The 72,089-nt window shown below is 42.4% G+C and overlaps 2 protein-coding genes across 6 annotated transcripts; one reads left to right on the top strand and one right to left on the bottom strand.

Moving 5' to 3' along the window:
• Window positions 1-34,039: 34,039 nt before the first annotated feature.
• On the bottom strand, window positions 34,040-47,463 carry map3k8 (mitogen-activated protein kinase kinase kinase 8). Of its 3 annotated transcripts, XM_061238114.1 has the most exons (9): window positions 47,445-47,463; window positions 46,844-46,922; window positions 45,756-46,092; window positions 44,661-44,831; window positions 42,700-42,961; window positions 41,911-42,017; window positions 40,828-40,980; window positions 38,224-38,470; window positions 34,040-34,967 (listed from the first exon to the last, which is right to left on the bottom strand). In XM_061238114.1, exons 3-9 carry the CDS (start codon window positions 46,086-46,088, stop codon window positions 34,840-34,842), a joined length of 1,401 nt encoding a protein of 466 aa, XP_061094098.1. In that variant the 5' UTR covers window positions 46,089-46,092; window positions 46,844-46,922; window positions 47,445-47,463; the 3' UTR covers window positions 34,040-34,839. The 3 variants fall into 3 exon arrangements, with proteins under 3 accessions (XP_061094098.1, XP_061094097.1, XP_061094100.1); XM_061238113.1 differs by lacking the exon at window positions 47,445-47,463 and having other exon boundaries at window positions 46,844-47,098; XM_061238116.1 differs by lacking the exons at window positions 46,844-46,922; window positions 47,445-47,463 and having other exon boundaries at window positions 45,756-46,187.
• On the top strand, window positions 46,878-67,715 carry mtpap (mitochondrial poly(A) polymerase). Of its 3 annotated transcripts, none has more exons than XM_061238111.1 (9): window positions 46,878-47,008; window positions 48,658-48,821; window positions 50,530-50,760; window positions 51,595-51,819; window positions 57,886-58,097; window positions 60,863-61,089; window positions 64,165-64,257; window positions 64,354-64,427; window positions 66,893-67,715. In XM_061238111.1, exons 1-9 carry the CDS (start codon window positions 46,894-46,896, stop codon window positions 67,274-67,276), a joined length of 1,725 nt encoding a protein of 574 aa, XP_061094095.1. In that variant the 5' UTR covers window positions 46,878-46,893; the 3' UTR covers window positions 67,277-67,715. The 3 variants fall into 3 exon arrangements, with proteins under 3 accessions (XP_061094095.1, XP_061094094.1, XP_061094096.1); XM_061238110.1 differs by lacking the exon at window positions 46,878-47,008 and adding an exon at window positions 47,670-47,829; XM_061238112.1 differs by lacking the exon at window positions 46,878-47,008 and having other exon boundaries at window positions 48,636-48,821.
• Window positions 67,716-72,089: the final 4,374 nt, after the last annotated feature.

The following is a 72,089-nucleotide window of genomic DNA, read 5'->3' as shown; positions in this document are numbered from 1 at the left end:
TACCTCTACACCTTGCAATGAATTAAACAAAACACGGAATCTTTTCATTACATATGAATTCACAACATCAAAAGATCGCAGCTTTTTAAGAATTTCTACAGTTCTGGCTCATTGATTAAAAAATCTGTCATTTAATGTTACTGGTCTAATTAAGTAGCGAAAAGGATAGCTTTTATTAGCCTACATGGTTACAACGCGAAGTCTAAAGTGAGCAATTTAGCCGGCATGAGTTCTGCAAGTTATATTATTATTTATTATTTAAATATGCCAATCACATTTGTTGTCTTTCAAGTGATTACCAAACACACAAATATTCACACTATCTGGGTTATTGTCATTGCTGACAACCACTACCTTCACTATATGTTTTAGGCAAGGCAATCTCACAACACATTCGCAATTAAATCAATTTAGCAGGGAGTAGCCTAATGAATAACCAAACGTCTTACCTACGTCAAAGGCCCCAAACGTGGCCTTGCGCTCTGGCATATTGCTAATTGTAATGATTTAAGGTTTAATGTCCAATCTGTTCCAAAGAGCCTATACAAAATTTAGATAATTAGCATTCTTAGAAAACAATGGACATTACATCATTGTTTCTCCTAGTTAGCAGGTGTTTGGAATTATAAACTATTATGGATTTGGTTTGCTGGACCTTTCCTGTGAAAAGAAAACCAAATTTATGCTGATACAATGAATAAGGAACCATTATTGCTAAAGCAAAGGCATCAAAAATTAATTAATATATATAGAACTGTGGGCTTTACAACTTTAAATGGTATATCATATGACCGTATTAGTTGAAAATTTCACCTTGAAAAAAGGAATGAATGCAAATAAACCCACTCTGGGCTGAATACGGGTTCCCTTGACTAATAGAGTTAACGTTTTTGGTAAACTTTGTAAAATAATTTTCTGGAATAAATCTTTAACACATGTAGCAGGTTTTGGACTGGAATTGGCTGATGATGAATGCTTGTTAAATAAAATCAAAATTTTCCTCTAAGACAGGGCTACCCAACCCTGTTCCTGGAAAGCTACTATCCTGTAGGTTTTCATTTCAACCCTATTTTGGCACACCTGATTCTACTAATTAGCAAATCAATGAGATGTCTAGCTATTGAAAGAGGCCCAACTCATAGTCACAGGTGACCTGGGTCCGGATGCTATATGTGACCATCTAGATCATGCTACACGTTCCTTCCTCAGTTCCCTGTCAAGGAATCTGAGCAGGACTGGAAACCATGGTCTTCCTGGGCATTTGGGAGCTACCAGCAGAATCCTGTGGTTGCATTATCTGACCTTGCCTAAGGTTGGAAGAAGTAGGAGAGTTGGAGGAGATGCATACAGAAGGTCCTCTGGTTGTGCATGGGCCAGAGCATTCGGACCAAGCGGGCTGGATGTCTCTACTTAGGAATAAGCAATGTGCAGGAGCAATGTGTCCCTCGCTCTGAGCAAACAGATCCATGTTGGCCTTGTGCCAGATCCATTCCGCCACCTCTCCAGAGTCTCCATTATCCCGGGTATAGGGAAGGCCTCTGTCGAGACACAAAGTCCGGCACACTAGGCAAGCGCATGACTCCGAGGCTCAAGGGATGACAAAGGGCCCAGGTGTGTAGCTGCTGTGCCACTGAAAACTGCTGCTGACCTGGTTCCCCATTGGTGGTTGACCTGATAGACAGCAGAGGTGTCTATTCACACAAGAACTTGCTTATCTTCCAAGTGTTTTAGTGCTATGTACACTGCCCTGAGGTCACACATCTGTAGTGCACACTTATTGTCTGCACTACAGACTGCTCCCCACCCCAGAAGCAAAGCATCTTCATGCACCAGTTCCAGACAGGATGGAATCACCCCTAAAAGAAAGTACAGACTCAATATATGCATATGTTTTTGTGCCACTCGAGGTCCCAGTACAGACTGTTCAGCCACGCTGGTATGGGATACAAGGAGAGAAGGCCCAATGGTAATACTGCTGATGCCGTAGTCAACATATGGCTGAGTGCCTTGTGCCTCTGAAGACACCTTGTGCCTCTGATAATGAGGGATCAGGTAGAGTATGGCCTCAGACACGTCTGTGTGACAGGCAATAGGAACATGAAAACATACCTCCTTTAGGTCTATGAATATGAACCAGTCCCCCTGTGCAAAACTCTGAGCATGTCCCCTGTGTTTAGCATATGAAATTGCAGGGCATTTAGAACCCTGTCCAAACTACTCAGCTCAAGGATGGGGCGGAACCCACCTTCCCTCTTTAGATTCAACATAAAAGTATGTTGAGTAGAACCCACTGCTGTGCATGAGGCTCTACGCCCTCTAGAGCTGGGGTCACCAACCCTGTTCCTGGAAATCTACTGTCCTGTTGGTTTTCACCCCAACCTCAGGAAAGCACAACTCATTGAACAGCTAAAGATCATGTTGAGCTGCTAATTAGTAGAATCAGGTGTGCCAAATTTCAGTTGCAACGAAAACCTACAGGATGGTAGATCCATCCTGCTCCACTGCTCTGGAGCATCCTGCTACAGGAGGGATGTATCCTCCTGGGTACGGGTCACAGACTTTATGGAATTGTTGACCACAGTTATTGTGATCCATTGCATCTTGGAGGCTGCCGGCTGAATTGTGGATGGTACCCCAGGTACAGTGTAGCCTCCACCCAGGGGTCTGTGCGTTGGGATGCCCAGTAACTCCAGTGATGTTTGGAAAGCCGCCCTATAAGCCCGCTTTTGCAGCCTGGGGGGGACGCCTCAGAGGGCCAGGAGTGCAGCTACGTGACTCCTGGAAAGTGCTCTTTTGGAAAATTCATGGGGGCTACCGTCCATCATCCGCGTCACAAGTGATTTTTTTGTATAATGTCTTGACCTGCACATTCACGGAGAAGTCCAGTGTTCTAAAGCGCCATCCTCTGATGGTCAAGAGGAATGACATAGAACATTTGATGGGAAAATTGTGACAATGAAGCAGGTTAATGAAAAGGGAATTCACCTCATGAACCTTGTGACCATCAATAATGATATTGAATTTGATACCATTTTCTTTTTCTCCCTGAATGTGATGAACGTGTGCTTTTGAGAGAGGGGGTGACAGATGTAGTTTATCTGCTGGGGAAAGGCTTAAGTGCGAGCATGCAACACCACATGACACAAGCCCCACATGAGCAAAGTTTACAGGGGAAAGTGATGGGAGTGATCACTGGCCTTTTGGCGGCGTTCACGTACAAAGTGCTGCCAAATGTTCAATGCAAAGTCAAGAGAGGTCATGAGAAACAGCATTTATACAAAAAATAAATAAATGGATAAAATAAATAACACGATGCTGATGAGAGATTGGAACGTCAGATAATTTACCATCCAGACATGGAAAATCTGGAACAGCGGTAGGGTGCGATAAGGATTTTTTTTATAAAGCCACTGTTCTGTGGAGCAGGTGAAAGAGGAATAGTGCTTTGCTGTGATATGAGACTGTTCTGGTTCTAGATTCTATGAGAGACATTTGAAGACATGATGTGACCCGAACCCTAGATTAGATATGTGCTGTCTCTTTAACTCAATCACTTAATTCTGCTGTTGCTTAAACCTGCTGGTCCACGTCTACTTCCTGGTGGTATATGAGTGTGTTTGCCATGGAAGGTAGTTATGTTATCTCTCTCACATCAATATTTCAAAATTAAAACCTGTGTAGTGACGGGGTGTTTTACATAGTTGTAATGGCAATATTCTAATCTTGTCCAGGTTTTCCTACTAATTTTCCAGGCAGTACGGTTTTTCTGGCTCACGCATTCAGATAGCTGCCTTGGTTAATTGGTATCCAGGTGCAGTCTAATTACCAAACCAATTATCTGTTATTGGTAGGCGGGCTGTACTCTATTTAAGAATCATTGTCCCTCTGGTCTCTGCTTGAGTGTTACATTGTGTTTCAGACACTGAGCCAGGTAGAGGTAGCCTGCAAGGCTGGGTTTTCCATTCAGTATTTAAAGGTGTGTTAGCCAATATTCGAGTAACCGTATCAGTTCTTTAGTATTTTCTTTGAATACACTCTTGTACCTGGTTTTTGGTACTATTTTAGTTGATGTTTCGCTGGGGAGTTTTCTGTGCTGTTTTCTGTTTTCCCCTTCCTCCTCTAGTGGTTCCCCGAGATTACATTGGGGAGAACCCTAGACTATATTGGTCGTTATCACACGTTCTCAAGGGAACTTGAAGATTCCCTTTTTGGTTGTGTCTGGTCCTCCGTGTCCGCTCCCTTACAAATGCAAGCTTGTGCTGTGTGTCGCCAAGCTGAGTAAGCGCGAGCGATCTGCCGTTTCTTTGGCCAAGTGACAGTTTTCTTTAGTTTTTATTATTGGATGGGCAATTGGTGTAGAACTGACTGCCCTGGTATTTTTTCCCTTTTATTTGTCTATCTGCTGTGTTCTAATTTTTATTTATTTTAATTTTTTCTCCTCCCCATTCTTCACAGTATTGTGGCTGTCCTAAAGGGGCTGATTGTCAGACCTGGGTCCCTTCCCTTACACTGCATGTGGTAGTACGTTTGTTGTGGTAAAGTGCACTTCAATTTATTGTGGTCACCTTTGCCGTGTGTGTAAGCAGCCACCTGGATCAATAGTGCGTGTGGTTAATCTCCCCTCCCATAAATGTAACCTCCCCTGCAGGCAGCCTGTAACACCCCCCCCACCCCTCCACCATTGTTTCTTGTCTCTGGTGGCAGTCATGGCCCCCTTTTGTGCCATGGCCAGTGCCCCTAATATGTTGTAATCCCTTAGTAAATGCATTCAATTCGGTACTGGGGATCTGTGGGAATCTGAATGTAATAATATTGCCCCTCCAAATTTAAATACTACCTAAATCAATCATCCTTTACAAACTTACCTGTGTGTGAAAACCCTCTTCTCTCAGTACAAGATTTTAGTCCAATTAAAGTTTCTTGGGGCAGAATTTCCCTGGTGCTGTAATCGAGCACCCTAGAGTTCAAGACCATACTAGTTTTTGCTAGGTTACGCATGCATTCTTTAGACTCCCCGGACTGTTCTTGGCACTAAAAGTCCTGCTACCTACATATGAAGCTGAAAATTAATTAGTGAGCTTGACCTATGTATAATCCTGCGGCTATGGATGTTCGGTAATGTAATATAACACTGGGGACATTTTACCAGCGTAGACCTCCTGGAGATAAGAAGCAAATAGGATATGAAGCTGCGGGAGTATCTGGTTCGTCTAAAGATTCTGTGAAGACATGAAAGGTTCTGCTGTACTCTGTGAGATTTTGTAACTCCTGCTGAAAACAACAGCTTAAACTTGATTTGAAACTAGGTTGCACCAGTTTACAGTATGACCAGATTGACACTGTAAGGTCCATGACTTGTGAAAGTACAACAGACATCTGTTCTATGGGGAAATCCAGATAGCAGAGTGTACATGGCAGCCCAGGTATTGGCGGGGTGGGGGGAGGGGGGGGGTCATGTTGACAGAGAGCCTACCCTGTCCCTACCTGTGCTCTGTCTGTTTGAACTGCGCTGAGGGGGCCAAAGTCACCCACAAGACCAAGAGGGAGGGATGGGCCTACTTTTGAAGTCCCAGGTAGGATATCAGAAGAGCAAGGTGTGGTGGTGGGGTGTGGGTGCTCGTAAATAGTCCTCTGTCTCCCACCCAATGCCGGAGTGTGAATACGTGGCAATGATCCTGCCAAATCAATCACAAGACAAGCCATCAAAGGGAGATGCAGGAATTAACCAGCCTGTTTGAAATCACAGCGCTCTGATGCCTTCTCCCTGATATCTGAAACTCTGCACCCACTTTTGGAATATTTCAGACACTACACCCCTCATTCACAACAAGAGGCCAGACAATGGGAACGTTATTTTTTGAAAGAAAAAGAGGGGAGGGGGGGAGAAACAAAAAAACAAAGGGCTGACAGTGTACTTGCGGATTCAGACTGCATGTGTCTGCTGGAGATGTCGTGCAAAGGAACAAAGTGCGTGTGTCTGTGTCATCCACGCTGAAAACAGGCACTTTGAATCTGGATAATATTTCCTTTTTTGCCCCCCCTCCTCTCCGTGCTGTCTGTGTAAAGCTCATTCTTTGGATCTGCTTGGAAAAATAATTCTGCATTCCCTAAATTAATTTTTACTGAAGCGACCTGACCTTAAGGCTTCCTTTAAAAAAACAGAGCCAGCACAGTTTATTTCTCTTCACGCATACATTTATTTTTTCGTTCATCCACATTTTCCTGGAATTAATGCCTAATACAACATCATCTTGTTTACCATTTTCACAAGGAGAACACTTTGTGCTACACACTTGGTTACAGAGAGAAATAAATGGTTTGTCTCTGGGCAGTGTATGATAGTTCAGTGTTTACCTATACTCATACTGCTGGAGTAGATGTTACTTGTAGTGGAGTTAAAAGCTTTCTTTATGGTTGCTACCAGACCCAGAGGTCAAAAATAATAATCTAGCACAGACTTCCTTGATGTGCAGAGGAGATAAAAGTTCATTTGGAGGAAAAAGAAGGCTGGAGCCAATACAAGGCCAACATTATTTCTGAAGACATATTTTACCCCCCCACCAGACAATGTCTGTATTCACATTTTAAAAAGCGATATTAGTCACATGGGCCAAATGCACACAGACATTCTGCCTGCTTCATCACAAAACATTTTTCATAATGCGAGGCATTCCTCCTAAATCAAAAGAACAGACATCTTCAATTATCATTACATTCTAGAATGTTTTTGCAATTTTTTCAACAGTGGCCATTTAGAGATCACTCAGGCCAATGGTTGTTTTTACAGCACCATGGTGTGCATATTTATGTTTCTTTATATACTTTGTAATTTCCTTCAAAATGATAAAGAATTATTATTAATATTTGTACAAGTTATATAGGCCGTATGCATATTAATTATGCTGTATCTCCAACAATAAGACAATGTTTTTTTCAGCTTTTGGTTAAAGACCCTTCACTCATTTGTGTCTGTGGGAAAGCATTGGTTTTCTCCGCCTAGTAAATAATGGCTTTCTTGACAAAATTATAATCCTATTTTCCAGCCCAACGAGATTCCCCGCTCAATGGTACTCTTAATTAAACTGGTTGAATGTCGAAGGAATTAGTGAATATCGCCTTTAATACCCTGCTCACTGAGAGCCGGCAAAACTAATAGCGGCTGTTAAGACCGCTGCACCCTGGCAAGTCCTGTCCTGCAGCAGAAGATTGCCATCTCCTTTTCCAGTGTTAATAACTTGACCTCTTTTAAAGGTTACCCTGTGTGTACCGAAACTGTCTATTAGCCTTCCCCTGAAATGCTGTTTCTGGTATTTAATCACCAGCAGGAATTTGAGAAGGTCAAAGCTCGCTTTCTGTGATGGATGACAGCCCTTTTTTATTTTCAGACTACTTTCACGACGCACTCCCTCCTCACCAAATAAAAATATCTTATAATTTACATAATAAGTTGTGGACTAAGTTACACAATATTCTCCTTTTTTTAAAGGACAGGCAACAGAGCCCCATACCATCATACCAGAGTGAATCTGAGCTACTTTTGTTTCAATACACATTCATCCTCTGTATTCTTTTTCAGTATCTTTCCTCATCCTCTGAATGCCTCTGACCTTTGACCCCCTCATATGGCCATCAGTACCTTCAAGCTCTGTTGCAACTTACTCGGAGAGTCAGAGAAAGGATATTAAAAGTGTCCCCCCTGCCTGGAAGGGGGTGGTGAGGGGGGGTAGGGGGGGCGATGCCTGGTGGGCATACAGATTGAAAGCCACACTGCCTATAACCTGTAGTCAGACAGTCACAGCAGGCATTACGCCCACTCCCCTGTAGCAGACATTAGTCTGGAGGATCAAAGATCTCGCTCCCTCTCCCCCTCTCTCTTCCCCCGTTGAACACAAAGCAACACTCAAACGACAATATATGCTGAGGGCACACAAAAAAAAACTACCTTGTGACACAGGTCCAAAACGTAATATCGGGGGAATGTTTTACAGTCCACTGTCTTCGGAATAGCCATTATGACATCTGTTCTCAACTGCTGTGGTATCGAGCGATTGATCTAAATTAACTTCAGTACGAATGGCTAATTATTCAGAAACCAGTAGTGCTTGAAATGTTTTTCTTAATTTATGTTTGCATATTTCCCTTTAAATATTGTGCTGAAGATAAAAGAGAAATATCTCTGCAAGGTGCTGTCAGACCACTCTTAGTCATGTTATTAGTGAGCTGTTTGATTTTGTTTTCAAAATGGACTTCTGACCCTTGACCTGCTCCACCATGTCACACTGTACTCTGCATCGTTTAAAGTAAAAAGGGGGGCTTCTTCAAAGGGTCATGGCAGGGGATGTGCCAATCTTATACATTTTTGTATTCATTAAGACTGACAGGTCAGTTTATTTAATCACGTTATGCTTTTTTGTTCTGAAGTTCAGAAGCAGCGTCAGCTTTCTCATACTGCTAGTCCCAGAATATAACCAAATTAGCTTTTTTGAGGAAGTTCTCACACTGACCTCTGTCTGATGCCTGGATGGTCACACAGAGCCCCTTTCAATGTTCCTCTCCCGTCCCTGGAACCGTCTCTGCTGCTTTGTCTATTTGGGTCCTATGACTGTTTTGTCAATTGATCACAAGAAAAAATCAGTTTAATTTTTAAGAATAAGCAATTAAAGCCAAACCTCTTGTGAATGAGATTAAAAAAACAGACAAGTATCACAGTGCTGAGCTGGCAAAGCATTTTTGTACTGGTTTAAACATGTGAATGCGAAGATTCATCTTATTTATGCACAGAAGTTTTTACTGTATGTAAAAGAAGAGGGAGATGCTGGATATGTACTGCAGGATTTATGTTCCTGGAGACCAAAGACTACATGCTGATTCCATTAGGCCAGGTCAGAAAACTGTTTTTACTTCAGATAACTAGAGATCTGCATTTCCTCAAGAAAATGTGGAGTGTGATTGCAGCAGGTGTACCTAACAAAATGTATATGAACATTTTGATGTATAATATATGTATGTATTGTAAAACTTTAGAGAGTAATGGCAGTTTAAAGAACACATCAAATTTTTTAAAATTCTAACTGTCCCCACTGTAGAAACATTCCAACATTCCTATGGGGCATTTTCCATGGAAAACCTTAAATATCCTGGAAATTAATGGGAATATGAACAAGCACACTATTCGGGACCAAGCTGGACATTCTCCAGTTGGTTTAGTGTCAATAGCTCCAACTGTTGGCGGACAAAAAAACTGCAGAATAATTTAAAAAAACCTTTGGACAAAATAATGCTGCACAATCACAGTAATTCATGTAAAATGTATCCTTATTTTTGGTCTATTATGTCTCTTGTGAATATACTACAAGGCTACTGTATGGCTGAGAATCTGGAAATCAGGAAGAAAGTCTTTCTTTCAAACATACGGTTTGATGTTCTGGAACATTACGTTTATGAAGAAAATGTATTTTTCCATATCAAAATGTATTAATAGTCAACAAATGGAAATTATCTTGAGGGATACTTTTTTAAACATTTTAGAACAGATAGTGTTAAACTAATAATGCTAGTGAAACATGCTTCAGACTAAAGTCCAAAGTTTTAAAAAGCTAAAAAGTGTCAAAATTTAAAAAATGAAACAATCAACAATGCATGAATCAAAAGTAAAGTCCTTCATTCATTATCCTAACCCGCTTATCCTGAACAGGGTCGCAGGGGGGCTGGAGCCTATCCCAGCATACATTGGGCGAAAGGCAGGAATACACCCTGGACAGGTCACCAATCCATGGCAGGGCACATACACCATTCACTCACACACTCATACCTACGGGCAATTTTGCCTAACCTGCATGTCTTTGGACTGTGGGAGGAAACCGGAGTACCTGGAGGAAACCCACGCAAACATGGTGAGAACATGCAAACTCCACACAGAGAGGCCCTGGCCGACAAAGGATTCAAACCAAGGACCTCCTTGCTGTGAGGCGGCAGTGATACGCACTGCACCATCCGTGCTGCCATGAATCAAAAGTTGAAAAGTTTAATCAGCAACAGAAGATTAGGATGCTCACATGTTAAAATTTCTCCTAGATTCTTTCCTGGATGGATAGATCCTTCTGACTTAATCAGCAGGCACCATTCTGCACTGACTCCAACTTCATATTCTTCTCGTAACTAGCCTCTCCTTCCCCGGCATGAGAGCCATGCAAAGCAGAGGGGCTTCAAAATGGTGGCCTCCAGACATTGGAACCACATAAATCTCATGTTTCATTACTTTCATGTGCCACAGGTCAGGTAATTACAAGTGCGTAAATATATCAGCCGTCACCGCTCAAAGTTAAGGGTACTGCCGGTACACCAGGGGAACATGGGATATTTTTTATCTCCTGTCAGGAAGTCTGTATCTGTTAGTCAAAAATCAAGGAGGAGCCATAGACAGTCATGAAATGGCATCCCCATGAACCATCTGTGTCCCCTCTTACTGTACCTCTTTATCAAAGAGACAAAGCCTGGTAGAAAAGTCACACAACCTTTTAGACAAATCTCAAATACTCAAAGTCAGTGTTTTTATTTTAATGAATGGAACGTGGCCCCCTTCTCATCTCTGAGATGCACTGATACGACTTGTCTTGTGTGGGGGCGAGGAACATGATTCGGCATGTCTGCTCCTGTTGGGTTATCTTGAATGCCATGGGTGCCTGGAATCAGTGCTTCTTCACCCATTTCAATACATGTACTTCAGAGATCTTCATTTTGAACTGCAAATCACAAACCACTGTCTCCTCTGTCACCACTGTTTAAGGGGTGGCAGACACATGAAATATTTTCAGCTCCAAGACGTTTGAACCTTTAAAGTATAGTTTGGCTGAACTTCCATGAGTGCGACTACAAAATATACTGTCAGAAAAAATGGTTCCAAGAGAAACCCTGAGTGACTCAGCGGGCAAAGTGTGCTCCATGTCGAAGCTGAGCAGAGCATGGTGGGAACTGGGTCGGGTGGGTGGGGTTGACCGTTCCACCTTACTTTCATAAATTATACCATGCATCGGTGCTGCTCTTTACTGTTCGCATGTGGACTTGTGTATACATTCATTCACCCCGTAAAACCTGGAGGTTAGCCTGGTCTAGGAATGGCAGCTTTATATGCTTTATTTGAGTAGGATGTATGGGAAGCAGGTTGGGCACTCCACATACCTGAAAAGAGATGTAAAGTTGAGTGCAAGCTTACATCTATATTGGTACTGCATGCGCACTCAACCTGCTGTTAAATATAACTTACAACCTCTGAAAGACCAGCACTGGAACATTTTCAGAACATATGCAACATTACAGGTAGAAATAGCTACATTTCTGTCAGGTGTAAATGTTCATTACTTTGTTAAAGATGATCAGTGGGAAGTCTTGGCCACAGTTACCGGTTCCCATACCAGCCACCTGCCTCTAGAGGTAGCAGGGACCGGGCTGATATCACCCCAGCTAATATCATTCATCAAGTCATTTGCATTATTACAGATCATTGAGCAAGATTGCCATTGGTTCCATTGATTCTCATTTAGTTATGCAATAATGCTGAGAAGATTCGTCAGACAAACAGTCGAAGAACACTTCCTGACAAATTCCCCAAAATTAATGGCAACATACTCAGATGGAATATACATTTGTCATACAAAGCACCATGGAAGATATGTCAAATATATTTAGTGAATGATCTGAATGAGGGTTTCAAAGGGTTCCACTGTGGTTCTGTCCCATTGACTTCACCGTAATGCTGCATCACTCATGATGTAGAACAAGCCGGCAGAAATTAATACAGAGATAATGCTCTATAATTTTGAAAGAAAATACAACAAAAACTCGCTTCTTGCGTTCTACAGGTCTCTCCTTTTATGAGTGTGAGTGATAAACATCATGAGATATAGAAAGAAAATGTGGCGATGGTGTTGTTATCAGTGGCAACTTACACAAGTTCACATATGCTCTGTTTGTACAGCTGGATTTTAACTGCAGTCATTCAGGGTTAATTACCTTACTCATGGGTGCAGCTACAGTGCTTCGCCCAGGAACTGAACTTGCAAGATTTTGGTGGTCCAGCTCCCCAGCCACGAAGGCACATGACTTAAAGTTCAAGCACCTTAAACTCTTCCATTGGTGTAGGAGGATTATCTTTTTAAATGCGTTCTGAATGTTTAATACGAAAACAGTCATTGCTGTGTGCGGAGGTGCCTCGACAGAATTGGCCCTGCCTCTTCCCCGATGCACATTCAGAGGGAAGCAGGAAGCGAGTGGGGTCTCAGAGTGTGCTCCCCGATCAGTTGTTATTGTTTACACTGCTGAGCAAGTCTTCAACCAACAAGTCTTTCCATTCACCTTCCCCTATGCTAGGGCTGCCGCACCCCCCAGGCCCAGTAGAATTCACCGGAATCAAGGCGCCTAAAAATACATGACCCTGGAACACAACGAGCATGCCATCGAGCTTGCCAAAATAAAAAACTTGGTGTCTCTACTGACTGGGTTTCACATTAGTTTTCACCATGTTTTACAGTTTGCAATCTCTGAGAATTTCACAAAAGGCCGAAGTCCTTTCTTGCAATGAAATGCTTCACATTGTGGTTTGCTTTCTGAGTGCTCTGATGTGAATCTAATTATTCTTTTTGCTCTGACTTTTTAAAACTATATTTTTATGGTTTTGAAACTACTGCATGAACTGCCACGAGTGTGCATACACTGCTAAATTAACTATAATTTCATATGTAGTTGACAGTCATTGAATAACATTTCCTTTTGGGAACTAAGACATTTTGTGATTTCTGCTGTTCGAATTCCAGATCAAACAAAAGCATTAGTTCAAGGTTTTCCAGAGTTCTGCTTCCTGGCTGATTTTATCATAACACCTCCGCGAGCTGCCTGTGTCTGCCTGGCCTTAACTGCCTTTTTCAAAGCGCTGAGGTTCATAAACTTTCAGGACTTCCTTTTGGGTCCAGTGCCCAGGCGTCATTTTTGGGAAACTGAAAAATGAAATACAAAATGGCCATCATGTTTGATTATTCTAAGCATCATAAAACATCAATGCACATTTATGGAAGACACATGCCCATGCGATCTGTGAGTGTTGGCTATGTCTTTCTCAGGACAGTGGAAGGAAATGTAGTAGCATACTTCTGTGACTCCTGCAATGACACAGTTTTACTGGGTATGAAGAGTGTACTGAGGGCATCTTTGCACTATGATAATAATCTGTCAAATAATCTTAATTGGGCGAAAAGTCCATCAACAAATTTCCACACAACATTCAGAGACTGAATATGAGAGATCTGGATCTGGATTACACTCACACTCACAATCTTTCATGGAATAAAATCTTACATGGTGATAAATCGTTAACTAAACTTGACTTCTAGTCACATGATAAGGCAGTGCAGCAGAGATCATATGGCAGGATGTCTTAAGGGCAAGCATCATTGACATGCCAGTAATTACATCTGGAGTAATTTATAGGTGCTAGTGTGATAGCATTATTTCCCTTCACATACATTTGCATAATTTTCTTGTATCTACAGATACATTATATTTGAAATAGTGGATAAATGCAGGGGTTTTCATGCACACTTCATTTTCCATGCACAATTTCAAGGTTGATAAGAACATTAACCCCTTGAATATGGCATAGCCAAAATAAAGTGGTTACTATTCTTGAACCCTTTTGACTACCGGCTTAATCCTGGTCTTTTCTGAAAGATAACCCTTTTAGTAATATTCCTCCAAATGTTACCAAAACAAGGTTACAGAAGCTCAAATGCAGTGCAAGTGGAAGCTTTTTTGTCACTGAAAATATGTTCTGTTTTTGACTGGATACAGATTATTATAGCTGTGACTGGTGTGCTTAGAATCACAATGGAGCCAAGTCACAACAATGGACAAATTTGAAGATAATATCACCAAAAATGTGCATTGTTTTTTCTAATCTGTCTAGCCAGTTTTCCAAAATGGAGACTTCAAAAGGACACATGGAAACTAAATAATATTATGGGTCTTATGAGGTGTAAAATACTGCATTTTTTTATCCTGAAAAAAAAGTGTTTGTACTTCCCCATCGCCTGTCACCCTCTCCTACCTCTCTGTCCCAAACTCCTTCTCCTTGCAGCTATCCTCAGACAGCAACAGGTCGAGAAGATCATAAAAATAAGCACAAGAATCGCAATAATACCATCTTGGATACTAATATATTCATTGAGGTTCATTGATTTCAGTTTTTGTTAAATATCCAACCAACATCAACTAGTCACATTCCATAATTTGAAAAGCAGACTGGCTCCTTATTTATAAGCATACTGAACAATAATAATAATAATAATAATAATGTATTTAGATGCTCATCTATATAAAATGGGGTCATGTGCAGGTACTGGGATCCGCATGGTCGGTGGCATATACTGACTGATAAAAAGGCCAAGCGTATTCTTCAGTGTTCAAAGTTTAAATTGTTTTCCTACACGGTGACTTAGCTGTCAATCAGCCCTTGCAGAGTCTTCTGGGATGCACAACCGGAAGACTCACCTTTCATCTTCATCAGCTGGTTAGACACCCGTCATGTCATGGAGAAACTAAACAAAGTTAATTGAACTTTTAAGCGCTTTCTCCTATGGAACTTTTCTGCCGCAGACATCCAAAGCGTTGTGCGTACATAAAAACTAATGAATTCCACTTTGGGAAATCACAGTGTGTGTGAACCGAACAGTGGTGATGAAGATGTCTCATTAAAGTAATTTAAACATTTAACAGTCTCTTACCAGACAACCTGCAGTGTGTCTTCATTCTAAAAATCAGCCAAAATCAGGCATAAGTGATGCGTGAGGGCTCCAACACTGACATTACTTAACTGAATAGACTTAGTTATTCACTTCATAATAAACATCAGACTTAGTCAGCGGATTTGAGTATTGATATTTTAACCTCCTTCATAGTAGCCATTTTTTCCACAATAAGGGGAGGTCCAGCCGGGATTTTCTGCTCATGCCTGCGGACATCAGTCCGTTTCCTGCTTTTGTTTCTTTTCTTTCCTCCTTCTATTCTGAGAAAAGACGACACGCTGATTTTGATTTGTTTTTCAGGGACTTAAACTTGGCTTCATGCAAATTCTTTTCAGATAAAAGAGGCGTGTAATTAGGGAATGTTTGGCTGTGACTGGGAGCTGGTGTGGGGTTTGAGACCAGCAGCATGGGGGCATTGTATCAGCGAGGAATAACAACTTGAAGTAAAGTTGAAGCAGGAGACACTCACTGTCGACCACAGGAGAACCCAGGTCACATGATGAAGGTGTATCAGGCAGAATACTGCTGCTCTGATCCCTGCATTATCAATTTCCATGAATTTTAAGTGAAGAAGAGTCAAACATGGAATTAACTGTGAGGGGAACAAGTAGTGAACATACAAGAATAGAGAATATCCCTTTGTGTCCATAATTGGGCAGAGTGATGTAACAGGGAATTATTACAAGATACATTCCAAGTAGTACAATGCTCTTTCTTCCAAGTTGAATTTGCATAAATCTTGTGCGGTGGCTCTTTGTTGATTACAGTGATGAGCTCTGCTATTTTGATCCTGTCTGAGCTTAGATCTTATTAAGCCTACAATTATAAAGAGAGATAGAAACCAGTACTATATACTAAATACTATACTCGTTTATACCATATCCTTGTTTGATTATTTGTTTTTAACTTGTGAATGTGAACTGAATTTAACTTAAGTTTCTATCCCATGCAATGTACTATTTAAAAAAACCCCAAAACAAAACATCTAATTAATTAAATATTTTGAGATTAAAGGTTTTTGCACCTGTGTACTATGCTTAGACAACATACCGTCTGCAGAGTCCGTTCCTTTCCTCGCTCCGTCGAGCAGCGACCGCCTCCTGTGGCTCTTGCCTCTCCCCGGACTGCTGTTTGACCTGTCTCATCTCCCCCCGAACACCTGGAACATGTCTTCTGTGTGTCGGCCCATTGCATCTGATCCGCCCGCCCCAGGGCTCTTCTGTGCCTTGCACTAAAGACCTCCACATTTATCTGGTTGTCATGTTTCCCAGCACATAGACCCGGCCTGGCAGCGGCCTGCGCTTTCTCGGTTTCCTCAAAAGACATGGCTTTTCTGGAAACCAACCCCCCCCAGCTCCCGATAAAAATGTCTCCAGCAGCTACGCCTCACTTTCAAATGGCCGAGAGCCATGTTCAGTTTGTTGCGGTTGTTATTCTGATGTAATTTGTTTGATACAACCAAGTGACAAAATGATCAGCAGTCTTTCGCAATGTGCATCCCACCCCCAATAAGAAAAATGTTAATGGGAGATTTTAGTTTTTGAGATAGGTAGTGAAAAGTTAAAAATAATGGGAAAGGGTTTCTGAACTCCCTCGGTCAGGCTGTTGCTCATTTATAACAACAGACTGAAGAATGCCTGAAGAATGTTTGTGTTTATGTTATTTAGCTGAAGGAATAACATAAATCCCTAAGTAAACGGAGTCTATCTCTGATTGTAAACAGAGTGTCAGAGTAATGGTTTTGGGAACAAATCCGAAGTTCATAGAAGGGGGCCCCCCGGTAAAAGCCTTGTCCGTGGCAGCTCCGAATACCATTGCTTCGCTCTGGTGAGAACGCATAACCCTTCCTGTTGAACCCGGGGCTTGGATAGTGTGTCACAGGAAGGGCATTAAGCAGGCTGCTGTCTCATTCAAGTCCAAAGCCCCAAAATGGCAGCCATATCCCGCAGGATCCCGGGAGGAGATAAGCGGCAAGCCGGAAGGGACCGATCCCAGACTCCTGTTTTCCCAAAAGAATCCAGCTTTCTGATTTCAATAATAGAGAAACAAAAACAAAATCAACAGTATCAGTTGCGAAAGTACTGAAATCTGCAGAGAGCTGACACAAACCCCAGCCTGTATCTTTCAATACCCCAGTTCCTTGATTTACTATTGAGGACTGTTCAAAAATCAGGAGCAGGGAGTGTGGGTGAGTCGGACTTTGAAATGTTTGAAATACATTATATTTTCCTTGATAAATTCTGCTGCAAAAGTTATCTCATGGTTTGCTTCTTTGCACTCTTTGTCCACATTCCTGTGGAAACATATAAATATTTTTTCAGTTAATAACCATGAATAGATACTTCAACAAATTGCATAACTGAGAGTGACTGTACTGAAGAAATCACTCCACAAATGCCACTTAAATGAAGTAATAATAAGGAGCTACTTGTCACCAGGAATAGATCATTCAGCATATTACATAACAGAGTAACTGTAGTGAAGAAATCATTCCACTAATGCCACTTGATGCCACAAACTCTTCTGTCTTAATACTTTTTGGGAAGGGAGTTGTGTTGTTCATCCCTCTACATTCTGCGGAAGATGTGTCCCTAGTTCACAGCAGATAATTACCCACAATCCAGCAAAGAAGTATATCAGTGTGAGCAAACACGCTGGCCAGAGATGAGGGGAGTCTCTCTCACTTGGGGATGAAACATAGGTCAAAAGTCACATAGACTGTGGCCATAAATTCCCCTCATCAAACTTGACGTGCGCACACAGCCTGACAAAAGTTTTTGTGTGCACCGCAGGAACCCCGAGGCATCTATTTAGCGGAGTGCTGAGAAAAAACCTGTGCAATAAAAGCCAGGCAAACACACAGGAACAAATTCAGGAGGATAGACCTCAGTGTCTAAGTGGACAGCTGAAGTGCCTGTCAGTCGAGGGGGCTCTGTACTTCAGCAACTTCAGGACCCTAAATGCATTGTTGGTAATGTGGCTCCTGGTCGGGCCCTGGGCTAGTCAGAGGTGGCAGAGAGCTATGTGGGAGGGCGACATGGGGCAGACAGTGTTTGGGCTCTCGTCTGAATGCATGCCATGTTTTCCAGAGGACAGAAAGCAGCACCTTGTGTGAAGGTTAAAAGGTCAACACACATCAGGAAGATAAATTTGGTCTTTTTCTGTAAGCACCTAGAGTGTTCAAATTCGTATAACAATGCACAACAGTTATGTAATTATGGTGATGCAAAGTGATGATGATGAGGTAGTAATTCCCTTCAGTGCATTTTCTATTTATTTGCCTTTAATTATTCAATAGCATTCAGTCTAAAAAAGAATTGCTATAAAATATAGTTTTCTGTCTGTAAAATTACTAAAGATTCCTCATGAATGCTAGCAAAGTTCAGGGATGGCTTAGTAACCAAATAACTTTTCATAATGGAAGGATATACCTCATGTTAAAGGTATGTTAAAGGTTTTGTATTTTAGCTGCTGTGTCGTTGGATTTTATATATGTAAATATAACAACACCCTTTAGCTTTGCGAATAGTCATTGTATAACATGAGCTCTTGTTCCATATGGCTATTAGAAAAATATTTAAGAGCACTAAAACATATTGTAACACCCCATATGGCTCTCCCTATGGAGTCAATGGATAAGATGGAAATTCCGCCTCGAATGAATTAGATATGAACCGAAAAACAAATGTGTTTTCCCAACACTTAAATACAGTATATATGTTACTTTGCTACCATATATATTCTTTATTACTTTGCCTGGCTGGCTTTACCTATGAGATGAGAAGGAATTTCTTTACAGGACATGAATTTCAGACCAATATCATTATAAAAATAAAGTAAAAGTAATGCAGTGGCACATTGAGAGTCAACATAGAAGTACACACACATACACACACACACACATATGATTTCGCGGAACCAGCTACACATACAATAGCGGAGGCATACGGCTGTTTATAATAATTTAAACCAATAAGCGTGCAGAAATGTCAGCTCGCCCACGGGGGCAGAAGCTGGTGGGCCGCGCGGTCCATTCCTGTGGAATCTCGAGAAGGATGCACAGCCTTATGGGAAGGCCTATTAATGTAATTACAGCATAAGACTGTGTTGGGACACTGTTGTGGGAAGCAGGCAGAGCTGGCAGACACACAGACTGTGCATAAGGAACCAGCTCTGATCCTGTTTGTCCTGGGGGTCTCTCTGTCTCCATTGTTCCTTTCATAAGCCCAGCCCTTGTAGGATGTTCTGGGGGAGCAGTAATGACTGCAACCCCCTCTTCTGGCTTCACTCGCCAAAGAGAGGACTTTGATATCAATAGTATTGTTTTTTTATATATATAAAGTGAAAGAAGAGGCATTCTGTTAGTACAAGAGTATTATGCAAAAATACTCATCACCTATGTGCTCCAATGTGCCTACTTTCTGATAAGCAACAACGCTGTTCTGTAGATTTCTGAAATGAATTGGCGTAGGGTCTACACTGACGGGTAGGACCAGTTAGATCAGTCAGATGTCTGTGGACTTTCTGTGAAGAGCGACACCTAGTGGCCACCTCCAAAGTTGCCATTGCCGGGTCATGGACAATGAGTGTGTGTTCCTAAGAGTAACCTCCTCCTGATACACATCTTTATCGCTCCAGCTCAGGTCAGTTGGGTTAGTTTTCGCCCAGCTTCAGAGAGAGTTTGCCGATTGTTTGAAACATTTGAAACAGCGTACAGATCGAACAAACCCCCTGGATTTGTTATTTTTCTGGTGAACACTGCAGAATGTCCCACATGGCTGAGTAGTACTTTTCAATCCAGTGATAAATCCCCAAAAAGTGCCCTATCGCTGCACATTTCTCAGCCTTTATCCATTACCATCAAAATCCCTTGTTAAGTTCCCCATAAAGAAACCATTGTGAGCCTGCAAATAGTGATACTTGACTTTTTTCTAACTTTTCTTCATGTAAACAGTCTCAAACCCCCTATAAAATGTAACATACACGGACTATTGATATAATCTGACCCCAGGAATGCCATTACCTTTAACCTAAAGTTTAAAAACTGGAGGAAAAAAAAAACTGGATTAAGAACCGGGTGTGGTTTTAACATTTACATGGCTTTTACAGGAGGTTAAGCGGCGATTCTCGATCCGGCGAAAAAGAAACCCGGGGGTCCCATCGGAGGGATTTTTCTCTTCACACCGCCCCTGTCATTCAGAATGGGATGGAATCCAAAGCTCATGCATCAGGTTTCAGCTCACGTTAGCCTCGATGGGAGTATACTGTAGAAAAGTCAGACCAAAACATAGTATGGGGAAGAGGTCTGTGTGAATGAATGAAAAACAAAAGTGATGCTGGCCCAGTGTAATTTGTACCTTGTGTAGCTTTTTACTGAGAAAATGTAATATGTGCATAAGCTTGTAAATCTGATAGTGAACATAAACAAGGCTGTTATATCGGATATACTGTATACCACCTCCCCAGATGTTCTTGTCTGGTATTGTGTTCTGATGAAGTTTGAAAGATAAGGTTGCACTAAACAAAAAACTGTACTGCTTTTAATGCAGAATAATAAAGAGTTCTAATGCTGTCAAATAAGTATGAACATACATTGGGTATTTTTACATTACAGAAAATGTCCATGTCAGAAAAACATATAAAAATGTAAAATGTTTTTGTTCTGTTGGAATAAACAGTGCATGGTGTAAGGATGCCCTCTGCAGGCAGTAGGAAAATGGCTGCACTGTTTTACTCTCACAGTCTCTCATTCATAGCTTACATTTTCTTTTGGTCTTCAGTCAAACATATTTCATTCATAGTATACTGGTTCAAGGGGAATGGAACTGGTCATTTAGACAGCAGCAAAGAGCAGGGAACAGGGTGGGTCCTTGTAAGTTATATGCCACTTTACATTAAAGCTGGAAAGCTACACGTAAGCTGGAACCACAGACACCGTGTCTTACCACTTGTCATTTTGTAGCCAGTGTCATAAACATTTAAGGGCTACATGCCAGAGCACAAAATCCCAAGATTCCATCAGACACAATGTCCCAGATTGTATTAATGAAAATAATTTTAAGTTTCCTTTTTTGAGCGGGGTGCGAGGTTTTCCCGCTCGCGCTCTCTCTCCAGGTTCCCGGATCCCGTGTTGCCTGGCACTCAAGGTGCATGATGTGGCATAAGAAAGCGTATTTGAATGAAAGGTAATGGAACTTGTGGTTTTTGGGTGAGGAGGGAGAGGGGAGCAGGTTGTGTTACTCTCGGGGCTGGCCCATCAGGTGTTCTGAGGTGCAGTGGAAGACACTGGGCCAGGCTTAGCCTTGGGCATCGACCCTGCCTGCCCAGAGAACTCCAGGGCAACAGCTGGGCTCGGTCGCGTCATGTTCTCACTCATTCCTTCTCCTTGAGTTATTATTCCTTCATCCTCGCAGAGGGCAAAGCAAACAGCACAACAATGCCAAAACGCTGTCTCCGCCAAATAAAACAGCCACACACTCACATGCACTCTCTCTCACACACACACACTCTTACAGACACTCACACGCGCACACACACACACATACACATACACACACACACACACATACACACACACACACACACACACACATATACTCTTACAGACGCTCACACGCGCACACACACATACACACATACTCTTTCTTACATATGCACACACACAAGCACACATACACATACTCCCTCTTACAGACACACACACACACACACACACACACACACACACATCTCAGTAAATGCCAGAATCTACATCGTCTAGTGGGGTGGAACTCTAGGTTGAGAGATGTTTAGAGATAAATGGACTAGGATAACCCCAATATAGGTTCTCACCTATGCCTTGGTGCCGTTTCACTGACAAAAATGTTTACCGGGACACACACAAACACACACTTACATACAGTATGTGTGTTCTTGTCTGAATGTATCTATGATAGAGACGGATAGAGGGACAAAAAGCTAGGGGAAATGGCAGTTTTTTATTCCATTCCAGCCGTATATTCTATGAGAAAGAGCCATGCTTTGACATTGGCATTTGTGAACTCATCCACCTCATCAGTTAAAGGTCCGAATGAGTAATGTGCACGTTAGCAGCTGTACTTTTTGGCATTCACTGATGTCATTTATATTATATGATTCTGGGATTATGGAAAAGGGTGAAACCTTCGGCCTGAGCTAATGCTGCTTATGAATGTTATAGATGTTTTTCATTGTGTTCAGTCAGGAAAATCCCTTCAGGACCCTTCAGATGTCATCAGGGAATAAGTTCCACTCATAGACTGGGGTAAATGCTTAAAAACTCTGACCCCAGCGGTACAGAAAGAGCTTTGTCGCACAGACTGGGAGACCATTTCTGTTCAAATCCATATTCGCATGTGACGACAGATGGGCCTAGACTTCAATGGGTTGTTGCAGTTTCGGGAGTAGTTTGTCTGAAAATTATTTGGGAGAGTAATAAGCTTGGTTTTTTGTTTAATTAAAAAAGCATTTTTGTGGTCTTTATTTTAAGAGCGGTTTTAAAACTGATGAAGAAAGAGTGGCTCTTTAGCTTTTATAAGTCACTCTTCTGCAAAGATGCTTCTCTTCCTACTGCTGTACAGAAAAACAAATGTTTCACTGATTACATCGACTGAGCACCTGCTGCTGCTGTTGCTGGGAATCTATGAATCACATGATGGACTCAGGCACTCTTATGGCAAGCCGTTTTAACATATACTCATTTTTCTTGATATCAATATTTGTTGAAATTTGATATCAGGCTTTTGAAACTTGATATCACATTTCACAGAAGTTGGTTTCAATTTTCAAAAACCTGCTATCAAATTTCAATTTTGATATCAAGAAAGTTTATTAAATGTTAAATGGCCTGCCATACACTGCTGTAAGTTAGGCAGCCAATGTGTGGGTCTGCTTAGGAAAGTAAGGTGTTTTTTTTGGCATCAGCTGGGGTTGGGGCGAAGGGTTAGGAATGAAGCCCTTCAGTGGCCTCTCGGGGAAGGGGGAGGGGTTGACACCTGTAGAGGAGCAAAGGACTGTGTGGCTGTGTGAGGAATGTCAAGCCCCAGTAATTCCACTCAAACACAGAACTGTGTCAGGGCTGCTGTATATACAGTAGTTGCAGGATTCAGTGTTCTCAGAACAGAAAAAAGAGACAATATGCTGGGAAAAAATACACTGTGTCCTATAAACAGACATTCCAAGGTCTTTTTTAAGGTTGCAATGAGAGATGACCCAGACTTGAACCATAACAAAATAATTACTCCTGTTTCTTTGAGCCAATCGTCATGTTTTGTCTATTGGTCATAATATTTACACAGCCGTTGGTAGCTTTGTGAGATTCAGGGAAAGAGTGCTTAATTTGAACGAAACGTAGGAATTGAGATGTACGTCATATTGTAGCTAGCTTGTTTAACATCACTAACTTCAAGCAGAAGTCACTACCAGGGCTTTTAAATGGTAACGTATTGTATTGTAATGTATTGTAGCCAAAACATTATTTGCACCTTATTTTATCAAGCTAATCCCACTATTTCATCCCACTTCTGTTTCTAGTGTAATAAAATTGTGAACAATGTACATTTATTGTTTTATCATTGTGAGCTGACATTTTATGGCTAAAATACTTTTATTAGAATTAGTGAATTTGTGTAATTTGAAATGCATTGGAAAGACTCAATATTCCATGGGCAAAGGAGATGACTCATATTCTGAATAAGTAGGTCTGTATGCAGCATCTGTATGGGCCACAGATAAGGACAAACTGAGACAGAAATTACTCATATTCTGAATAAGTAGGTCTGTATGCAGCATCTGTATGGGCCACAGATAAGGAAAAAATGAGACAGAAATTACTCATATTCTGTATAAGTAGGTCTGTATGCAGCATCTGTATGGGGCGGCCTGTAGCGTAGTGGTTAAGGTAAATGATTGGGACACACAAGGTCAGTGGTTCTAATCCCGGTGTAGCCACGATAAGATCTGCACAGCCGTTGGGCCCTTGAGCAAGGCCCTTAACCCTGCATTGCTCCAGGGGAGGATTGTCTCCTGCTTAGTCTAATCAACTGTACGTCGCTCTGGATAAGAGCGTCTGCCAAATGCCAATAATGTAATGTAATGTAATGTATGGGCCACAGATAAGGACAAACTGAAACAGAAGTAAGAGCAGCACTAGCTGGATCTTTTAGGGCAATTTCTGTAGAACAGGGAGTCGATTTGACTGACGTCAAATGAGGAGGGGGATGTCAAATGGAGATGAGAAGCACTGTGTAAAAAGGATATTGACTGGAGGGGAACAGAAAATTGACAGACATGCATCGACATGCAGTACACACCCACTGGTACACGATGATGTAAAATCTCGTAAATTCTTGTTTTCCGGGAAGTGGAACACACACAAACATACACACACACATAAACACATACACGCACGCTCTCTCTCTCTCACACACACACACACACACACACACACACACACACACACACACACACACACACACACACAAGCGCACACACAGCACTCCACACCCATCACCTGCTCAGTTCACTGCCGTGCTTACTGGAACAATCCCCTCTTTATGGCGTGCCGGGTGAGCACTTCCAGTCAGAGCCCAAGTGTGGTCTGGCACAGGAGTGCTTACCGGCATCTCCTGAGACTCGCTGAACCGGCTCCCACTGGGCTTCCTTCTCTGTGCGCGGGCCTTCACACCTGCGACAGCTGGCACTGCTCTCCACTCAGACTGAGGTCTCTGACCTCTCTCACAGACCATGAGGAGTATCTGTGCATTGGCACAATTTAAACACAGACACATAGCCTCCAGTTTAAGAGAAAAAGATGCTTTAAATAGAACCTGGTTTTGTGCTTATTTCCAGTATATTTTTCAGTTCTGATCCCAAAACACTTCCTATCTTCTCTGATGTTCCTGTTACAATACAATACCCTCTGGCCATTTTATGCACAGAGAAAAATGTTTTAGTTCTGGTGCTAGACTGGTGCATACTGCTCTCTACTGGATGAAAGGGAAACTGAGCTGTATGACAGGCTGTTGTCCAGTGCAGTGGGACAAGTGAAGGTTTACCCCCACATTGTCCTCTGACTATGACGTTCACGATCATGTTGAATTTAATTGATAACGTGCATGATTTCACAGCAAGCCTTATCTCAGTGTAGAAGAATATTATGTGAATATTAGTATAGATAATTCACTTTACAGCTTTTTACAATTGATACCTATGTCTCAATACTGAGTCCACTTTTTCACAACTCTCAACACAGTTCTCTTTACCAACATGCAGCTGGGCACAACAGTTAATCTTGGACACAAAATGACTACCAAAATGACTACCAAGACTACCCCTGTCTGCCCTGGCCTCCAGCAAAGTCACCTTCTGCTGGACATCTGCCACCAACTCTGCCTTCATGGAGCTGAAGAAGTGCTTCCCATCCCCCCCTGTCCTGACCATGCCCGACCCAGAGAAACAGCTCACCCTCAAGGTGGACGTGTCTGACACAGCGGTCGAACCCGTTCTGTCCCAGGGGTCCCTGGACAACAAGTTTCATCCCTGTGCCTTCTTCTCTCACCGCCTTTCTCCCATTTTTTTACATTTACATTTTAGTCATTTGGCAGACGCTTTTAATCCAAAGCGACTTACAAGTGCATAGGTTCTACCATAAGTCAGAGCATCACATCCAGAAACTAGCAAAATACACAGGAAATGCTGTTCTAAACATAGTTGTCATCAGAAGTGCATTTTTTTTTTTTTTTTTTGGGGGGGGGGTTTAGACAAGGATAGGGATATCAGAAAGGAGTGGCAGGGGAAATCAGGAGGGAGGACTAAGGTAGAGTTTGAAAAGGTGGGTTTTGAGTCTGCGTCGAAATAGGGGGAGGGATTCTGCTGTTCTGACAGTGGTAGGCAAGTCATTCCACCACTGAGGAACCAGAACGGAAAACAGGCGTGAACGTGCAGCTCGACCGCCAGGTGCACGTAGAGAGGGAACCGTAAGGCGACCAGAGCTGGCAGAGCTGGCAGAGCTGGCAGCTCCTCTCTCCCACAGAGAGGAACTACAGCATCAGCGACCGGGAACTCCTGGCAGTAAAGCTGCCGTTTAAGGAATGGCGCCATCTGCTGGAGGGGACCAGCACTCCATTCATTGTCTGGACCATCCACTGCAACTTGGAGTACCTGAGGACGGCCAAGAGACTCAACCCCTGCCACGCCCGGTGGTCATTATTCTTCAACCATTTTTCTTTGAAGCATGGTTTTTTACATAAACCCAAGATTCAAAATAAGAATGGTACTTTGTATACAATGTAATACATTATATTTTAAAGCAATGAATCAATAATGCAGCAATAGTCCTCAATATGTTTATATAGAATATGTACTCATTGATAAATATGTACACCCAAGTTAGTCAACCTGGTTCTTTGGACTGGATTGGGCCACAAGTTCTTATCTATATTACACCTTATATCCTCTCTTGCCATACACATGGCAAAAAACGTCTTTGAATGCCTGATCCATGCCTGGCAATCTGCCGCAGATATGTCCTAAAATGCAGCATTCACTGTGTTCAGGAGACTCATCTGATCACGTGGACAGTGATCCTATACCATCCACCTCCATGAGGAAAATAATTCCTGTATGGGGTAGAGGAATGTTGAATGGTGAGTAAGGTGGGAGGAAAAGTGATATCATCCTTGGATGGGCTTCAAACCACTCTGTGAGGGCACGGGCGTGGTGAAATGCCACATTGTCTCATATGACTAAGAATGTTTGCACATTTCGCCCCTTACCTGGGACTAGACATCTAACATAAACATCTTAGACATCTTGCATAGACATCTTACCTGGACATATTGGTATCGCAGTTCCTTTACATGCTCCAGTTCCTCTCAAAGGGGATGGTATCCAGCTACTTCATCGTGACTTCATGTTTCCTAGACTCTAGCAATGAGACATTTGCAAATGTAGAATTGTCTGCTAAGATCATCCAAATGTAAAATAGGTTAACTCAACATTGTTATGTTCCTGTGTTCTGTGTGTTAGTGTATTATTGTTTAGTATTATTTATTCTTGTAATTTATTATTTTTCATATTTCATGTCTGGTTCTGTTTATTTTCATTAGTCTTTGCACTCGTCCTCCCCTGTTATGTCTGCGTCTGAATGTTTTCCAGTCGAGTCACTCCCCTGTCTGCGTGCCCCACTATTCGGGTGGTTACGGTAGTTTTCGGGGTTGAACATTTTTTCTAAACTCGCGATTCTTACTTCCTGCTTTTTCTTGATAGTTAAATGTTGTAAAGCACTATTCCTACTAACCACTACTAATCTAGGTTTTGTACAGTACTAATCCGATTAATATACTTACTGTCTGTCTAACTAACTAACGATCACTTTTATTGGGTAGTTTAGAAATATTCACGTTACTAACTCACTAACGCATCTCTTAGCATTTCTGCGCTGTTCTATAACTCCGCCTTCCTATGCTATCCCTTATTACTCGTTTGTTTCAGCGAAGTGTTCGCACCTGTCTCTTAACTATCACTACGTCTTGCACGCTGCTAGTTCGTCTTGTCCTGTTTCTGTTCCCGAGCCCTTGATTCCTTCCCCAAGTTCTAGCCTCCTTGTTTCCTTGCCCTTGCCCTTGCCCTTGCCCTTGCCCTTGAGTCCTTGCCCTTGGTTATCTGCTTATCTGGTTTTCCTGTTTTGACCCCTGCCTGCTTCCCTGGACTATTCGTTGTGTTTTGTGGAATTCTGTACCTCTGCCTGTTTGGACTGACCCCCTGGATTTTGACCTTGGCTTGTTTTGTGACTACGCTCTGCCTGCCCCATCACCTGTGAGTAAACTTGCCATTTTCCACACCCCTGTGTCCGCTTCTGTTTCCTCTGTCCTCCCCGCCGTAACAAACATTTGTCAGAGCAGAGTCTGTACTCCCCAAGCCTCCCCTTATGCTTTATTTTAAGCATAAGACATGATTTTGTCTCTTAAACCTGCATACATACATAATCCATACTAGTGGTCATTAATAAAAACATGTAGCACTTTCTCTGGCCTTTGAAATCAATTTTAAAAAGTAAAAGAAAACTTTACAAATCTAAAACGACTACCAAAATTTATATAGTCCACAATTCACAAAATGTTCCATTACTTAATAAAGCAGCCATTAAATAAAAGTTATAAAATCCCCGGTCTCTCTACAGGAAAGCATGTAAACTGTACATTTTTTGAAGAAAAGCAAATATCTAGGATGCAATGGGATTTTCTCTTTCTGCTCTTATTAGCAGTGTGGGGACTATGCTAAAGTCAAATACATCATCCTATAGAACCTGTGGAATGCTCGAGTTATAAGTCCTTGTCATAATTACATCCTGAAGTGTAATATTGTGATATTCCAGCGATTACCTTAGTTGTAACAGCATCCTGTTTCCACTAGAGGACGATAAAGAACTGCACTCCAGATCCAGATTTTGTCTGTAGTTTTGGCACACGTTTTCTCAATGGTAAAAAAGCATTACAAATTACATAAATCATTGATTATTGTATTAGGGGTCTATATGACTATTCGGTAAGGGAAGGAAATCTGCCATGTTTTTTCACATGTTACCATGAGTAGTAGGCTGATACAGTAGTTGAAATGACATGGTTGTTGCGTTCATTTTACCCCTGAGATTCCGGTGGAGAATCTCCAAACAAAATAATATGACTTGGAAATGGAAGAATCCAGGAAAAGCAAGATACATTATTTCTGTAGATAGTGAGTGCTTTGGGAACTGGATGGGAAATGTGGGAAGATTTGTCTTTAATTAACTATTGTAAGCAGTAAGACACAGATTTAGAGTGAATCTGAGAAGCAAAAAAGAGAGAGTGAGGCACAAGAGAAACGTATCAGTTTGACTGGAGCTTACTGGCACACAGTGGAAAGAAATATTAAGTGCACAGCTCGTAAAGATGTAAAACATGACATGATCCCCACAAAAACTGATTGGATGCATTGGCTACTATAGAAACTTTCCAAAGTGATTCAGTAAAATTAAAATGCTTACAAGATGTTTCAATAATTAGAATGCGTCCTCTATGGGGAACCCTCGGTCAGATGTGTGAAAATCATCATCCTTCGATGGGCAGGGATTCCCCAATCACAGCATGGTTCTTGCTCTCTGAAGGGCAGATGTAGATCCTTGTCATAATTAAATATTTACATGTCATACTGTTGGGGTCACCATATCTATCTATAATAAATACAAAAAAGAATGGCACAAAAATGTAGATTCCAATAATTCCCTTAGTTGTATAGTATACAACTTCCACTAGAGGACAATAATGCACTTTAAGCCTTCAAGAACTTGAACACAATTCATGATCCGAATTTGGAGTTTCCGTCTGTAGTTTCTGAATGAATGTTATGTCAATGGCAAATAAGCATGATATATTACATAAATAATGAATTACCTTCATCAGGAGCTTGTATGGCTATTCACTGCCACAATATGCCAGACGTATATATTGTAGCTATGGCACCATGGAGCGTGTTGTTGTGTATGGTGTGCTCATATGTGTGTTTTTTGTTTCAAAACGTTGACATGGAAATAGAAAATATGGGGAAAGTCAGAGAGTAAGTCTGTCGATAATCTCATTGGAAAGTGGACAGGATATGTGAGAATATTTGGCATATTGAAAGAGAGTAGTATAATGAGCCGTATCTAAGCAGAGAAAAGAGGGGTTTAGAGTGAATCTGAGAAGCAGGGAGAGGTGAGAGAGGTGAGGACTGGCATGAGAGAAATGTTCCGGATTGACTGGATCTCATTGGCACACAGTGGACATAAATATTCAGTGCCAGCCTTGTAAAGATCCCCACAAATTCCCATTGACTACTACAGAAACTTTTAAAGAATGTATATCCCCTTAAAATGGAAATGGTTAAACATAGGATGGTTCAAGATGTTTGAATGATTAGAATATTCCTCTACCGTGAACCCTCAGTCACAGGTGTGAAATGCGCTACCGTTTGACCGCCAGGGACTCCCCAGTCACAGTACTGTTCGACTTGCTAAAGGGCAGTTGATCATTTGTATTTAATTTCAAACTGTTTCCTTCTGTTGGCAGATAAAGTGTAGCAAGATGAGTCATAGATGAGGTAAGGGAATACCTCATGTCCACCCCACCTACATCTACACCCACATACCATGCCTTTTCAACAACAAGACTAATCTGCTTTGTGCTACTGGCATTAACCATGCCTGATTCTAACTACAGTGCATCATATGTGCTGCTAATACACACTCTGTAATGACATTACAACATGGCTTTTTAGAGTAATAATAAAGAATAATGGTTGTTTGAAATTATATTATTTCTTATTGCAAAAGGTTATGCAAAATATTTGTTCAGCTCACATTTATGACAGTGTTGATAACATTTGTAAGTATATCATGCATACAGTCGCTTCAGAAAGTATTCAGACCCCATCACTTTTATATATTTCTACAAACAAGTTTTCACTTTGTCATTATGGGTTATTGAATGTAGATTGATGGGCAAAAATTGCAATTTTATCCATTTAAAATTAAATCACAATAGGGTGTGCAAAACGTGAAGGGGTCTGAATACTTTCTGAAGCCATTATATACCCTGCTCAAAAAAATGAAGGGAACACTCAATCATCACAGCGTAAAACCAAGTCAGTTAAACTTCAGGGATATCAATCTGTCCGTTTAGGAAGCACAAGTGATTGTGAATCAATTTCACCTGCTTTGGTGCAAATGAAAGTGACAACAGGTATAATGGAGATGCAAAAGAAAGACAACCCCCAAAAAGGTAATGGTTTTGCATGTGGTGGCCACAGAAAATTGTTCTTATCTTTCCTGACTGTTCTCTAGTTTTGTGTCCTGCTAGTGTCCTTGTCACTACTGGTAGCATGAGGCGGTACCTGCAGCCCAATCAGGTCGCACAGGTAGTCCAGCTCCTCCAGGATGGCACATCTATACATGCGGTCGCAAGAATGTTTGCTGTGTCTCCCAGCACAGTCTCAAGAGCATGGAAGAGATACCAGGAGGCCGGCTGTTACACAAGGAGAGCTGGACAGGGCCACAGAAGGGCATCAACCCAGCAGCAGGACCGGTATCTGTTCCTATGTGTGAGAAGGAACAGGAGGAGCACTGCCAGAGCCCGACAAAATGACTTCCAGCAGGCTACTGGTGTCCATATTTCTGGCCAAACTCCATGAGGGACATTCTCTAGTGGGACCTGTGCTCACAGCCCAACACCATGCAGCTCGATTGGCATTCGCGAGAGACCACCAGAATTGGCAAGTCCGCCATTGGCACCCTGTTCTCTTCACAGATGAGAGCTGGTTCACACTGAGCGCATGCGCCTGGCGTGAAAGAGTCTGGAGACGCTGTGGTGAACATTATGCTGCCTGTAACATCATCCAGCATGACTGGTTTGCCGGTGGGTCAGTGATGGTCTGGGGAGGCATATCCTTGGAGGGTCCCACTGACCTCCATGTCATAGCCAACGGTACCCTGACTGCTGTTAGGTACCAGGATGAAATCCTCAGGCCGATTGTCAGACCTTACGCTGGTGCAGCGAGCCCTGTGTTCCTCCTGGTGCAGGACAATGCCCGGTCTCATGTGGCAAGAGTGTGTAGGCAGTTCCTGGATGAGGAAGGCATTGATGCCATTGACTGGCCCTCACATTCCCCTGACCTAAATCCAATTGAGCACCTATGGGACGTCACTGATGCCCTGATCCAGGTCTGGGATCCCCCAGGACACCATCTGCCCACTCATCAGGAGCATGCCGTGATAAAATTCACACCAGTTGGATCAGCCTGTGATTTAAATTTTTTACTTCACTGCGATTTTGAATCCAGCCCTCAATGGCTTGATGATTTTGGTTTCCTTCGACCGCTGTTACATCATTTTGTTCTCAACAAAATATACAATGTACATCAGTAAAGATTTTCAACTTGAATAAATCGTTCATCAAGATCTGATGTGTCCCTTATGTGTTCCCTTAATTTTTTTGAGCAGCGTATATAGTTGACTACCTGCTGCAACCATATACTGCTCTGGAACATAACCAGGCCAACACACTTTAAAATGGAAGAGCTTCAACAATAGTAATGCTTTATCTAAGGAGTTCCCAGTCTCCCAGCTACGTTTGTAAACCTTTGCGAAAAAACACAAACTGTAAAAATGTGTCAAATGTTAGCAAGACCCTTGAGGAAATAAAATAAGCAGCTAACATGCAATAACTCCCCCTCCCTTTCCCCCCTGACTCAGTCTCCATAGAAACTGAATTTCCAGCTGTCCTAAAGGGGAACAGCAACCTGTGCAGGTTACCTTTAACCCCTCCCACTTCCCTTCATATTTAGCCATATTCAGTTTCATTTTCTTCTATATTTTTTAATGGTACTGAATGAGAGTTTTTAAATTACTGCAAGTAATACAGCTAGCACCTAGGCGTGGGAAGCTATTGTCTTGTATACAGTGTGTTGCTCTGTGAATGTTATAGCTTATAGCATGATACTGTACTTTTTTTTTTTTTTTACTGCCTGGTTAAGCTGGATCCATGCTTGAGATTCCCCAGCTGCAGTTATGTTTCACTTTCCCAGAGTTGATTCATCACAAATATTCTGCTTTTCAGCATGGCAGTCACATAGAGCACACATTTCATAATTTAAACATATTTCCCTTTTTGTGCGTCTTTTGAGGAAGTCACATGACTCCAATTTTATTGTATTAAAATTATTGCACATATCTGCGGTTCCTTACAAATACTTGATTACTTCACATACTGATATTGCATTAGATTACTGTAATTAGACTAACTGGATGAATAACAATAGGTTTTACTTTTTGCAGTTAATACATTCCAGATTATTAAGAAAACATTGTTTAATGTTAATCAGTTTCTATAGCCTTCTTAGTGACACATGTCTGTGTTTTCTTGTTTTCTGTAATGCTTCTGGTCATATATAAAATGTTCAGGCATGGAGCAATCTGCATATACTTTCTGTCGCATGAAGTGACTGTATGGATTTCTGCAGCCTATAAGCATATTTTAAATGGAATTGGATGAGGATTATTTTCAGTGACAAGGGGCTTTCCATGGGGGAAATTGAGCAGACGTTCCGAAATGTACAACTGGAAGCTGTACTGAAAAAAGTACAGCTGAATAAGCAACACATTTGTCAAAAAGAGGATAACATTTTGATGACTTTTTTTTTCTTTGCTATCCATGCCTTGTGCTTTTCTTTATTGCTCATATCATATGTTTGGCATATATTTACAGTGTGTCAAAATGATGCCCGTTGAAAGGCTGGGTTTTTTCTTTGTGCAGTTTTGAGATTCGGTCTTCTGCTCACTTTTGGGTTCATTCTTTGTCTGCTTATGTTCTGTGTTCAGATTAGTTCATTAACAATGCTGGCATCCGTAATGCTTTGTGCAGTTGGCCAACCTGTTTTACCGGTTACCTATTTTTTAAATGTTTTGTGTTCACTTCTGTTTCAATTCTCAGTTGAGCACACCCTGGTTGATGATGGGCACATCTACTGCACACAATTTATTTGAATTAGATTTAATACTAACTGCTCCTCAGCTGAATTGCATACAACAGGAAAGAATCCATCCTCGGGATGAGGTAGTTATTCCACAATACTTCTATGAACTAAACATGCATTATAGTTCTGATAACACTTCATTTTGGAGTAATTGTCACTTTGCTCCTTGCTTTGTTTATAGAGTAACTGCCACTTCATATTGCAATGCAATGCAATATTTATATTAAATTATGATTCCTTTATCATCTGTTAGCAATATTTCAGTAGTATATACATATGTAGCAGAGCAAAATAAAATTAATTCCTTGTGTGCAGAACTGACCCTTCAAAGCATTGTGAATGTATGTTTAAATCACGAGTGCATGAATGGTGAAGTCACTTTATAACTCTGCCTCCAGACCCTCTGAATACAGAGTACTGGAACACTGAAAGTCAGTTCAAAACAAGCAAAAAGGCACACTTCCTCTTTCTGCCAATTTCCCCCTCAGTAACAGATAAAGCTTCTGAAATTCACACTACTGGCAGTGCCACTGCGAGTAAGTGGAGTCGGCTGACTTGTCAATTTCTGAAGAATCAGGAGGAAATCATCCTCCTTTACTGAGAAATGCCACTGCTAATTCTTGTTCTGTAAAAGCTTACAGTGCTGATCTACTTCCTGTTGTTTCAGTGGACGCTGCTTCGTGAAATTTATATTTGAATGAAAATCAAAGACTTTATTCAGCATCTCAAAAAGAAATAGTCCACGCTGCACCATACAAAAAACTATAAAAATGTTTTTGCTGGTATGTGCAATGTCAGTCCATAAAAGTGTGATTCTGCACAAACGGTCGAGAACATTAAAAACATTACATAAACATAAAACATAAACATTTTATAGTATTTGCCCCTTCACAGAATTGTAAAAGTTCTCAAAATATAACTTTCATATCATGTTCCTCAACATACAAATAGTATAAAAGTAATGACACATTATAAAAGTAATGAAACACATCTCAAATACCAAAATTCAAGGTTCCTTCAAATATTCATTAAGAAATGCATTGCTATATACTATACACCATAGCTGTATATACACCTTTCATCTCATTGGATGTACACTGTAAAGTGAAAATGCAAATCAACAAGTGTTTCCATAGGAACAAACATAAGAGAATAATGCCCGCTTCCAAAGCATTGCCACAGATGCTGAACGCCTCATCAAAAAAAAAAAAGACACAGGAACGGCGTGGCAGCAGGAGATATTTCAGTAGGCATACACACTTTTTGAACAGGAGTATAGTTCTCACAGAGAGAGGTGTGTTAACGTGTCTCTTCCAGTGCGGTGAGCTTCCGCACAAGCGTGTGAAACTCGCTGGTGACCTGCGTAAAGTCTGTGCTTCGACTCCATGACCCGTCTCCCTAGAGGTGCAAAGTCCAGCGGCAGACTGCAGGCTCTCTTTCTCCTTCCCTTCTTCCTTGTGCGCCAGAGAAGTCGCCAGGGGAGGTGTTAGCCGTACTCTGAGGACGGGGGCCCTCGCACAATGTTGTAGTAGCCCGCCAGAGCGCCTAGGTCGACGTACAGGGATCCCCTTCTCTTCACGGGGGCTGAGTCCTCGCCACTGTACAGGGAAGATTCTGAAAGAAAGGAGAGTTGGGTCAGGGTCAAAACTGCCAGAGGATTTACCGGTGCATGAGAATGGATATGTGTGTCTGTGTGTGTGATAAGCTAAACTAAAGTAATCAATATGAAGATGGTACAAAGCAAAGCTGAAATAATAACTTTTGTACTTGCCTCGAGTCTGTCATATTCATTTTATATAGTAATTTTTGAAAGATTACATTTTAGACTGGTACACTCATGGTCTAAGGAATGTGTAAACTTTGGGCCTCCAGTGAGAAAGCATCATTAGATTCGGGTATTAGATTACTCCATTACATTTAATAATAATAAATAATTACAACTGTTTAATCTTTTGTGGGGGGGACAGAGAGGTAATTTCAGTAATTGCTGAGTCAAAGGCATTCATTTGTTGAATCTCAGATCCGAAGCCTGGAAGGTTTTCCCCTCAGGGTGACACCAAACCCACTCCTACACTCACAATGATTCACTGAATGAAAAACGTAAACCCGTGAAAAACGTAACAGGAAATTGGAAGTCCAAGGACCCATCTGACCTTTCTTCCTACCAGTCTCTTCTGCCATCATCACCGCCAAGGTAAATGACTATCAAACCAAAATGAATGAATCCACTTTGAACCCTCGTCAACTGTTTTCCATTTTTTCATCTCTCCTCAGCACATCTCCCCCACCACCTCAGTACTCCCTCACTGCTGATTACTTTGCAGTGTTCTTGGATCAGAAGAATGCAGACATCCACAGCTACTTCACAACCACCACCGCTTCTGTGCCTGCCTCCTGTTTCTCCGCTTTCTCTCCCTTCATAGACACTGATGTTTCTCAATGTTCTGATGTTCCACCGCCCTACCACTTTTGCCCGATCCTATCCCCTCATCCCTCCTTCAGGCAATCACACCTGACATCCTCCGATTTGTCACCCGCCTTGTGAACTACTCTCTGTCTTCTGGATGTGATCCCCTCATCCTTCAAGAAGACTTACATCACCCCACTCCGGAAGAAGCCCACTTTGGACCCTTCCACTATCCAGAACTCCCGTCCGTTATCTCTACTTCCTTTTCTATCCAAATCACTTGAACGAGCTGCCTCTAAACAAGGCTTCAGACTAAACCTGGCCACTCGACGGAGCCCACACTCCTCTCGTCAATGACCCCCTCCTGGCATCTCTCTATCCAGTCCTCTCAGGTTACCTGGGCTGGTAAAGTATCAACCCCGCGTCCCCTTTTTACAGTTCCCCAGGGCTCAGTCCTTAGTCCCCTCCTCTTCTCCATCTACACTAGATCCCCTGGCACTGTTATCTCTGCTCATGGCATGTCATACTGCTGTTATGCTGATGACACCCAAGTCCTTCTCTCCTTTCCCCTCATCTGACACACAGGTAGTCACTACCTGTACCTCCGCCTGCCAGAGAGACAACCAGAGCTGGATGGACAACCACCATCTAAAGCTCAACCCAGGTGAGACAGAGCTAATCTTCATCCCTACTCTAACCTCTCCCTTCTCTGATTTTTCCATTTCACTAGGGGACACCACAGTGACATCATCCCCCAGTGCAAGAAACCTGGGAGTGGTGATGGACAATAGGCTGTCCCTCTCTGAGAACATTGTGGCGGTGACCCGGGCATGAAGGTTCTTCCTGTAAACATCCGGAGAATTTGTCCCGTCCTCACTACCTACTCAACTCAGCTCCTTGATCGAGCAATGGTCCTGACTACTGCGACTCTCTGCTGGCTGGCCTTCCGGCATCCGCCATTGGACCCTTAGGATTGAACGTTGCGGCTTGTTTGGTATTCAACATCCCCAGGCACTCTCACATCACACCCCTGCTCATCAACCGCCACTGACTGCCTGTTATGGCTTGCATGAAATTTTTAATATTGGTGCTTGCATACCAGGCAGTTAAGGGATCAGCCCCTGCATATATCCAAACGCTAATCAGCTGCCAACCGTGGTATGCTATTTGGGGAGTTGATTTACTCTTCAAGATTTCAAGTGTTATCTATGAGATCACTCTATGAGCATCGTACTAGGGTCTCCAATGCATTCCCTGGTTCTGATTTGCACCCAATTGTATGTCGCTCTGGATAACAGTGTCCGCTAAATGACTGTAATGTGATGGAATGTAACAGTAGCACGGTGGAAACTGAAACGGTGCATACTGATGGAGCCACCTGATATTATCAGCAGTGGAACATTAAGGTCCAGGAAAATATTCGCATTGTATCAACACCACATTTTTCCCCTAATAAAACAAGTCACACAAAAAGACGAAGCAGACTACAATGGTTCCTTTAATGCTTGTGCTGTTTGTTTAGCCCAATGGAGAAGGTAAAGTATTTCCCATTTATTTGACAAAGAGAAATGGGCCATGAGTAAGCTTACTATGTATGATACATTCACCCATTAAATGAATTAATTTTATTTTACAGTTATATCTATCTGTGTACATTATATGCTTGTCTGTACTGTATCTGTACGCATGAGTGAAGGGTAACCAGTGTGTGAGTATGTCTCTATGTGCATGCATGGGACTGGGAAGGCATATGCTTATGTTGTGTATAGGCATGTTGCTGTGGGTTTGTGCGCGTGTGTATGTGCTATATGTATGTGCGGACATGATTGTGTGTATATATGTGTGTGCATGTTTGTGTAGGTACATTTGTGTCCAGCTGTGTTTGTGTGCGTACATGTGCATGCGGTCGTGTGTGGGCAGGTGTGTGTCTGGGTTTTTTTGTGTGCTTGCATGTGTACCACGGTATTATGCAAAAAAAAAAAAAAAAAAAAGGAACAGGCCCTGGTCCTTATCTTTGTTGTGGAGGTAGCAGTTGGAATTGTACTTCCCTATAGGGTCTTTCAGTGCACTTATCCCTGGTTATGGGTATGCACTTTGTTGTATGTCGCTCTGGATAAGAGTGTCTGCCAAATGCCATTAATGTTACATTACATTATTGGCATTTGGCAGACACTCTTATCCAGAGCGACGTACAGTTGATTAGACTAAGCAGGAGACAATTCTCCCCTGGAGCAATGCAGGGTTAAGGGCCTTGCTCAAGGGCCCAACGGCTGTGCGTATCATATTGTGGCTACACTGGGATTAGAACCACCGACCTTGCGTGTCCCAGTCATTTACCTTAACCACTACGCTACAGGCCGCCCCGTTAATGTTAATGTATGCGGTTGTGTGTGTCCAGGTTTGTTTGTGCGCTTGCACAGTGAGTGTATATGCGCGTGCGGGTGTGTGTTTCTGTCATCCTACCCTGGGTGGTGTCAGGCAGCTGGCTGTGCTGACGCAGGAGGGGGCGGGACGCCTCGCCCAGGGCGGAGTCTAGGCTCCAGCAGCGGGGCTGGTCCTCCCGGGGGGGGTTGATGGCCTCGTCCCTCAGGAGCTCAGCCGCAGAGCTGCGCAGTCGCGGGTTCTTCTCCAGTGCGCGCTCCAGGAAGCTGCGCATGGCTGGGCTGCAGTCCTCGGCTATGTCCTCCAGGGGTGGGGCCTGCTTGTGGATCTGCAGCGGGGGGGAACAACACAGGTCAGAGGTTGAGGGTCAAGCAAAATACAGTATTTTACATGTCATACAATTCATATCATTTAGTTTCCATGCGTCCTTTTGGAGTCTCCAAATGTCATTTTTGGAAAACAGCCTACACATAGCTTAGATAAAACAATGCAGAATGCTCATATTTGAAGATATTGTCATCCAATTCGAAAGGGGATTTTTTGTTTTGGCTGTAGCTCCATTGTAGTCTCTACGTTAGCGCGTTGTACCTTTAAGGGGTACCGTAGTAAACTGTTGTAAAGAATTTTATAGAGATTAAATATAATATTTTTCCAAAAGTAAACTTAGGTGTTCTCTTCCCCAGCTGCTCTGGTGAAGGTACAGTCCCCTACAAAAGTATTGCAACCGCAATTTCTTTTGTTTTTGCTATACACTAAAGACAATTGAGTTTGACGTCAAAAGCTGTACGTGAGATGAATTTCAGCTTTTATTTCTGGGCGGCCTGTGACGTAGTGGTTAAGGTAAAGGACTGGGATATGCAAGGATGGTGGTTCTAATCCCGGTGTAGCCACAATTAAGATCCGCACAGCCGTTGGGCAAGGCCCTTAACCCTGCATTGCTCCTGGGGAGGATTGTCTCCTGCTTAGTCTAATCAACTGTACGTCGCTCTGGATAAGAGCGTCTGCCAAATGCCATTAATGTAATTTCCTGGTATTTTTTACAGGTGTTTCTTCTTGCCCAGATTGGTTACACAATAAATAGTTCTGAATGTCTAAAGAAAGCTATTTTGAAGATCACAAAAGAGAAAAAAAAAAAAAAAAAAAAAAAAAAAACTTCTGGCATACTGAGAAACAGACATTGAACAGGTCGACAAGGACAACAACAAAAATTGTGAGAGTTGCGAAGAAAAAACACGAAACCTCCACAGGGCAGAGGTGAAGGTATCTCGATCAACCGTTCAAAGTTTGAGAACAGCAATATAGAGGCTATACCACAACATGTAAACCACTCATCAGTAGTAAGAATCCGAAGGCAAGATTACAATTAGCAAAGAAGTACAGAGATGAGCCACAAAAGATTTATGGAATGATGAGACAAAGATTAACCTCGACCAAAGTGATGTGATGGAAAGGCCAAAGTGTGGAGAAAGAAGGGATCTGCCCATCATCCAAAACATACAAGCTCATCTGTGAAGCACAGTGGAGGAGGTGTCATGGCTTGGGCTAGCATGGCTGCTTCTGGAGTGGGCTCACTAATCTTTATTGATGATTAACTGTAACTCATGATGGTAGCAGCAGGATGAATTCAGAAGTCTACAAAAACATTCTGTTTGCCAACTTACAGAGAAATGCATCTCATTTGGAGGAACTTCATCATGCAGCAAGACAGTTATTGCACGCAAACTCTTGTCTCGTGTTCATCTTTTTATCTCACCCCCAGTGTATGGCAAAAACAAAGCAATTGGCCTTGCTGTTCCAACGCTTTTGGAGGCAACTGTATCTGGCTGAACGCTGGACTCACTTCCCCTAAGTGCACCGTGCAAACAGCAAGGAGCCATTTCATAATTCAGTGATTTCTTCAAAAAGAAGAAGCAACAGCTTAAGTCAAAGAGTCATGGAAACAGGAACGAAAATTTGGACTACAGTGGTCTGCTACAGAGTTCATGGATGCAAAAAATTAAAAATGCTCTGAAACATGATCATGGATAGTATAACCAAAGACCAAATATAAGACCAAAACAATCATGCCATTTTACTGTCAAACTGTACAGGGTTCCTACAGTATTTCTGCTGCAAATGCAATCATTTTTCAATTTCTCATAGATGTTATTTAAAAAGACATTATTTTACTATGGACTTTATTAGAACAGTTGTGATTTTCTGTGTCACTGGAAATCCTGTCCTGACACTGTAAGCACAACATTTTGTGCTTTAAGAAACAGAAGACAATGTCACTGACAGCACTACTTTGGATTATATATACAGTACATGACAAAGGGAAATTTTCATCAGTCACAATGAAGAACTGTCAAGGTTTGCAATGTCCTGTCTGTACTATCTGCCAAATCTGACTATCTTGCCTACCACCAAGTGACGTATGACAGACGTACATTTCCGTAATACAACAGAATTAAGGAGAAGTAACCAGAGGTAGGTTCTACCACATCTAACAGTACATGGTTACATATACTCATAAATGGCAATGATGTAGTGTTACATTTGAGTAGAGTGAATACATTGTAACACAAAACCCATGGGACACAGTGAAACCCCAAGCTTACACTGATTTCCATCTGCTTTGCTTAGCTTTGATTAGAAAATATCAGATAGTGAGATAAAAGCTAGGGAGAGCACAGGGATACCTACTATGTAAAGATAGGAGGGGTAGGCAGACCGAGGGTATCTGCGAACCCACGGAGGGCTGCCAGTCTGCATGTGGATGATGGTGGTGCCCATGCTGTAGATGTCCGCCTTGGTGTTGTGGCCTCGGCACAGAACCACCTCTGGACTCATGTACATCTGAAACGCAAACAGAACAAGCCCGTCAGGTTCACGGGAAGGTCCCGCACAGCAGCCGTGCTGCAAACCAATCGCGTCGGGAAAGCAGAACTACTTTCAGCTCTTTTTTAATATTTAGCAGGACTGTTGAAAACTTTCCAGTAGAGGAAACGTTTGACTAACAGAGGGAGACTTGCAGGAACTGGGGCTTTATGTTGCCTGCAGTGCTGTAAGTGGTGGTGTCAACATGGCTTTGCCACCGCATTCCGAAAACAGCGTCAGGGGCTTGTTGGAAAGTAGGGACAGTCTGAAAGTCAGCAACAACCCTGAATGTGAACAATTGTCCTTATCAAATTAGACATTTTCCGATATCCAACTTTAACTACCATTTAAGGAACAACTTTTTGTACGGGATACTTGCATACTTTAAGAAAATATCATCTTTTTACACCAAGCAGAATGACCTCTGAGGTCATTGTTAGTCATTTTCCTTAACATACTATTTTTAGGCTTTAGTCAAATATTTAAGACAGCTCCTTTTGTTGCTTGCTGTCTGCAGTTCTCCCAGTTTATCAGAGCTCAGCATGTACCCGGGACTTTCCCCCTGTTATCATGGACAATGGTCATCTCCTTCCCCCTACACTTGTCCATGAGATAATGACTGCTTGCCTTGGGAATTTTGTTGGATGGGGACAACGGTTGGGAAAGAACATAATTACATGGCAGATTACAGCAAGTTGCAAGACCCAAGAAAGAGATGTTTCCAGACCTCAGAGTCAGGAAAATGCATTTGAACAGCTGGTCTACATATCTCAAGATCTCTTGTGACTTAAAAAACGTCAATACATCATAGTATCAACCGTAAAAAGGAGCACCCGAGGTTAATGTGTGTTTGCCATTATGACTGTAACTGTTTCTGTCTTGCAGTTTGGAGAAGATAGCGGCACTCACCTCTGTCCCACGCAGGTCCCTTGGGGTGTACACATCCTCTGTCATCTGCACAGTGAGGCCAAAGTCCACCAGGACTGCTTTGGCGGACATTAGGACAATGTTGCTAGCTGGCGAGGAGAATGAAACCAGGTAAAAACAGTGTATCTGGGTCTATGGCTACACTTGTTTGCAATATTCAACAATGGACTGAGGATACTGATGATTATATATCCCTCACAACTTAGCCTACCCCTACCATCTAGCACATTTGCTGAAATGAGTCACATCAATTATGACAGAAAATACACATGCCAAGGTGACATATCAGAACAGGAGGACAATTTGAAAACAGATTCTCATCTTTAAGTCTACAAATTCCAGACCAGTGCATGAACACAGCAAGCATCAAAGTACTGAGCCTAGCCAAATAAATCTTTGAACTTTTGCTTGTATTGTTCTCAACACCCACCTCCTCGCCCCCAACACATACTTCTGACAGGAATTTCCTGTAGCCCTGAGCTTTCATTCCAGTACTGCATATTTGACCTTCTGTGCTATGACTTCCTGCATCACAAACCATCATGGGACAAGATATACTTCCCTGCCTGTCTGTTTTTGCAGCACCCTCCCCAATGCCAGCCCTGACAGTCTTTCAAAACACTGTAAACTCTATTAAAACACACCACCGATTGCACTCATTCATTCATACAAACTAAACTAGGTCACGCATCAAGCATCAATATTTGGCTAATGGAATAAAAAATGTTAAATGGACCCCTAGATAGATGGGGCCATGGCATAGGAGCTTACGTTTGATGTCGTGATGAATGATGTTATGGGAGTGCAGATATTCCAGGGCTCTGAGGACCTGCTTGGTGACCCAGATGACCTCAAACTCCCTCATTGGACCACAGCTCTCCACCTTCTCCATCACTGAGCCTCCCTCCCCAGCTTCCATGAACAGGTGGATGGTCTGGTCCCACAGGAGAGCACCGTAGAGCTCAGCGATGTTCTCATGACGAAAGCGTGCCTGGAACTCAACGTCAGCTGGTCTGAAATGCTCCAGGGGTATCTGGGTGACGCAGATAGAATAAATGATAGCTTTATAGCAGACTTATTATTATTATTCAAATATTCCTGCCTGGAGGGACAAATTGTGCATATATTTCAAACAGTATTTAAAAAAACAATGTGTGAGGAGTACGTATTGTTGATATATGCAAGCAAAGTAGACTTCTTCTTAAAATTTGTTCAAATAGTACTTATTACACAGACCTGGATAAAGTAACAATTTTTGATGCATTGGAGTTCTAAGGTAATCTAGAGCTGCACTAGGTCAATGAGCCACCACTTGAATAAATCACTATCCATCATATACAACATTACCACCAGAATAAATTATAACTATGCAGTGCCAATCAAATTTATTGGCACCCTTGTTAAAGATGAGCAAAAAAGTCTCTAAAATGCAGATAACACATCTAGAAAATAAGTTTTTTAACAAGTAATAATTTTATTTCCAAAAAGATCAATGGCACCCCTGTTTTCAGTACTTTGTGGGCCCTCCCTTCGCAAGGATATAACTACAGAATTGTCTTCTATAGTGGATGAGGATTTTGGTGAACATAAGGGTGGAAATCTCTAACCCTTCATACAGGATCGTTTAAGATCCTTCAGTCAGCCCATGTGGCTTGTCCTGTTCCATTAAAATCACACATTTTCAGTTCAAGTCTGGACACTGAGATGGCTATTGCAAAACAATAATTTAATGCTCAGTTAACCATTCCTTGGTAGACTTTGAGGTATCCGTACAGCCGTTTTTGTACATCTTTATCAAATGTGTCAATAATCTGGAGGCCATTATTTTGCACAGTTTTTATTTTATCCATTCAATTCATGCAAAACGCCGGTCTAATTATGCTATGGGTGTTTGCTGCATTTCTTAGATGCCCTTTAATTAAAGGATTGAACAGGTTGGATTGAACATTTTCTATCACGTTAAACAAAATACAACTGCAATAACGTGCCAGTGCAGACTCTCGAAAGAAGACCTTTAGCTAATAGATGTGCACTACATGCATTTTCCTGACTCAGAGACCAAATGACACTAAACTTCAGGAAACCACTCCCATCCTGAATGCAAAAGCTCCTAATAGTATCACACCAGTGAAGAAAGATGCCACGTAAAGACAGAACTGACTGGAAAAGTGGGGACTTACTTGAAATGAGTGCAGTCAAGATTTTAACATTCAGCCTATGCCCCATGCATAGCTTTCAGTTTGCCCCATGTTTACTCAGAGCACAATGAAACAGTCTGCTTTGTGACCATGACAAGTCAAATAAATATTGTGTGCTTCACCTGACAGTGGTCTCTTCTTCACTTTCGGCCTTCAGAAGGAACACCTGAATACTGTGTCTAACTGTCACAATGCACAGCCTTTTTGCAGGAAAATTCTCTCAGGTTTCTGAATGGTTAGCCAAGCCAATTCTCAAGATTCCTGCAGCATGAACCACCTGCTATTCAAACAGCCTTAAGAAGAACAAGTGTTATTTCCACCCACTCTTCCTCTTTAGTCTTTTTTTAACATTTCAAAGCGGTCATGTGCAGAAGCTATTTTCCGACAAACACTGAGAGTAGCCTACAGACATTTACACTGGGGTCTGCTCTGCGAAAACAAACTGACCGGTCAGAAATAAAGACGTGGACACTTTCCCACAGGCTACCATGATTAATTGAACAAATATTCCAGGAATTTCAGGATTTTACTGACCAGCTTGCATGCCATTCGTTTCCTGGTTTCTGTGTCTTGGGCAAGGTGGACTTTCCCAAAAGACCCTTTTGGGACATGTCCAGAGCCAGGGTTCCTGTAGGTCAGTTTCCAAGGAAACAGGAACACGTCCGAGTCAATGCGGTAGCGCCCCCCTTTGACCACCATGTCGGTCTGCCTCAGAGAAAGACAGAGAGCTGACATGAGAATCTTAAATCCTGTGACCAGAGAGATAGCGGTAGCACAAACAGAGAGATAGAAGGCCACAAACACACCTGCATGCAGTCACACATGCAAAGAATCAGTAAACCACAACCATTAAATAAATCCATGAAAATGTTACATTCTAGACAGGGAGGTGCACAATGACTGGCTGTAAAACATGTTTTTGCTGCCATTTACAATTCAAACCATTTCAAATATACACTCAGTGAGCACTTTACTAGGTATGTTCCTAATAAAGTGGTCGGTGTGTATATAAAAGAAGTAGCAAAACTTCAGTATACGGTTGCCTTTCATCCTATTCAGACCATAAGATTGAATGGAAAGACACAGCTGGATGCTTTTATCTGTTCATACGCTACTCAGGCATTGGAAAGTAAAAAAGCGAACCCTGGATGTTAGACAGGCATTTGACCTAGATTGTGAAACCACAGCTGGACTTCCCCAGAAACTGGCAGGAAAATGTAAAGGTACAAGCAAACAAAAACAACTGAGACACTTGCTACACTGACAAACTACATATGATGGAATAGAGGGGTGTGTGTAAGCCTAAAGATTTCTGGAAGCTGCCCCTTTATTCTACACTTTACCATAGCAGTTATTCGGAACTGTTCCAGCAAATACCCAGCTCTACAAATTGGTGATATGGAACATAAGCTAGGGAAATTACATTAGACAATTGAGGTAGGCTTTTAGGTAGCCACCAAATGTAAAATGCTTGATAATGATTACTTGTTTGTTGATAAGGAAACAAACAAAAGCAGTGCCACATTTGATACACTAATATTAACACGATCACACAGGGGGGTGCAGGCTCAAAATTCAAGTGTAAATTATGATTTTATTATATAAGGTGTAAAATCCAGCATGACTCACCTTATTTAACAGGACACCTATCTCCTCAGTCAGGTGTTTCAGCGAGGCTGGTGGCGTATTTGAGATTAGGTTTATGAAGGCAAGCATGTCAGAGACAGCCCCATACCTCACACTGCCCAGCATGGGGGTCCCCTCAAGGGTCAAAGAATCGGCTGTCTCCTCATTTTCATCCATGTCCTCCTGGAAGAGGCTGTCCTCAAAGGACACCCCCGATGGCGATTCGCAAGGATATAAAATTTCCACAGCGCTGATTATGTCCTCAATGTTCATGTGAGCCAGATAAAGTTCAATTTCATCATTGTCATTCTTGTACTCCATGGTGACGTCCTCCATAGTTCTACAACACAATGTTGGTGAGAGATCCCATTAGGTCTACTAAAGCTCTGAGAGAGATGTGAGTCCATACCTTGCACACCCCTGTATGGGACAAGGACACTAATGTTCTGCCTCTTGGACAACAGGGGGCGGAGCTTATGCTAATAAGCACCGCCAATATTTTCCTTGCAAATTACGGGAATTTCACAACTAGAAGGGAAGCCCCAGGGAGGCCACCCCCACTTGTGTGTTTAATATGTCAAACTGCCTGCATGGCCATTGTGCATGCAAAATTAATGGCGAATTTTCTTTTGACATGATGGGTCAAATAGTGTTACATTCCTTAAATTACACTCTTACAGCCTATATTAATGTACACATAGATACTACTGAACATTGAGAACTGGATGAATGTATGATGTCAAATTTACCGCAATGTATTTTTATGAACCATAAATAGAGGAGTTAAAAGATTATTCGTCGTAATGCAGTTCATATCAAAGAGACTGACATGGCACCGATAGCTATTATCTTAAGTTCGTGCAGTCGAGAAAAGACCTGTAAATGAAGAATCACCGACTGAGTAGCCAAGCTGCATAACATAGGTTATGTTACTCTTGTGCTGTTGTAGTTTGGAAGACGTCTTATGATTAAAATAGCTTTAATAGCCAAATATAACAGCTTTCATAACAAACGGATCTTTACCGAAGCTACTGGGCGTTTTAAGGAAACTTAAATTAAATCCCTGGTGCATTTTAATAAGATGTACTTACTTATTTCGTCAGTTTCTACGGATGAAATCCAAAATCACATCCAAGAACGAATGTACATCACGCGTCAACCGTGCCATACCTGCGGAAAAGATACTGTTGCATTACAGTCTATAACCAGAGGAAGTAGGCTACATTGGTTTCGGTTGCACAGGCGGAAACGTGCGGGTATGTTGTCACGCCCTCTGTCCAGATTTCGTTTTTCTTTTAAGTTCTGTTGAACCAACGTATTTTCCCAATGGTTGAAAACGCAAAGATCATTTATTGCATTCGCTGTTGCAGACACCCTTAGCAACATATTTAATGGGCTCTCGGTAAACTCGCATTCATCTGGGCTCAAGATGATTCTGAAATGTCAAACGTATTTCGTAATATTTCCATTAGGTTTGAACGCGAATGCCCCTCTGTGACCACAAATGCGAGTCTCTACTTCGTGAATGTAATTCAGCTGAACAAACAGATTACTTAATTAATACTTTCTACAACTAGCTACAAGCAGAGATTTTGCCAATGCTATCCGTCACAACACTTGATGATCGACCTGTGTGCTCTGTGCATATGACATCTAATATAATAATTGTGATCAACATTACTATTTACCCACATGTATAACAAGCTTATCCATACAGGAGATGGAACATTGACCCTAACTAACGTTACGTTTTTTGCTCAATTGTATCAATAAAAAATCAGCTGCGCAAGTAAATATGACAGTCACAGGACCACATGCAGCACAGTACACGTACCTCGACACTTTTGACACCACTCGCTTGCTGTAGAAACATAGAAGATACATGCGCAATACTGTCTACAGTATACAACAATGGCGGCCTCCACGCAGGTGTGCAGGTTTTACATGAATGGACGGGGAACGTTTTTCAGGAGTTTACAGAAAAATTCTTTTTGTTTCCGGAGAAAATTTGCTTCTAAAAAAGTTGCAAAAATCGTTCCAAAAAATACTCCAAAAAAACAACTTGCAACAAAAAAAGGTGAACGCGATATGCCAATTCAGTACTGGAGATGACCCTGATTTGTGTGTCTGAGCTGCTAGCCGATATGAATGCATTTAGACTAGCTAACGTTATTGGATAATAAGAGTGTTTTGATACAAGGGTTGCTTGTAGGTTGAATTGCGTTACCACAGTGCCTTCAGGATTCTCTAATGGCAACACGATATTTCTCTGACGACTTGCTAACGTGGCTAACAGTTAGCTATTTTATTTATTTTCAGTGAGCATTTAACCGTGGTGGCGGCACGGATGGTGCAGTGGGTAGCACTGCCGCCTCACAGCAAGGAGGTCCTGGGTTCGAATCCCCGTCGGCCGGGGCCTCTCTGTGCGGAGTTTGCATGTTCTCCCCGTGTCTGCGTGGGTTTCCTCCGGGTACTCCGGTTTCCTCCCACAGTCCAAAGACATGCAGGTTAGGCCAATTGGAGAGTCTAAATTGCCCATGGCATGAGTGTGTGAGTGAATGGTGTGTGTGCCCTGCGATGGACTGGCGACCTGTCCAGGGTGTATTCCTGCCTTTCGCCCAATGTATGCTGGGATGGGCTCCAGCCCCCCTCCGACCCTGATCAGGATAAGCGGGTTCAGATAATGGATGGATGGATGGATTTAACCATGGTTCACATTTAAATGCAAATCTTACTTTCTTCAATGCTACGTTTGGCCAGTTTAGTAACCCTTAAGAAGAAATTTTCAAGAATTATGATTAAATGCCGACCTATATCTTCACACAGCATGATCTTAACTTCGTTTGAATACCTGCCTTGCTGCAGATTTGTGTTAACGACTACATGTCATATTGTGTCTTTTTAGAAGCTGAGGATGAAAGCTCTTTTTCAAGACTTCAAGAAGATAGACGCAAACAGGCAGAGAGATCTGTTCTGATCGCCTGTCCGCCAAATATCACCGAGATGAAGTTTTTAAAACATCTATCCACGCATGGAAGTATAGAAAACTGTTTCTTTTATGAGAGTTTTGTAAGTACCCATACTGTAGTTAGATGTTATTTATGGCAAGGTAGACTGTTCAAGCTCTTTGAAGTAAGTTACATAGCCGTTTGCGCTTGCTTTTAAAAAATACAGGTATTCCTTCAAAGAAACTGTAGACTCCAGATTTTTGGAGTCAAACTCACTTAGCTATCGTCAGGTCCACAGTTATAAAGATGATTTTTTTTCTAATCAAAAACATACTGGCAACATAATTGACAACTGTAAATATTAAAAAATGAAATCAAAATTACATTAAGTTGTGAAATGTGAAACAAATTGCACTTTTTGGACATGTTCACTGTTGGCATATTTGGCATTATAGTGGGGGTGCATACAAGGAAGAGCACCGCTTACCTACCGTTAATTATGGTGGTGGATCATTGTGCTTTGGAAGGATGGTTCTTGGCTGTCAGTGGGCCTTCCAACAAGACAATGATCCAAAATAAACTCTTCACACTCAATTAATCCAAGGTAACGCGATCACAAGTGGTGAGATTTAACCACAAAGAGCATGCACATGTCTGCTTGAATAAGCAGTTTGAGCTGATCACAAACGTTTCGTGTACAATTTAAACAAACGTAAACATTATCTGATGTTACAATTGTGAAGTATGCATGTGATATTTGTAACAGAGTGTGTCGCAATTGAACAACAGAAATATTTAAAAAAAGCTTGAGTTTAATGCACTTGCACTCTAGTTAGAGGACAGCACAGTGCATGTATACAAAGGCATATTCGCACTTGTGTTTATATCGTAGATTGAGAAAATTTTATAATTATAGTGGTAGTTAGAGGACAGCGCAGTGCATGCATTTGAAGGCATATTCCCACTTGTGTTTATATCGTAGATTGGGAAAATGTGTTATAATTATACCGGTTCTCCCCTACCACGCATCGTTAGAAAAACTACTCTTCAGGACCAAAACCGGAGTAAATCGGCATCGCTTTTGTTTGTACCACAGGACCATCATTCGTACCACAATTGCTCTAACAATGTTGTTAATTGATCAATGTTGCTATGAAGCATCATGTAGTGTCAAATATTTTCTGCCAAGACTAAGTTATGTAGACGGGGCGTTCCTAAACTTGTGCAGTGTCATGGAAGATGATTATAGTGGGGTCCAACCAAAATTCTGTGTGTTCATTTTGGATAAAACCAGGCTACGCAAACGGAAGATACTCCTGTGATTCTGTACCCTAAGGCACATGTTCCAGATACTTTTGCTACTTGCGTTGTCACAGATTCAAATGTGTTCGACACACATTAGCTTAAAATTTTGTCCTGCTATAATACGGGAAAAATAGTAATAATAACACGAGGGGGAAAAGGCTAATAAGATTCCCATATGAAAATTTGGCTGTTCAAGCTCTTCAATAAAGTAGCCTGTATTAATCCTTTGTGAGGCAAATTTTATTGTGTGTAAAAAGCTCATCCTTGATTGGGAAAGTACTAATCATAGGGGTGTCAATGATTGTGAAACATTCTTGTAAAAGTACTTGTGGTGGTATAATAGTATATTTGCTTTCTATTTTCTTTATTGTGCATCTTTGTGAAGGATACCAATAATTTTTGACTTGTCTGTACCTCCTAGTCAGCAGTATGCCTTTGAGGCGTATGTACACGTGTGTTAAAATGTGTACATTTATACAATCATTGATGAAGGATTGCAAGGATTTTGTTTGTGTTTCTTTCAGGGCATATATGCGGTGGTGGAGTTTTCTCAAACGCATAGCATCGACTCAATGCTGGGGGCCACCATATTTCCCAGTGTTCAAAATGAAACGGCTGTGCCTTTCAAAACTAGACTGCTTTCTTTAAAAGCAAGCGACTCTGTTCTGCCCAAAACCCGGCCATCTGTACCGTGCCAGAAACTAAACCCCATTGGTACAAAGGAGCTCATTTTGAAGCTGTCTCAACAGGACACTGTAAGTGCTGTGTCATTACTGCTCATTTTTTATCAGTACATGACATTACGTAAGTGTAAGGATGCTAATTGTTCAAAGGATCTTTGTTTTCTTTAGTTATACAATGGGGTCCAAAAGTCTTGAGACCGCATTGAAAATCTGGAGTTTTTTCATGTAATCCTGGAAATAAACAGCAAGTATTAGGATTTTAAAAAGTTACTTCAAAACTTTGGACTACTCTTTTAACACCAAAGAACAGCTAGGAGTTTTGGAGGCATTCAGTAACATCACAAGATGCTCTTTGGACCATTGTCTAATAATTCTGGGATAACATGAATCATCAGGTTTTGCACAAATTTGTGGAGTCCATGCCAGCTTGAGTGCACATTGCAATTATAGCAAAAGATGGACATACCAAATACTAAGAAATTCTGAAATTAATGTCATTTTTTCAAAGATTCAACTTTTCACTCAAATTATTATGCTGATAATATAATTAGTAATAATTAGTAAAAAGTTTGTATTAAATTAGAAAAGAATGCGCAATCGGAACATTTTCACTATTGGACCCCACTGTATGTGCTGTGCTGCCGTGTGGTTTATTTGACAAAGAAATTGCCTGGAATGCACATAACTAGTGCACATGAAGAACAGGCCTGAAAGTCTTGTGTGATATTTAGCATGTAGGTAAAATTGCATACCCAGATCTGTTGTGTCAGTTGTCTGTTCTTCGCATTAAGCTGACATTTCTTACCTACATTCTGATTGGTATCCCAGTGCAAAATGTGTATGCAGCACAATTCTGTGTTTTATTGTTGAAGATTCAGCCGTTTCCCCCCTTTGTTTTGATCTCAGGTAGACAAACAATTGTATTACCTTTTGGAACAGCACCAGCTGACAGAAGAGAACATTCGCCTGCGCTTCCTTGTCTGCTCTTTGCTGAAAGACATTGCTGCACCATATTTCCCAGAATGTGTCATAAGGCTATTTGGCTCCTCTGTCAACAGTTTTGGGAAACTTGGTTGCGATCTGGATTTGTTTTTGGATCTTGATTCTGTCAGAGGGCGTAATACCAAGCAGGTAAAGCAATCACTTCCTTTACCAATACAGTAGAACCTCAGAGATCCGAAACTCAGAAAACCGGAAAGTCCGGCCAATCAAACAGGCTATGGAATCGGAAGTCTAATGTTAATACTGAATTAAAGGACCCGAACAAAATTTGCTTTTGGATGGAAGCGTGACACAGGTGAATAAATTGAAATCCAACAAAAATCGCCTCACACAGACCACTACGGACAATGCAAGCTGCTACTTTTACTTACCATTGGTGTTCAACCATGAGCTTTGCCAACGTCTCTATACGGATTTGTTTCTGATTTGCCTATTCTAGTTTAGCTATTGTTGGTTAGCTTATTTCATTGCACTTTTGACAAAATGCCATTTTGATTGAGGTTATTGGTTTATTATGACTCAAAATAAACTGAACTGGAATTAATATTTAATTTCCTAGAATTTGTTTAAATGTCAGTTCCAAAAATGTCAGTGTTCTGAATGACCTTCATTCAGGACGTGGTTCTCTGAGGTTCAATTGTACTTTATTTACATTGCAATGTTGTATTCAAACTCTTTCTACCCAAATGCTGCCCCCTGGGTGGTTTTTTATTTATTTTTTATTAACTGATTTATTTGTGCAGTTATCTCCCCAATTCCAAACTGTATCTGCTAAAGCTGTTTCACACATTGGTAACATAGTTGCCACATTTCTGGCACTATAATGTTTGGGACAAATGGTTTCTCGTGTTTGATTCAGGTATGTTCCATTGCATCCTCAGTGCAGCTATAAGAAAGCTTTTGTTTTCCTTTGGAAACCGTTATTGGTGTTTATCAACATAAGGATCAACATTGTGCCAGTTAAAGTCAAAAACGCCATTATGAGGCTGAGAAATAAGAACAATAATCAGTCTGAGACCTAGGCCAAACCTAGGCTTATCAAAGACAGCTGTTTTGGAACATAATTGAGAAGAGAGCACTGGTGAGCTCAGTAATCAGACCTGATTGGTCAGGGAAGACCTCTATTGTTGATAACAAGAATTGTCACCATAATGAAGAAAAACCCCCAAACACCTGTCCAACAGATCTGCAACAATCCAACAAACGCCCTTCCAGAAGTAGGTGTGGATGTGTCCTTGACCACAGTACTGTCCACAGAAGACTTCACAAACAAACTATTGAGGCCACATTGCACAATCCAAACCTGAATGGCCAGGTTACAGTTTGCTGAGAAGTGCCTAAATAAGCCAGCGTAGTTCTGGAAAAGGGTCTTGTGGACATTAGACTGAGATTCACTTGTATCAGAGTGATGGTGAGAGCTAAAAGACAGTGCCCAAAATCAGGGGGTTCCCTTCAATCTCCCCTTTAGGAGGTGAAATGCATGCTCAATTGTATTTAGACTTTTAGACCAGTCTAAAATGTTTAACTTTTTTTCCACAATGAAGTCCGTTGTTGTGTTGGAAGTGTGTTTTGGGTCATTGTTCTGCTACTTGAGGAAGTTCCTCCCAATTAGTTTGGATGCATGAATTAATCCTGCTGCTACCATCATGAGTTACATCATCAATAAAGATTAGTGAGCCCACTCCAGAAGCTGCCATGCAAGCCCAAGCCATGACACCTCCTCCACTGTGCTTCACAGATGAGCTTGTATGTTTTGGATCATGAGCTTGTGTAGAGTTCACTTTGGTAGAGGTTAATATTGGGCCATAAAACTTTGTTCCAGAACTTTTGTGGCTCATCTCTGTACTTCTTTGCAAAGTGTAATCTCACCATCGGATTCTTACTACTGATGAATGCCTTGCATCTTGTGGTATAGCGTCTGTATTGCTCTCTAAGTCTTCTTCAAAGGGTTGATTGAGATACCTTCACCCCTGCCCTGTGGCGATTGTTTGTGATGACACTGACTGATGGGTTTTTCTTCACACCTCTCACATTGTTTGTGTCATAAACTGCTGTTGTTTTCCTTGGTTGACCTGTTCAATGTCTGTTGCTTTTCTGAGCAGTATTTTGAATCCATAATCTGAATGTAGCCAGAAGATTATGTCAGCGTACACATCGTCAGGTTTTCCCTGCTTTAATGCCAAAGAGGCTCCAAAATAGACACAAACCCCAATTTTTGTGTGCCACCTACAAATCTGTAGGTAATGTACATTAAGGCAATGTTGTTTTGTAAACTTGGCGGTGACAACTAGTCTACTGATGTTGTTGGTTTAATTTATATGCATTACAGGACTACATAACATAGCAACTAGCTAGAAGTTGCCATCGTTGCTAAATTGTCCTATTTAACATTACATAGCTAGCTAGCTAACGCAATTAGCTAGTAATGTTAATGTTACATTTCCGCAGAGCCAATATAGACTAGCTAGCTAAGCATAGAGCAAGCTAGCTATCCCAACAAGACACAGTGTAGTGTACAACGATGTATGTTTTAGCGGAAGTCTTTCCACATTCCTGGGTGACTTCATCATGGCCACACCCACATAGGCTACTATGAAAACCCAACCCACAAAATCGGGCCCTGCCCAGATCCAGAAAGGGATGGCAGGGAACCTGAAATCCCCAATTAGGCCATGCAAAAATATTTATCCAAATTTTTGTGTCGTTATTATCACACATATCCTCCTACCCAGATTCGGAAATGTCAGTTTGTTTGGCAATTTAAAACAGGGGAGTGGGTTTATGTATTTGGTTATAGCCACTGACATAGTGGACATCCCCACAGCCCCCGCTGTGAAATTATTGTATTTTTTCTACCTTTATTTAACCAGGAATTGAGTTTGAAATCTCTTTTGCAAATGGGTAAATTTGAAAATCCAAGCACTTGTTAGCCTACTGTTGCTACCCCACACACACACACACACACACACACACAAATCTCTGGTTGATTCTTCACAGAATAACTAATAATTATTTTAAATAAAATCCAACTAAAATGAATCTGCATTAACATGCTATTTTCATCTCCATATGGGGGAACTGTTTTCTGGCCTCCCATGGCATTCTTTTTCACTGGGGTATAAAATTAGGCTGCCCATGTAAAATCCATGCGTCATCCATCATCATGGGGGAAAGGCTGGGAGCACTCAGATTAAATAAGACAAAGGGTTGTTCGCCATCACAAGCAGATGGTTACAAACAAGTAGAAAGATGCTACTTTCCAGTACTCTGTCAATACATAGGAAGCTTTAAACCTCTGGAACAGTAGGCCAAATGGTTTGGGAAGGGGGAGAAAAGGGCCACAGTTGACTATCTGCAAACTCTTGTTACATTTTGAAGGACACTTACCAAGTACCAAGACATCTTGGCCTGGTATCCCCCCAGGAAGCTGAAACTTGTCTGCAAATGCATCTTTCCACGAGACAATGGGCTTCATGCAAGAACAGCTTCATATTCTTTCTCATACTTTCTCATACGGTGTACCATGACCATTCAACAAAGCTTGTAACTTGTTCAGTCCCATCTGTTTGTAAATGCCATGAGGCCAGATATGACTTCCCATTTATCCGGAAGAGTCATTCATAAAAATAATAAGAAAATAAGAAAAATAGTTGGGAGATTAAAGTCCCAAAAAAATCCCGCAATATGTTGAGGGCCCAGAAAATTCTGAAAACAGGTATGCATTTTTGCATATTTTGATAAATAAGTGTATAATTTTGGCACGGATGGTGCAGTGGGTTGCACTGCCACCTTACAGCAAGGAGGTCCTGGGTTCGAATCCCAGTCGGCTGGGGCCTCTCTGTGTGGAGTTTGCGTGGGTTTCCTCTGGGTACTCCAGTTTCCTCAATCCAAAGACATGCAGGTTAGGCTGATTGGAGAGTCTAAATTTCCCGTGGGTATGAATGTGTGAGTGAATAGTCTGTGTGCCCTGCAATGGACTGGCGACCTGGGGTGTATGCCTGCCTTTCGCCCAATGTATGCGGGAAAAGGCTCCAGCCCCCCTGCGACCCTGTTCAGGATAAGCGGGTTAAGATAATGGATGGATGAATGGATCTTTATTGAAGTAGAATATTGAATGTTCACATACTTCTGCCATTTTGTACAATTTCTGTTCTATCAAATTTGTGAATGATTTTTAAGCTGGGGAGAGTCACTGCTGTATTTCTGAGTGTTCCGATGGCAATATTTAGGTGATCGCTACGTTTTTTTCAGTTGTTTCAAGGGAGGTTACCCTGCTTACTTGCAGTGCAGTGTACTATACTCATTCGTCTGTGAATAGAGCAATTTGTGTTATTGGTTGGAGAGGGGTACATATATCGGATTGTTGATGAACCCATGCCAATGTAGTTCTTTATTTTTTATAAGCTCTCGATCTACCCTGGTTTGATTCTTTTCAGTTGAGAGGCCAGGGCTTTTGTGTATGTGCACCTGTTGGCGATAATCGTGCATCGTGAGAATGGTCACAGGTACTGGCATGTCTCATTTTACTTTTAACTTCCTGCTTTTTTGTCAAGTGCATTACTTGTGTGTTTCCTGTGCATAATATTTCAGTATCTTGATGCTTATTAAGACACCGATTTTAGTTTTGGGCACTGAAACTTTGTTAAATAAGCTCTGAAATGGTCCATGTGTATATCACTCTGCTGAAGTAAGTACTTCTACTGACGAAAGAAAGCTTCGGTAATTTTACTGTTTGCGATTCAATTGTGTAGTTCTATTCATGTGGGAGGTTGTGTAGGCACAAGAACAGAACCATTTTGAGTAACCCTTTGACCATATTACATACAGTGCCTCTATAATATTTGTGGCAAAGACCCATTTTGTCTTGATTTGCCTCTGGTTTGCCACAATTTTAGATTTGGAATCAGTCAATTAACATGGTTAAAGTACACATTCTCTGATTTTATTAAAGGGTATCTTTCTACATTTTTGTTTCACAATGTAGAAATTACAGTGGTGTTTATATGTAGTCGCTCAGGTGTGTTTAATTGCCGTAATGCAGGTATAATAGAGTTCTCAGCACCTAGTCTTTCCTCTAGACTTTCAAAACTATTATTGCTGTTTATCAACATGAGGAAAAAGGTTGTGCCAATGAAAGTCAAAGTTAGAGACATTGGCCAATCCTTAGAGTGATGTACGTTAATTTATTAAATTCTGACTATGTGCACATTATCCACATGCAGTGCAAATATATATATGATGGGTCTTTGTCCCAGATATTATGGAGGGCATTTTATATACATATAATATCTAATAGTTGTGAAATAAGCCTAACTGAGTCCCTTGTCCAGTTTTTTACATTTCATTACATTAATGGCATTTGGCAGACGTTCTTATCCAGAGCGACGTACAGTTCACTAGACTAAGCAGGAGACAATCCTCCCCTGGAGCAATGCAGGGTTAAGGGCCTTGCTCAAGGGCCCAACGGCTGTGCGGATCTTATTGTGGCTACACCCGGGATCGAACCACCGACCTTGAGGGTCCCAGTCATTTACCTTCATCACTACGCTACAGGCCGCCCTTTTAAAGCGGGTTTCAGAAGTTGAATTGCAACCAACCCCTGTATGGTCTAAGGAACAGCGGTAAAAGAAGAACCAAGCCAAGGCAGGAAAGTGCCATGAGTATGCTTTTGTTAAGCAAGTCTTCTGTTCCTCTCTGAGATGAGTATTCAATTTCAAGATACTGCATATGCGATCACATAAACTGCGAAATAAACAGTATTTTCCTCTGCGTTTAGGCTATATGTCACCCAAATATACCTAAAGATATACTTAAAACCTAGGCTATCCAATGACCCATGCAAGCCCAGTAAGCACTCAAAAGGTATGGAGTTGCAACTCTTTGTAAATAGAAACTTTCCTATTGGGACCCATTGTAACAACAGCACGGAACAATTTAGCCTCTAGGTTGGACCGCTCTCTTCTGTTCCTCTCTGGTCTAAGCAGGGGCGACAGAACCATCTCTCCACATAACCACACTTTCAACAATTAGCTAGCTTTGGTGAAGGTCCCCCAGGGCAAGCAGCTGAGTTCTGGGGTGTGATGTCTGTGGTGTGATGTCACTATCCTTACCAGGCTCTCACGCACCTGAACCTGCTGCAGAGTCCGTGTTGACGTGTGTGTGTGTGTATGTCTGTGTGTGTGCATTGAAACCTAGACTAGGAACCAGCTCTCGCTGGAGTTCCAGATGAAGAGCACTTCCTCCGAGAGGGCTGCCACCCAGAGCATCCTGTCCGTGATCGCCGAGTGCGTAGACCATTTTGGGCCCGGCTGCGTTGGAGTGCAGAAGATCCTCAATGCCCGCTGCCCCCTGGTGCGATTCTCCCACCAGCCCTCGGGCTTCCAGTGCGACCTCACCACCAACAACAGGTACCAGAGGCCCCTCTCACTGAACCAGCCTGGTTGAGTTGGTTGGGTGGCCTCAACCCCTATTTTGCTCAGCCGAGTTACCATATTGAATTGACCCCCCCTGAATAACTCTGCAGAGTTGGCACACTTACTTGACCCCCTCAGTTACTGTACTGATTGTATGCATTCACTTGACCATCCTGAGTTATCGCATTGATTTGACCTACTAATACCCACCTGGTCTAGTGCGTTGCACTGTTGTTTGAAGATACGTTACCGGCCCACGTTGGCAAATTATTTTATGACCTGGGTAAATATTGAGATGTGCGCATTCAGCTGCACCTGTAGTGGTGAAATTCCCTTACTGCAGCCCTTTGATGTTTGCAGATAACCAGCAAACGGCAGTCCCCCCTGGGGTGAGGGGAAGTTTAATCACTTTGCTTTTAATTTTGAAGTTTCATTTGAAGAGTAAAATGTCATTACTTTCACATGGCATGAAAATGACAGGAAGGACGTACCCTCAGATAGAGCCATAGTAGTATATAGTAGACTTTATTGCCAGTTTACATTTAGTTCAAATTCTATACCGGTTTAAATTCATAGGAAAAATACAAATACCCCCACTGAACTGAAAACTGGATATGCAAGAGAGAAATAAAATTGCTACATTGGTTCAGATATACCCTGTATATAATTGATGAAACATAATGTTATGCTTTTACAGGCACAGATTAAGCTTTGTCCTGGGGTTTTGTATGAAGAATCTCCATTCAAATTTGAATTTAGTCTCGGCTTCATCTGTGTCTATGAAGCTGGCCGTAAATTAACATTAATTAATGCTAGGTTCCAACAATCAAGTATACATACAAATTTCAGATTTTAGGCAAGGTATCACTAGAATGGTTAATTTGTGAGTATTAGCAGAGATTTTTATACCTGCAATCTGTAGTACTGAATCAATATTCCCACTCTCAGGGATAACAGCGGCTCATATTTAGACGGAAAATGCAAGATAAGGCATGTTTAAGATTTGCTGTTGAAGTTTTACTTTCCTGTAGAAGGCAGAAACAAGGTAGCACAAATTATTGGTATTGGTTTGCCCTTGCCCTGCAGAAACTAGCTGGTTGTGCTTAGCGGATGAGACTGAGAGAGGGACTGTTGGTTTCACTTCTGCAACCGGATGATCGCTGGGGGCTCTGAGAATAACCTGAGTGTGTCACAGAGACTGAGCTCTAAAAAAACACTGTTGCTGGTTTCTGAGGAAATATGGTTTTTAATACGCAGGACGCCAAAGGTGTTAAGGCGGGGATTTCTGTAGCTCATCACTGAAACGAATGGAGCTTTTCTGCAGTCAAGGTGTCAATAAGGAACCCTGCTTTGAGATGAAGTGATACTCTGAATAAAACTATTACGTCGGAATCAAAGAAAGACTGCCCTCTTGTGGTGAAAACCGTATGAAGCCTGGTGCACAGTACGGGACTTTTCAAATCCTAACTGATATTGAAAATATGGGACGCTCTGCATATAATGACAGATTTCGCAGATTCTTTTTGTCTTTCAGTCACAGATCAATCATCAATCTGAGGAGACAATCGATTCAGACCGGCACACCCCTGCATTGGAGGAACGGCCAAATTGCCAATAGGGTCAAATTTGACAAATTTGATTTTATTCTCTTTGCAAAAAATCCTTTTTGAAAAATGATGTGTCTCAATCTGAGCTTTTTTCAGTGAGAGTGCCCATATATGTTTCCCCTATTTAACACAGGCATTGCAAAGTTCACTCTGTAAATTCCATTATATCTTTTCTGTGTCGTTGATTTGATTAGTTGCGTGACAGATTCGTTTCAATGTCATTGTTCTACTGCTGCCTCTCTGGCATTGAAATGTTGTATTGTTTGCACTTTCGGATAGAATTTTTTGGAAATGGTCTAACAGGTGTCCTTTACTAATGTAAATTGTACATGAAACAGGTTTTCGGTTGGCTCATCCTTATAAGACACTATGTCATTGTTCTTGGAGTCAGATTTTAGAATATGTATCAGCTGGTTCCAATTTCAGTTGGTAGCTTAGGAAGGGAAGTGAGCAGTGACTGTGACATCATCGTAACCAACCAGCCACACTTCCTGTCTCGTTTGCAAGCCACACAGCCAGCTTTCGAGCTATTAATCTCGGCAAGTCATCTCCTAGTGATACCTATTTTTCCATTTGACTCTATATTTGGCAGCAAATCAAAAATATTTCTGTTCATATATTGATGTTCAATCTATGCTACATATTCACTGAGTGAGTACTTTATTAGGTATTTATTAGACTTATACATTTTTTTGCTGCTGTAGCCTATCCACTTAGAGGTTTGTATTCAGAGATGCTCATATGTATATCACTGTTGCAATGCATGGTTATTTGCGTTACTGTCACCTCTTGTCATCTTTGACCAGTCTCTGCCTTTCTGCCTTTTTCCCCCCTTGCACAAAAACATAGATGTTTTTCATTCCCAAAAACATTCTCTGACATAAAATCTTCATGCCCTCATTTAGCAACCGCCCCAAGCGTTTTTCAGTGGTTAATTTGTAATTTACCCTGCATTTTCTTTGTTGTGCATGTCACTAGGCATGTAACCAGGGACCCAAATAAGCATGAGCAGTGAGCGAAACTGCTGCCCTGTGTGGCATAGTTTATCCCCACTGGTTTCTATTGCTATTGCCGCCTCTATACATTATATACTCTTAAGGTGCAAGTGTGTTCAAGCGGGGCGCTCTGATGACAGTCCCCTTGTGTCCACAGGGTGGCGTTGAAGAGCTCGGAGATGCTCCATCTCTACGGCAGGATGGACAGGCGGGTACGGGCAATGGTGCTCAGCCTGCGCTGCTGGGCCCAGGTGCATGGCCTCACCAACAACTTCCCGGGGGCCTGGATCACTAACTTCTCCCTCACCACCATGATCATCTTCTTCCTGCAGAGGAGAAGTCCGCCCCTGATCCCACCACTCGACCAGCTCCGGGAACTCGCAGGTGCGGGCATGACTGCTCCTCTCTGTTCAGTCACGATACACCCTTTCATCCAGTTTCAATTCCAGTTCAATTTATTATCACAATTATACTTTGTTATTTACCTGATACTTTTATCCAAACCAACTTACAGTTGATTAGATGTAATTAGACTTAGCAGGGGACAATCCCCCCTGGAGTAATGTGGGGTTAAGGGCTTTGCTCAACGACACAACCGCTGTGCGGATCTTATTATGGCTACACCACCAACCTTCCCAGTCCCAGTCATATACCTTAGGCACAAGGCTACAGGCTGCCCCCTGTAATTTTGATTGTATTTGTATTGCGCTTTTTACAGAAGGCTCTCACAAAGACGCTTTACAGGGTAGCGGAAGGGCAAACGGCATGCTTGAACCCCCGAGTGTGCAAGCACATGAGATCAAGAAACTCCTCAGTGTGGAGAGAAACCCTCAAACGGTGTGAAACTTTCCAATGAGAAGAAATTTGAGGAAGGACCCGGCTATAGAGGGTCAGCCCGTCCCTGTATCAGTTTCTGCCAGTTTGAAAAGTTCACTTGTATTTCTTAGTGCATTTGATTATCTGGTTGGGAAGACTGCAGACTAGCATGCATGTCTCCTGAAAAGTGTGTACCCAGCTGTCGCGACTGTCGTCATCGACAGTCCACTAGCTGAGTAGTCTGTCACATGCCATTTGACTCCCTTGGGAGGGAGATGCAGCTCTTCTGGAATTTCCCTCATTGTTTTCCGCATAGAGAGAGCGAAAGCACCAACACAAAATCAATAATGAATAGTCTTCGCCCTTCCCCCTTACAGGTTCCGGGCAAAAATAATAAACTAAAAAAAGGCAAAAGAAATTAAAACTTTTCAGTTGACCGGTTCCTACCTTTTGCTGAACAGAGGTAAAGGAAAATGAAATCTCAGTCTAAAGGAACTACAGTCCCCTCCATTATTGGAACAGCAAGCTCAATTTCTTCGTTTTTGCTATGCATTGAAGACAATTAAGTTTGAGGTTAAAAGATGTACATGAGACGACAGATCTGTATTTCAGCTTCAAAATCTATATTTGTTAAACAACATGTGACTGACAGATGCGTCCTGTTTGATTGGTTAAACAATAAATAGTTCTGAATGTCTACTCTTGGTTTTTGCCTTGGGTTTTGCCAGTGAAGACTATATTTGTGTTAAAATGATAAACCAACATGAAGACTGGAGAACTGTCTTTGGGAGAAAAACAAGCCATTTTGAAGCTTAGAAAAGAGGGGAAATCAATCAGATCCATTGCACAAGCATTGGGGATAGCTTGTAACTTGGAATGTCCTGAAAAAGATAGAAACCGCTGGCTTACAGGTCGACCAAGGAAAACAACAGCAGTTAATGACATTGTGAGGGCTGTGAAGAAAAATCCAAAAACATCAGTGAGTCACATCACAAACAATCTCCACAGTGCAGAGGTGAAGGTATCTCAATCAACCGTTGAATTAAGTCTTGGAGAGCAGGAATATAGAGGCTAGATGCAAAACACTTATCCGTAAGAAGAATCAGAAGGCGAGACTACAATTTGCAAAAAAAATAGCCACAAAAGTTCTGGAACAAAGTTTAATGGACTGCTGAGAGTAAGATTAACCTCTACCAAAGTGATGGAAAGGCCGAAGTGTGCCAACACAACAAAGGGCTTCATAAGGGGGGGGGGGGGGGGGGAAGGATTTAGACTGGCCAAGTCAAGCACCACACCTTAACCCTGTTGAGCATGCATTTCACCTCCTGAAGAGGAGATTGAAGGGAACCCCCCGAAACAAACAACACTGAAAGAGGCTGCAGTAAAAGCCTGAAGAAACAGTTTGGTGATGTCAAGGAATCGCAGGAAATTCCTGGACTCCAAATGTATTCAGTGTATTGCTAAAAAAAGAAAAGAAATTCACCTTGCTGTTCCAATACATTTGGAGGGGACTGTCTGCTCCACACGCTGGCTGTAAGCCCTGTGACACAATAAATATTCTGCTGTTTCCATCTGTATGACAATTCCATGACACCAAATGTATCATTTCCATGGCTACATGCATGCGAAGAGAGCCCAAACAGACTTGAGGGAGATGGCTAACTGTTGAGAGATAAAAGGAGTGAGAGAAAAGACGAAGGAAGAAGTAATGAGTGAAAAAGATAGAGATGAAGTAACTTGTCGGGCCCTTGTTGGGCCCTTGTTGGGCCCTTAAGCCAGGCCCGTAACCCCCAGACCCCCCACCTTCATGTACATCTCCCTATTTCTGAGGTCCCAGGGTGGGCAAATATGCAAGTGCAGTTAAGCAATTTCACAGACCTCCTTGCAGATGAGAGGCCGTCTGGAATTACTACTGTACCTGTTATTGTTGCAGTCAGCGTCTCTGCAGAGGGGGATTTACAATCACAGGGAGTAGAGGTTGTGGTATAACATCTGGACCATCGCAGAATCTGTCTCCAGAAATGTCTTGTGTTCTGCCCCCTGCAGTGTCTAAGTAACAGGCAGCACCTGACCTGCTCATTGGGAACGTGCTGTACTTAAAGTGGTTAGCTTGACGGAACGGGAAGTGCGTTCTTGTAGCAGCACGTGTTTTCGGGATTGTTATTGATAAATGAGAGGGCAGAGAGTTCCTCATTGAATTACTGCAGCTGCTGTTGAGTGGAGCACAGCATCACCAGGAGGGCAGCAGTCAGCCCAAGGAATCCAGCAGAAAAGTTCCATCAAACAACTGTATTTTCATCACTGTAAAGACACAATCTCACCCTGGCAAAGACTGCAACCTTTTACCTCACAGAATAAGTTGTATGAGCCAGTGGTCAAGCCTCACTTAAAAGGCTCATAACCTTGTTGGGCTAGATCTGCCCAACTTCCAGGGATGTTCTTTGTTGATAAACTAATGGGCTGTTACTATTTCTGATGAATTGTGATCTTGTGAAGGGGAAACTTTGGTTGGAAGTAACACAAGCATTACTGCATAACTTAAAGTGTTTCACAATTTCTGCCCAATTCATGCTATGGGACTGAAATGGCTGAAAAAAGATTGAAAATCGATCCTTTGATATCTCTCGCCCTCCTCTCTATTAGGGCCCAGGGATGAATGCATTATTGAAGGCAATGACTGCACTTTCGTCAGTGACATCAGCAGGGTAAAGAATCTGGACAACACAGAAACATTGGGTGAGTTTTTTTGATTGATATAATATTATTTTCACACCTGTAATTCAAGGTAATTGAACTTTTAAATGATGCCTTTCCCCTTCTTTTACTGTACAGATCATCTGCTGCAGGAATTCTTTGTGTTTTATGCAAACTTCCCCTTCAACCAGATGTCCATCAATATCAGAAAGGTGAGTGACAGACAGAAAAGGGCAAGTGAGGTGGAAAAAAAGACCTGCTTTCACCCCGAATGCCTTTAGTTCCAGTCAGTTTTTTATTTGCATCGAAAATCGTGATCAATTAACTGCACACTTCAGTCTTTGTTTTTCTGAACCGTGAACAAGGCCATTTGCTGTGGTTCTTCCATATGACCTGCCCCATCGGGGGTCCCTAATTCATATGTGGACCTTCCCGTGACTCTCATTACCGGCAACTAGGAAGCTGTCGGCACTGATCCCAGGGGAGCGGACAGGCCATTGAAGTCGCTTAGAGATCCACTGGCCAGAGCAGAGCAGCCGCTTCTGTGGGCCGGTACTATGGAATCCCCTCTCCTGGGTGCAGTTCTTTATTTGACTGCTAGAAGGCTATGAAGTCAGATGTCAGAATGATGGATATACCATGGCTTCAACTCTTCCTCCATGCCATGACCAAAACGTTGGCCAAGTTACCAAAGAAAGTCATGTTAGCTGTTCTGCCCATTGGCAATTCCCTGTTTAAAAAATAAAATAATAATACAAATAATAAATTAAAGTGCTATTTTATTAGTCTTATTTAGTTCATTGTAATTCATTTTATGACCTTTATAACTTTTAAATACCCCTCTATCCCCCTACTTTGCTAAGTGTCTTCAAACAGGTCCCTATAGCATTTGCATTTCTATATATGGGACATATCGTAGATCTGTTTGTAACCTTTGTAACCATTTATTTATTTTTTATTAAGTTGATCTCTTCCTCAATTTCCTACTGCAATGTTTACTTGGAATTACACTTGCATCTTGGCTAATTAACATTTCAAATAGCCTTTTTTCTACCCATATATATATATTTTGTAAACTTTGCATGCATGTTAGAGTTTTCTATCTTATTTCTCTGTGAACCGTTTTCTGTATACTTCATGAAGTCTCAAAATCATTACAGGAGAGTTATGGTTCACTCCCAGTTGTTATCGCTGCGCACAGCTATAGCTTCAGAGGTTTGTTCATTCTGTATAGTGGTTGTAAGCTGCTTGAACTGGGGTTCACCCCTCGTGCCGAGTCAGCACTTTGTACTGCAGGGCAGACCATTGGAGGGGATGTGTTCCTGTTTATCCCTTATGCCTGTCAAAGCTTCGATACCACCACTTTGTTATGATGGAGTCCTGTACACTGGGTGCTTCCTGGCCAACTCCGGCCTCCCCTTATTCTCACGCCAGTCCTGGGCCTATCCTTGACCTCATTATTGCTGTTGCGATCCTGGCAGCCCTCTGAACTGGACTTATCCATACTTGAGTTGTTTTTTTTTTTTCCTGTGATTTTTCTCACATCAGAACCGTATTACATTCTCAATGGGGCCCTGTTGCAGTCTTCAAAGTCCAATTACGGCGACATTCCTCTCTGCTTAGCTTCTGGGCTTTAGTGAGGCCCAGACAGACTCGGGTAGAGTTATGTGAAAGATTTTGGGCATAATTGTGTGAGATTCCCCACAATAACCACAGTCAGTTGAAATTTCCAAAGATTTTCCATCACAGTTCAAGTCGGTGTTATTATCACCAATCCATTGTGTTCTTATTCTTATTTTTATTTTTCTTCTTGCAATTCCATTGAGTTTACATCATGAACAATTTCAGGCAGTTGAATAAAAAGTACTGACATTTTTTGTTCAGCTGAATCCGGGTTAGTGCCCGCCATTTTGTCATTAGCCTGCCTTGTGAACTATACGCCAAAGTTTCTGTGAACGTGTCAAAACCGGAGAAGTAAGGGTCATAGTCACCACGGGAATCGCAGACTGAGTGCTGCAGGCTTCTGCGTTGGCCAGGCGGTGCCACCACCTGCTATAGCGAGCAGACAGGCAGTGCTGGCGGCAAAGGTGGCAGGCTGCCGGGGGTCTTAAGCTGTGATTTATGTGGTGTAGTGAAACCGGGCCGCTCCCTCCTGGAGCATCTCAAAAGTGTTCGTTCTTCGAAGCGGGACCAACGTAACCAACCCGAGGAATGCTGTGTCCGTGTAGACTTTGCAGTATTAAAGGAAATTAAGGAAGAGATTAATTCAATTAAAATAAGATTGAATGATTCAAATCGGTCTGCAATATGTCCCATATAAAGAAATGAAAAGGCTACGGGGAGCTGTTTGAAGACCCGTTCATCTCCCCTTAGCAAAGTGGAGGCTAAAGGGTATTTCAGATATTGGTATTTAATGTTATAAAGGGAATCAATCACCACAACTTAACCAAGTATCTCTTAACTTAACTACTCATCCATGTTGTGGGATGTCCAAACACGCCAAACATGTCCCAAAGTCTCTGGAGTAGAAAGAGTGCAGGGGAAGGGTGTGCTGCTAAGGAAGGTGCAGGTGTTGGTTGGGCAGTAGAAGGGTCCGGAAGGTGGTGTATGATTCGAGAATGGACCATTTCAGAAACATGGGGTACTGACCGTGTGTTTGCACCTCCTCCATACACAGGGCAAGGAGGACTACAAGCCGGACTCAAGTCCCCTATACATCCAGAACCCCTTCGAGCTATCCCAGAATGTCAGCAAGAACGTCAACCCCACCCAGCTGGAGCGCCTGGTGACCCTGTGCCAGGAGAGCGCATGGCTGCTGAACGAGGGCTGGGCCAAGCAGCGGGCCAGTACCGAGCCCTCCCCCTGGGGGATGGGCGCGCTCCTCCTGCCCTCCTTGTCGCAGTCCATCCGGAATAAGAGCAAGAAGGGGAGGGTCTTGCAGCCGGCCAGCGAGAGGTTCAAGAACCTGCTGGCCTTCCTGAAGACGAACAAGGCGGGAGGGAGCGGCGCCGCGGGGAACGCAGAAAACCAGAAAACCGCCTCTTCCACTACGTCCTGCTAGAGGGCAGCGTTCTGCGGCAGGGGACCCACAGGCTTCGCTCCCTGAAGAGGGAGTTCCTCTTCACGGGGGGAGGGGGAACAAACACTCTCTGAAACGAACAGAGCACCCCGTGCCAAGAGTGTCTTGGAACATGGACGAGTACTGTTTTCCTTTAGCACACTGCTGTATAAAGATGGCCGTACATAGAAATACTACATTCAAATAGCATATTCTTTTTTCCATATTGCAGGCAACATCTTTTTTTTATTTTGGACATTTTGTTTTCATGCGCCATGTATGTGTGTAAATACACCCCAAAATGGTTATTTTTAACTGTTTTAATCACCTATGTCACAAGTTTTCAGCATACTTTTACTGTATAAACTTTTGAGATTAGCAATTATTCAATTGTTGAATGGTTTAGAACTTGATTTTTCTCAGATTAAAACTGTAAACTACTTGTCTTGGTGTCTCTTTGTTGTTTGAGCTTTTCAGAAATTGGAGCGCAGTTAGGCTTAAGGGATGTCTACAGTACTTTCAGAAATCTTCACCCCTGCTGTGTTGAGCGGCTGCTTGGTGGAAACTCAAGTGATGGACATGACCTTTTCAGACCCATGGGACAGCGAACTTATTCATCGCATGAAAACGCGCATTCCCTCTCTGCACTTGGCCGGATTTCTGCCAGGGTTCACCCTTTCTTGCTTTTGTTTCTTTCTTGTCACATTTCGGCAACCAAGGAACCCACTTCGAGCCGACTATATTTATTGGTAAATGTACATTTATTCGTAAATGTTATGACTGATGTTACGGTCATAACATTTACAGATAAATGTATGATAGTGTTATGTCATTTTACGTAGCCAGACATCACCCGTTATGCCATCTTTCGACCGCTGTTAGGTCATAACGCTCATACATGGCGCATGTCAGTGTTGTCAGCCTTATGGCGAGCAGTTTAAGTAAATTGTTACCGGTGATGTCATGCCTGTGCGTGATGCCAGTGTGCCTTCCCTAAAGCTGATGGTGTGATTTACAGCGGAGCGCTGCACGTGAAGGAGCGCGCATGCCGCGCCAGGGATGATTTCCGTTCCGGGAAGCGGGGGCCCGGTCCCTGTGGCCTTTTTATCTGGATGTGAACTGCACACTGGACAGCTGTTTTTCAGCTCAGCTCAGCCCAGCGCAGGACGAGGGGGGTTTCATAACGTTTATTCAGCCATTGCCGGAAGAGTGACGGGTTCGAAATTCACGTCTGTTACTGCAGACGTGAATTCTGTGTTCTTTTTTAAAAGTTTTACAGGCTTTCGTTTTTGCAGGAAGTTTTAGGTTTGTTCATGTAATGTATTTTTGATATTGTTCCTGTGCTGTAATGTAAGATAGGTAGGGGTTCATGTTAGATTTACTGAAGGCAGACCATATTGCAGTCTTTGGTACTAGCGAAGGGGTGTATGGTGGCTTAGCAAAGGGCAATATGGGTGGAAGCTAAGACAGGGAGATCGGCCCTAAGCCCCTGAACTTTGTGGTGTCTGCTCAGTCAGGGAAGCTTCGGCTGGGCTGGGCTGCCTCTATTATTCTGTGTGCCGTGGTTCCTGGTGCGTGCGGTGTCTTTCTACAGTGCATTTCTCCATTCATTCACTTTTTGTTCTTTGTTGGACATAGCTTGGTTCTATCACCAGAGACATAAAAGCAATGCAATGCATGATGGGATATGTTTGGTCCTCCTGTGCTTTTGTGCCAGTGCAAAGTCGGGCTTGAGGTGGTCTCGGTTACTTCGGTAAACCATACGGATGATGACATGTACTTGGTTGTATAGAAAACGACAACCGTCACTGGCGGAAAAGGGCTGATGCATTCGAAGACGTGAAGCGGGTCGTTTTTAAAGCTCAAAAAAGGTTTGCTGTACTTGTTTTGACGGTCGAGCGCCGTTCCTCCTCCCAGTCGGAGCGGTTCCAGCTGCTCCACGGCGCTCTCCTGTCAGCTGTTTGATTAGTGCGGCGGGTTTAGGGTGCGTGCGCTGGTGGAAGGGCAGCACTGTGGGGATGCATGAATGATGTGGCACAATGCGCTATGTCTCAAGAGCTGGAGAGGTGTTGAGTGGGAGGCTTTGATGGATCATTACCCAATGAAACTTGTCCCAAGATGAATCGGTGCGTTTGCTGAAACGCGTTGGGTCATGGTCCGATTTCTTATGGGTAGCATTTTCTCAACGCTGAATCATTCCCCCAAGAGTTTTAAAGAATTTTAAAAGGTGGTTTTGAGGTTTGAAAAATATGGTGGGTGGACAGAAGTTATTTACAGAAATAAAAATGATGTTGGCCCTTTCATGTTGGAATTCAGTTTGAATAAATATTTGACAATCTTTTATGTTTTTGAGGGTAGTGGAGTAGTATAAATTATCCTTAAAGGCATTTGTACTTTTGTGTGTGACTGTTTTTGTTTTTTTAAAGAAATTCTACATGTGGAATAAGAAAATATTTTGTTAGGGCGCTGTTGTGGGTTTTTCCCCCAAGTGTTCCTTATTAAACAATAGGATACATTTCATGCGTATAGCTTACCTCTCAAGACTGTACCTTTTACAAACAAAAGTGTGTACATTTGGGAAGGCAAATCTCGGTTTGCTTCCTCTGTACAGTTCCATGAATTGTCTCGGTGGCAGTGTACCAATCCATTAGTGTTGGCTTCCGCAGTCGAAGTAAGGACAACAGTGCTTCACTTTCCCTTTCTTAAACGTACCCTACAAGGAAGGTGCACCCACCTCCTCTGGGTACTCTGTGGGAAGGTCAGAGGGTATTGAGTTGGGGGTAAAGGTTGCGGGGGTTAAGGGTCGTCAGGGTGAAGGAGTTTGACTCTTCCTTCCGACTGCCCTTGGGGCCCCTGTTTGCTTTGGGCTTGACATAGAGGAAGAAAAGCCGTCGCTTTTGTCGAAGGCAGAATTGAATCTGAGGGGAAAATACAAGGAGAAATGTGTTTTGTTTAGTTTTTTCAGAGAAAACAGGACAGCGGTAATGATTAATGTAATATTTAAAAACAAAATAGTTTGCTCTGCAGCTGTCCATTATTTATCTCGATAGCTTTTTTTACTGAGAGCGCACAGGAGGTTTTGAACAATGAAAGTATACAGCTCACAGCATTGGCGCCATTGTTTCTGCTCTCCAGCCATGGCTGGGTAATTTGTGTCTGGTACAGCACTTCCAGTTCAATGAGCCGGGTTGTGCCACTGGCACGCATTGCCTTGCCGAACTCGCCCGCATACGCAATGGGTTCCTGGGGAGACAAGCCCCATTCAGAGTCTTTCAAAGCTCTATTGATAACCTGTGCTTGTCTGGAGTTATTAATAATGAGGCAACTGTGGGGTGCTAACAGAAGCATGGATGGATGGGCCGATAGGCAATCGCACACAGACACTGGTCCCAGTCCAAAGGAACACTCCGAAAAGGGCAGTCACCCTGGAAAAAATAAATGGGCTCATATCACTCAATGGAGCAGAGCTCTGGGCTGAATGCTTGCCTTTCTCACAGAGAACCCATGTGCAGTGGTCACAAGGAGGTGGACATGACTCCCTTTCCTCCCTTCCCGACCACAACAATGTCAGTCAAGAAATTTCTGTTGGATGTCTGAAATTCCTTGGGGAGATGTAAGGGCATGTCTGATTACTTATAACTAATGGTGCACATATCATCGCTATTAGTTAATTTAACACTGCAGGTGTTGATTTCATTTTAGTCATTTTACTGTGTGTCGGCCAAATAGATGTGGAAATAACTGGGACTATCTGGGATTTTGGAAAGATTGACCCTTATGTTTTGTTAGATACTCTACTACAATATTGGAAACTTGCTGGCCAGCTGCTGCATGCATCATCAGTCCCAGTGCTGGCCCAGTCCAGCCCTCCCCTGAGTGACGCTTACTCTCCTGGCTGCTGCAGAGGTCTGCCGGTCTTTATCACTCGAGATGACAGTTTGCCAACGCACTCCACTCCTGGCCCTGTACGCTGTCTAGCCCCAGCCAACGTGCACCCCTCCTAGCCCTGTATGCTATCTAGCCCCATCCTCCGTCCACCGCTACTGGCTCTGTATGCTATCTAGCCCCATCCTCCATCCACCGCTCCTGGCTCTGTATGCTGTCTAGCCCCATCCTCCATCCACTGCTCCTGGCTCTGTATGCTATCTAGCCCCATCCTCCATCCACCGCTCCTGGCTCTGTATGCTATCTAGCCCCATCCTCCATCCACTGCTCCTGGCTCTGTATTCTATCTAGCCCAAGCCTCCATCCACCGCTCCTGGCTCTGTATGCTGTCTAGCCCCATCCTCCATCCACTGCTCCTGGCTCTGTATGCTGTCTAGCCCCATCCTCCATCCACCGCTCCTGGCTCTGTATGCTGTCTAGCCCCATCCTCCATCCATCGCTCCTGGCTCTGTATGCTGTCTAGCCCCATCCTCCATCCACCGCTCCTGGCTCTGTATGCTGTCTAGCCCAAGCCTCCGTTGTGCTCGTGCGCGCTCACCCCTGGATGCATTCGGGAACATCTGCGCGGGTCCTCCTGTGGCTCTCAGGTTGCGCGGGGCCCCAGCCCGTTCACACGTAACGATATTCATTGTGGGACGCTAAGCATGCTGGCCTGTGGCTCTGTTTTTATAATCAGAACAATGCTTATTTTCAAGCGCTCGATGTAGGTATTTCAGTTCCACATGCCAGATCCTGCCCCCCCCCCCCCTCCTCCTCCCTCTAAGCATGGAACTGCTCAGTTCTGTGGAACTACTTCCCTTCAGAACCCCCCCCCCCCCCCCCCCCAAGCTCAACAGAGAGTTCCTTTTTCTGCTGAGAACAATTAATTTCA

The sequence above is a fragment of the Conger conger genome, chromosome 4 (assembly GCF_963514075.1).
Source record: "Conger conger chromosome 4, fConCon1.1, whole genome shotgun sequence".
Taxonomy (NCBI): domain Eukaryota; kingdom Metazoa; phylum Chordata; class Actinopteri; order Anguilliformes; family Congridae; genus Conger; species Conger conger.
The sequence above is the reverse complement of the archived record's forward strand: the minus strand, read 5'-3'. Positions and strand labels throughout refer to the sequence as shown.

Excerpts from the sequence above, each read along its gene's own strand:
- map3k8 (XM_061238114.1), bottom strand. The coding sequence starts at position 46,088 with ATGGAGGACGTCACCATGGAGTACAAGAATGACAATGATGAAATTGAA. Across the intron at positions 44,832-45,755 it reads TAGGTGTCCTGTTAAATAAG|ACCGACATGGTGGTCAAAGG; the intron begins GTGAGTCATGCT and ends TCTCTGAGGCAG. Across the intron at positions 42,962-44,660 it reads AACGAATGGCATGCAAGCTG|ATACCCCTGGAGCATTTCAG; the intron begins GTCAGTAAAATC and ends TGCGTCACCCAG.
- mtpap (XM_061238110.1), top strand. The coding sequence starts at position 47,697 with ATGAATGGACGGGGAACGTTTTTCAGGAGTTTACAGAAAAATTCTTTT. Across the intron at positions 51,820-57,885 it reads GAGGGCGTAATACCAAGCAG|ACTAGGAACCAGCTCTCGCT; the intron begins GTAAAGCAATCA and ends ATTGAAACCTAG. Across the intron at positions 64,258-64,353 it reads GGACAACACAGAAACATTGG|ATCATCTGCTGCAGGAATTC; the intron begins GTGAGTTTTTTT and ends TTTACTGTACAG.